Here is a 72,089-nt window from a genome sequence, read left to right on the forward strand (position 1 = left end):
GGTTAACTGAACACTACCCTGCCCCTAGGTTAAATGTGAGGGTTTTTTCGTATAGAAAAGAAACTCCTACTTCCAGGCTCAAAGGGGTTGGCAAGGGATTAATTTCCTTATATCTCCAGTGTTTGGGAATTTGAAACAGTGCCTGTACATCATCAACAGGGTTTTACTCGAAAGCACACTATTTGAGATTATTGGTATTATGCGTTCGTCATTCTCCCTTCAGAGTCATCATGCTTTATCACTGAGAGTTTGGTATCACAAGCAAATAAAAACATATTAGAGCGAGAGCGAATGAATTTTTTCAAGACAAACATATCCAATGCATCGTTATTATAGTTCAAAAACAAACAAGTATTGCATATAGACAGTATTGAACAAGAACAAGAAAGATTACGCATGAAAATGCATGAAATTACGAATTGCCAACATTGAGGAGATTTTCTCCGTATGGACTTATTGCTTCAGAAGGTCCATTGAGTCGAAGGAGAACTTCAAATCTGGCCTGCAGGTGTGAATATGATAGCCTTTGCATCAATCAGGTCTTGTACCTTATCTCGGACTGGTTGGCAATTATTGATCGACTGACCAAGTGCCCCAGAGAGGAAACCAAACCAAGCGTTCGTATCTGAACTACAGATTACTTCAAAGAAGAAGATTCTGACGAAGCCACAAAGGAGTTGTAAGTATCAAGCTTTAGGGATTTGAGGCAGAAAATGAGAAGCTCGTTGTCTGGAAACCTGTTATGCAATGATATGTATGCAAATGCATATGCAATGTTTTCAAGGATCTTTTTTTGGAACCCAATTTGCAACATTGAAATGTAGTTGCAGTTTTGTTGAAGAACTTGGACTTCCATCTTTGAACGTCCTTCTTTAAGAATCAAGCTCACCATATCCAGTGGGTCATAGCCTCTGATTCGGGGTACGGTACTTTTAATTTTGATGACATATGGCTAAAGGAAAATAAATCCTCTTGCCCCTTGATAGGAACTGTTCCTTTGAGTTTGAAGGCATCTGGCTAGAGGAAAATAAATCCTCTTGCCCCTTGATGGGAACTGTACCTTCGAGTTTGAAGGAATCTGGCTAGAGGAAAATAAATCCTCTTTCCCCTTGATGGGGACTATACCTTTGAGTTTGAAGGTATCTGGCTAGAGTAAAATGAATCCTCTTGCCCCTGGATAGAAATTTAGGCTCTGGATAGTCCTTCCATAACAGTTCCTGGGAATTATGCGTCCTAAATACCTAAGATCCCTGAAAAAGGTTAGTCAACACGTTATGTAAAAGCATAGGATAGTACAGACAAGTAAGTCCTACAAACAAAACCTGCAAGGAGATCAAGTGGTTAGATAACAAACAAGTCACACAAGAGTCCTTAGGTTTATGGCTTTGCATGGAGTATGACAGGTGACTACCCTTCCCCAATAGGTACTTCTAAAGATAAGGATGATATCAGCAACGGGTTCTACCGAGTTATTCAAAATTGTCAGCCCTTCTAAAGCACCCTCGGACATGATGCATTTGCACCATGCAATGATACTTTGAGAGAGAACCTATCTGAATTGTAGCATCGGGTAGCGACTAGTTCTCAACATTTGTCAAGAGTAGTCCCCCCGCTACGTTCCTAAAGGCCAAGATGGGTTAAAGGGTAACTAAAGGTCCTTGAGCTCCGGCGCACCCAAAGTTACATACATAGACCTCCCTCATTTGAGAAAGGTGTGCATATATCTATGGAGTCCTAACTCAAGCGTGAACTTCATATTGACTCATCTCCCACATATGTGAAAGAGGTCGCCATGACTATGCCACTCCTATCTTAAGGTGTACTCGAATCCGGGTATAAGATTCATCTTCCATTAAATGCCCATAACAACTTTGAAAAGTAAAGCAATCAAAACAAGCAAGTTATAAATGATCTAAGCTCTAAGGTAACCCCTCTTTTTATTTTATCCCCAGCAGAGTCGCCAGTTCTGTAACTCGGTGAACTGACTTTTATTTTTAATCGCAAACAATGTTGCGGTGAGCAAGAGTCGCCACCGACTTTTATTTTGTCCAATTTTAGGAAAGGTAAAAAGTACAGAAAAAGACCTTTTTAAAAGAGAAAACGGGCTCGGGGGGTAAGTTATGAAAAGGGAAGGTGCAAGCACCCTTTTCATCCGTAGTTATCTACGGGCTCTTAACTTGCTTAGCTCATGTTTGTTTGTTTTGAGTTGAAAAGAGGCATAAGGACTTTAGCGTAAATGCGTAGCCTTAGTTTTTTGAAATAGTAGTGAAAAGATGTCTTTTATTGAGCTAGGCAGGTTAAGAGAACTACCATAACTAATTGGTCTTTTTCTATACCTTTTAAAGTTCCTAGGACTATCCATACTATATGGGAATAGGTAGTCCCTGTTATATTGGACGTATGGGTCATCGAAGGGTCATCGCGGTCGTTTTGAAGGCAACAGGTAGAAGTACCTTTAGCAATATTCGAAGGCAACAATTTGAGGGTCATCGAGGGACTAGATCATGTATTCATAGGCAACAGTTTAAGGGTCATCGAGGGACCATGATCTTTGATGAGTTTTAATCGAGGGACAATTTGCTATTAGGTACCTCTATATTCGAGGGATACGACCTTATATTTGAAGGCAACCAAGAGGGGCGTACCCTAGAGGTGCAAGTGTGAAAAGTGTGTTAGATTCGAGTATTTAATCTTGATTAGTGTTAGCTAGCGTTCAGTTGATTAGTCTTGCCATACAATCCTAAGACATACATCTAAGCAGTTAATATACACAGAAAAATAAATGTGCGGAAAGTAAAATATCCTACGCTATTACATCGCTTTGGGGGAGGGGATTACAATAAAAAACTTGCAGGAAAGGAAACTATACTACTAATTATTACAAACCCGAATAAAAAATTAAAGCGGAAATAAACAAATATATACAAATTATAGATGTCCGTAAAAGGTCCAATGCTCAAGATGGTAGTTCTTAGGGAGGGGCGGCGACAATGGTTGTCGGAAGCAATGGCTATTGTTGTTGGCGTTACGCGGCGGTCGTTGTTGATGTGTGGCCGCGATTTAGATCCCGGGCGCTGCGTCGTCATGGCTGCGGATCGGCGGTGGTGCGTTGGATCTGTTCGGCGGGATTGTTGTTCCTGCAATCTGAAAAAAAATCAAAACAAAAATGAATTTTTGATGCTATGTTAATTGTTGCTTGATTGGATGAGTTTGAAAGTTAATTTATGGTTTGATTGGTTTATGTGTGATAATGAAAAGTAGTGATGGATATTGGTGAGATTTATGTTAGCATGGTAGTAAGATGTTTTGGTGATGGAAGGTTTGAAGTTTAATGGTTTAACTTATGGATGGTCACAAGGGTGATGAGGACTTGGTTTAGACATGGTGGTGATAGTTTAAGACTATGTTATGTTACTGAGAGAAAAAAAAGCGAGAACAGAATTGCCAGGTTATGTGGTATGTACGTGAGTTTTTTGTGTGGTCCCCCCGATGGAAATCGATAAGTCTCTTTCTTATAGTGAAATTTTATATTAGGAAAAAAATTGAATTTAAGTTGAGTAATGCGAATTAAGAAAGGTTTTGAATTAGCTCATTATGATTTTATTTTGTACAGTTTTTTGAAATTGATATATACACGTAAACATATGATGATGGATTTGGAATGTTTGATTTTTTTTTTTTAATGAAAGATTAGTAACCGAAACAAACAATTAAATGACCTAACAATAATTAGTTTAGAGAAAGAAAAAAGTTAATAACCTAATAAATGACAGTAAACACGTTAGTTTAAAAATTAAAATATGAAGAAAAAGAAAAATTATAAAAACAAGAAAATTAGAAAAAAGTGACAAATAAGAAAATATATTTAAAATAAGGAAGATGGTAAGATTCGAACTCGGGGCCTTCTGCATGCAAACTTTATACTCTTACCAAACGCGTCATCACTTTTATTTGTAATAAAGCGACATTTGTAAATATATGAGTGCAAATTTTAGGGTACAACAGATACTATTGTTAGAACAAGATTTGTTCTGATCAATTATCTTAGTTTTGATGATAACAATAATATGAATTTTGCTTAAGATAATATGGTACTCTAATCCAATGCAATTTCCTTTTCAGGAAATATATAAAGAGTATGCATAATTCAGCGCTCAGAAGCTTTGTCTCAAAGGGTTCAGCATGCAACATCAGAACATGGTCTGGCAAGACATCAGAAGATGGTCGAAGCAGAATCAGAACATGGGTCTATGGAAGCATCAGAAGAACATGAGATCAGAAGCACTGAAGTTCTGATGGTATCACGCTCAGAAGCACTTCAAGGTCAGAAGATCAGAAGATGCTATGCACCAAGCTGTTTGACTCTGATGATATTCAAACGTTGTATTCACAAACATCAGATCAGAAGGAAGTACACGTGGCAGGCTACGCTGACTGACAAAAGGAACGTTAAAAGCTATTAAAGGCTACGTCAGTAGACACAGCGTGAACAAGGCTCGAGGTAGTTGACAAAAGTGTATAACATTAAATGCGATGCTGTACGGAACACGCAAAGCATTAAATGCACTCAAAGGTCATCTTCTCCAACGCCTATAAATATGAAGTTCTGATGAGAAGCAAGGTTAACGATCCTGAACAAAAACAACTCATATTAACTTGCTGAAACTCTGTTCTACTCAAAGCTCAGAATCTTCATCTTCATCAAAGCTCACTACATTGCTGTTGTAATATATTAGTGAGATTAAGCTTAAACGTTAAGAGAAATATCACAGTTTGTGATTATAGCTTTTAAGAAGCAATTGTAATACTCTTAGAATTGATTACATTAAGTTGTAAGGAACTAGAGTGATCGTGTGGATCAGTATACTCTAGGAAGTCTTAGAGGTTATCTAAGCAGGTTGTAACTAGAGTGATCGTGTGGATCAGAATACTCTAGAAAGTCTTAGAGGGTATCTAAGCAGTTGTTCCTGGAGTGATCAGTGTGTGATCAGAAGACTCTGGAAGACTTAGTTGCTGACTAAGTGGAGAACCATTGTAATCCGTGCGATTAGTGGATTAAATCCTCAGTTGAGGTAAATCATCTCTGCGGGGGTGGACTGGAGTAGTTTAGTTAACAACGAACCAGGATAAAAATAACTGTGCAATTTATTTTTATCTGTCAAGTTTTTAAAGCTACACTTATTCAAACCCCCCCTTTCTAAGTGTTTTTCTATCCTTCAATTGGCATCAGAGCGCCGGTTCTAAGGTGCAAGCACTTAACCGTGTTTAGAAAAGATTCAGGAAGAGAAAAACGCTTCAGTAAAAGATGGTTGATGAAACTGCAAAGTCTACACCTGCATCTACATCTGGCTCTGTTGAGCAACACAACGGTAACAATGGTTATACTAGACCGCCGGTATTTGATGGTGAAAACTTTGAATACTGGAAAGATAAACTGGAAAGTTACTTTCTTGGTCTAGATGGTGATCTATGGGATCTTCTGATGGATGGTTACAAACATCCAGTAAATGCCAGTGGCGTAAAGCTGACAAGGCAAGAAATGAATGATGATCAGAAGAAGCTTTTCAGGAATCATCATAAATGCAGAACTGTTTTGCTGAATGCTATCTCTCATGCTGAGTATGAGAAGATATCTAACAGGGAAACGGCCTATGACATATATGAGTCCTTGAAAATGACTCATGAAGGAAATGCTCAAGTCAAGGAGACTAAAGCTCTCGCTTTAATCCAGAAGTATGAAGCCTTCAAGATGGAGGATGATGAAGACATTGAAAAGATGTTTTCAAGATTTCAAACTCTTACTGCTGGATTGAGAGTTCTTGACAAGGGATACACCAAGGCTGATCACGTAAAGAAGATCATCAGAAGCTTACCCAGAAGATGGGGTCCTATGGTGACTGCATTCAAGATTGCAAAGAATCTGAATGAAGTTTCTCTGGAAGAGCTTATCAGTGCCTTGAGAAGCCATGAAATAGAGCTGGACGCAAATGAGCCTCAAAAGAAAGGTAAGTCTATTGCATTAAAATCCAATATCAAGAAATGCACTAACGCTTTTCAGGCTAGAGAAGAAGATCCTGAAGAATCAGAATCTGAAGAAGAAGATGAACTGTCCTTGATCTCCAGAAGGCTAAATCAACTCTGGAAGACCAAGCAAAGGAAGTTCAGAGGCGTCAGAAGTTCAAAGAAATTTGAACGTGGAGAATCTTCTGATGACAGAAGATTTGACAAGAAGAAGGTCATGTGCTATGAATGCAATGAGCCTGGACACTTCAAGAATGAATGTCCAAAACTTCAGAAGAAAAATCCCAAGAAGAAGTTTCATAAGAAGAAAGGTCTTATGGCAACCTGGGATGAGTCAGAAGATGATTCAGACTCTGAAGATGAGCAGGCTAACTGTGCGCTGATGGCGACAGAAGATGACGGATCAGAATCTACATCAGAATCAGATTCTGAAGAGGTATTTTCTGAACTTACTAGAGATGAGTTAGTTTCCGGTCTAACAGAACTTCTGGAACTCAAGTCTCAGATTAGTCTCAAATACAAAAAGCTGAAAAAGCTATTTGAATTTGAAACAAAGAAGCTTGAGTTGGAAAATTCTTAATTAAAAGAAAAACTTTTAAAATTATCCAATAATGTTGGATCTCCTTCTGATTCAGAAAAATCCACTCCCAGTCTAAACCATATTCTGAAAGAATATGATTTAAGTTTTAGGAAGTTCTTATCTAGAAGTATTGGCAGAAGTCAGCTAGCTTCTATGATATATGCTGTGTCTGGAAACAAAAGAGTTGGCATTGGTTTTGAGGGTGAAACCCCATACAAACTTGAACCTGTTGATGAAATGAAATTCACATACAAGCCACTGTATGATCAGTTCAAGTATGGCCACTCCCATGATATTAGGCACACTTCACATGCTCAAAGTTTTCACATAACACACACCAAAAAGCATGTGACACAACCTAGGAAATATCATGAAACTCACATTAAGAATTATCATGCTGTTCCTCCTATTGCTTACAATGTTAAACCCAAGTTCAATCAGAACTTGAGAAAATCTAACAAGAAAGGACCCAAGAAAGTGTGGGTACCTAAGGATAAGATTATTCCTATTGCAGATATCCTTGGCTGCAAAAAGGACAAAGCACAACATGTCATGGTACCTGGACTCTGGATGCTCACGACACATGACAGGAAGAAGGTCTATGTTCCAAGACCTGGTGCTTAAGTCTGGAGGAGAAGTCAAGTTTGGAGGAGATCAGAAGGGCAAGATAATTGGCTCTGGAACTATAAAGTCTGGTAACTCTCCTTCCATTTCTAATGTACTTCTTGTAGAAGGATTAACACATAACCTCTTATCTATCAGTCAATTGAGTGACAATGGTTATGATATAATCTTTAATCAAAAGTCTTGCAAGGCTGTAAATCAGAAGGATGGCTCAATCCTATTTACAGGCAAGAGGAAGAACAACATTTATAAGACAGATCTGCAAGATCTTATGAGTCAGAAGGTGACTTGTCTTATGTCTGTTTCTGAAGAGCAGTGGGTCTGGCACAGAAGATTAGGTCATGCTAGTTTGAGAAAAATTTCTCAGATTAACAAACTGGATCTTGTCAGAGGACTCCCTAATCTAAAATTCAAATCAGATGCTCTTTGTGAAGCATGTCAGAAGGGCAAGTTCTCCAAACCTGCATTCAAGTCCAAGAATGTTGTTTCTACCTCAAGGCCATTAGAACTCTTGCACATTGATCTGTTTGGCCCAGTCAAAACAGCATCTGTCAGAGGGAAGAAATATGGATTAGTCATCGTAGATGATTATAGCCGCTGGACGTGGGTAAAATTCTTGAAACACAAGGATGAGACTCATTCAGTGTTCTTTGATTTCTGCATTCAGATTCAATCTGAAAAAGAGTGTAAAATCATAAAGGTCAGAAGTGATCATGGTGGTGAATTTGAGAACAGATCCTTTGAAGAATTCTTCAAAGAAAATGGTATTGCCCATGATTTCTCTTGTCCTAGAACTCCACAGCAAAATGGAGTTGTAGAACGAAAGAATAGGACTCTGCAAGAAATGGCCAGAACCATGATCAATGAAACCAATATGGCTAAGCATTTCTGGGCAGAAGCAATAAACACTGCATGCTATATTCAGAATAGAATCTCTATCAGACCTATTCTAAATAAGACTCCTTATGAATTGTGGAAGAATAAAAAGCCCAACATTTCATATTTCCATCCTTTTGGATGTGTATGCTTTATTCTGAACACAAAAGATCATCTTGGTAAGTTTGATTCCAAAGCACAAAAATGTTTCCTTCTTGGATATTCTGAACGCTCAAAAGGCTACAAAGTATACAATACTGAAACATTGATTGTGGAAGAATCAATCAATATCAGGTTTGATGATAAGCTTGGTTCTGAAAAACCAAAGCAGTTTGATAATTTTGCAGATTGTGATATTGATATATCAGAAGTTGTTGAGCCAAGAAGCAACGCGTCAGAAGCAGAGCTTCTCAGAAGCAAAGAATCGGAAGATCAAGTATCAGCTTCTCTGGAGAATCTAAGCATTTCTGAAGAACCATCTGTCAGAAGATCATCCAGACTCACTTCTGGTCATTCAGAAGATGTCATTCTTGGAAAGAAGGATGATCCAATCAGAACAAGAGCATTCCTTAAGAACAATGCAGACTGTCAATTAGGTCTTGTATCTTTGATCGAGCCAACTTCTGTTGATCATGCTCTAGAAGATCCAGACTGGATAATTGCTATGCAAGAAGAACTGAATCAGTTTACAAGGAATGATGTTTGGGATCTTGTTCCTAGACCAGATGGATTCAATATAATCGGTACAAAATGGGTCTTCAGAAACAAGCTCAGTGAGAAAGGAGAAGTGGTAAGGAACAAAGCCAGACTGGTGGCTCAGGGTTATAGTCAGCAAGAAGGGATTGACTATACAGAAACCTTTGCACCAGTGGCCAGGTTAGAATCTATTCGTCTATTAATTTCATTTGCCACTCAACATAACATCACTCTCTATCAGATGGATGTTAAGAGTGCCTTCTTAAATGGTTATATAGATGAAGAAGTTTATGTCCATCAACCTCCTGGTTTTGAAGACTCTATGTCTCCTAATCATGTTTTTAAACTAAAGAAATCGTTGTATGGATTGAAACAAGCTCCTAGAGCTTGGTATGAACGCTTAAGTTCTTTCCTTCTGAATAATGGTTTCACTAGAGGAAAAGTGGACACTACTCTCTTTTGTAAAACATTTAAAAGGGATATTTTAATTTGTCAAATATATGTAGATGATATTATTTTTGGAACATCTAATGCTACACTTGGAAAGGAGTTTGCTGAGTCTATGCAGGCTGAGTTTGAAATGAGCATGATGGGAGAACTCAAGTATTTCCTTGGAATACAAATAAATCAAACATCAGAAGGAACGTATGTTCACCAAACCAAGTATGTGAAGGAACTTCTGAAGAAGTTCAATCTTCTAGACTGCAAAGAAGCCAAAACTCCTATGCATCCAACATGCATCCTAGGTAAGGATGAGGTAAGTAAGAAGGTAGATCAGAAGTTATACAGAGGTATGATTGGATCTCTTCTATATTTGACTGCTTCTTGACCTGACATTCTGTTCAGTGTTTGTCTGTGTGCTAGATTCCAATCAGATCCTAGAGAATCTCATTTAACTGCTGTTAAGAGAATTCTAAGGTATCTAAAAGGTACTACTAATGTTGGCTTAGTTTACAGAAAATCTAAAGAATACAACTTAGTAGGATTCTGCGATGCTGACTATGCTGGAGACAGAATTGAAAGAAAGAGTACTTCAGGAAGTTGCCAATTTCTTGGAAGTCACTTGATCTCCTGGTATAGCAAGAAGCAAGCAACTATTGCTCTATCAACAACAGAAGCAGAATATGTCGCTGCTGCTGGTTGCAGTACATAGATGCTCTGGATGAAGAGTCAGTTAGAAGATTATCAGATATATGAGAGTAACATTCCTATATTCTGTGATAATACTTCTGCTATATGTTTATCTAAGAATCCTATTCTTCATTCAAAGGCTAAACATATTGAGATTAAACATCATTTCATAAGGGACTATGTTCAGAAGGGTGTTATATCTTTAAACTTTGTTGATACAGACCATCAATGGGCTGATATCTTTACAAAACCCCTGGCTGAAGATAGATTTAAGTTCATTCTGAAGAACATCAGTATGGATTTATGCCCAGAATGAGAAGATGAGAAGTTCTTATGTATGAGTATCTTCTGAAATGAAAGTGATTTTTTTAATCAGAAGTTCTGATTGAAATCTTTTAGAAATTATGATTCGGTTATTACTAACGTTTCAGTGTCTAAGTTGATTCAGAACCTCTTTTAAAGCAAAACAGCTGTAACGTTTTATCTCGGGATGGTAAACCCGTCGTTACTGTTCATGGATAAGCGCGCGTGCAGTTGAAGGGACGCCGACCATAGGTAACTGTGCTAGTCACCTCATTTGTCTTTATTATCTCTCCTCATGTCACGTAACATTAAATGCTATCCATCATTTGTTTCATTTTATTTTCTTTTAAAATACTCTTCAAACGCTTCTCCTTCCCTCTTATATTTTCTCTATTACACTCTATCTTTGTTTTCCTTCTCTATCTCTTTGCATTCCTCATCAAGTCTTTTTTTTTTCTCTCTCTCTTGCTCAAACAAAGTTTTTTTAAAATCCTAGTTCAAACCTAGCGTTCACCTTGAATCCTTTGTCTGGATCTCTTAATCATGCTCTAAGCCTGTTGAAGATCTATGACTCAAAGGCGGCAGATCTCTGCATATCTCGGGATGGCTCTCCTAATACCTCTCAAGTCAGACCTCTTCTTTGATGTTGTTATCAACTTTCACCCAAAGACAGAAGACTTTCTTGAGTTATGGGAAGAGGTTAAGAATGATATTCTTAACCTCTATGTTAAGGGAAAGCCCCGTTTGCAACAGTAGCTCTCTGTCTGTGAACTGTCCCTCTCTTCCTCTTTGGTCTCTGGGATCTCTCCTACAGTGGAGGTTCTAGTCTGGAAGACAAGAAGACCACCGGGATTCTTGATGGGTTGACACAGAGTGTGTCTTGCTAGGGTTTTGTTTTTAATTTTTGTAGTCATTTCCTCTTGGGATGACTTTTTATGTATTTGCTAGGAATGTTTCTCATCTTGTTAAACATAGGAACCTTTTGTAATATCGTTTGATTATCAATGAAAAGTTTCTTGTTTTTACATTCCAGTGTTTTTATTTGTCGTTTTATTCATCTGAATCTTTTGATATATTCTTTTTGATGTTATGACAAAAAGGGGGAGAAGATAAATGATAAATGATTTGATTAATCTATCAGTTGTTGGGTAAAGCTCCCACACATTTTTCTAACAAGAACTGCAAGTTCTATATGGTTTAAGTGTTTTGCAGGTATAAAGAAGTGAAGAGAATCTTCAAAGCAAACACAAGAAGCAAAACCATAAGAAGTGTTATTCTGTAAAAAGAATAAACTCATGGAAACTGAAGCAAGCTGAGTGCTGTCAAGCTTCAGAAATCAGAAGCAAGAAAGAAGAATGAATCAGAAGCACTGATAATAGAATTTGATCCATATTTGTCTATTTGCTCTGACAAAATTCTATTTGCTCTGATAACATTATTTTAGCCTATATGGCTCTGATACATATCATGTGTTCTAATATACATTTTATGTTCTGACTCGTTCATGCTGACTTTTGTCGTTTAGTTTTTGTTCTGTAACATTTCAGGATGTAGAGATGCTCCGATGATGCTCTGGTACATTCAACAATGTTCTGATACAAATCTAGCATGAAGTGATGTTGGTAGAAATTCAAGCTCTGAAGCTATCCGAGGGAAGCAGAAATCAGAAGCTGTGGATGTTCTAAAGATCCAGAAAACTCAAGTTCTGAAGCTGTCCTAAATGTAAGCAGAAATCAGAAGCTGTGAATGTTCTGAAGATCAAAGAAATTCAAGTTCTGAAGCTGTCCTAAATGGAAGCAGAAATCAGAAGCTGTGAATGTTCTGAAGATCAAAGAAATTCAAGTTCTGAAGCTGTCCTAGATGGAAGCAGGAATCAGAAGCTGTGAGTGTTCTAGGGATCTAAAGAAATTCTAGTTCTGAAGCTGTCCAATGGAAGCAGAAGTCAGAAGCTATGAATTCTCTGAAGACAGAAGCTTATGTGATCGTCTCTACCGAAATAATCAGGGAAGTCTTTTATTAAAGTTCTTCGAGTATTTATTTCAGGGGGAGATTATTTATCTCAGGGGGAGATTGTTAATCTCAGGGGGAGACATATTCATATGCTTATGCTATAGCTGTGTAATTTGTCTTTTGCCGTCTGCTCTTTCTGATCGCAAATTCATATCATTTATATATGTTTTTGTCATCATCAAAAAGGGGGAGATTGTTAGAACAAGATTTGTTCTGATCAATTATCTTAGTTTTGATGATAACAATAATATGAATTTTGCTTAAGATAATATGGTACTCTAATCCAATGCAATTTCCTTTTCAGGAAATATATAAAGAGTATGCATAATTCAGCGCTCAGAAGCTTTGTCTCAAAGGGTTCAGCATGCAACATCAGAACATGGTCTGGCAAGACATCAGAAGATGGTCGAAGCAGAATCAGAACATGGGTCTATGGAAGCATCAGAAGAACATGAGATCAGAAGCACTGAAGTTCTGATGGTATCACGCTCAGAAGCACTTCAAGGTCAGAAGATCAGAAGATGCTATGCACCAAGCTGTTTGACTCTGATGATATTCAAACGTTGTATTCACAAACATCAGATCAGAAGGAAGTACACGTGGCAGGCTACGCTGACTGACAAAAGGAACGTTAAAAGCTATTAAAGGCTACGTCAGTAGACACAGCGTGAACAAGGCTCGAGGTAGTTGACAAAAGCGTATAACATTAAATGCGATGCTGTACGGAACACACAAAGCATTAAATGCACTCAACGGTCATCTTCTCCAACGCCTATAAATATGAAGTTCTGATGAGAAGCAAGGTTAACGATCCTGAACAAAAACAACTCATATTAACTTGCTGAAACTCTGTTCTACTCAAAGCTCAGAATCTTCATCTTCATCAAAGCTCACTACATTGCTGTTGTAATATATTAGTGAGATTAAGCTTAAACGTTAAGAGAAATATCACAGTTTGTGATTATAGCTTTTAAGAAGCAATTGTAATACTCTTAGAATTGATTACATTAAGTTGTAAGGAACTAGAGTGATCGTGTGGATCAGTATACTCTAGGAAGTCTTAGAGGTTATCTAAGCAGGTTGTAACTAGAGTGATCGTGTGGATCAGAATACTCTAGAAAGTCTTAGAGGGTATCTAAGCAGTTGTTCCTGGAGTGATCAGTGTGTGATCAGAAGACTCTGGAAGACTTAGTTGCTGACTAAGTGGAGAATCATTGTAATCCGTGCGATTAGTGGATTAAATCCTCAGTTGAGGTAAATCATCTCTGCGGGGGTGGACTGGAGTAGTTTAGTTAACAACGAACCAGGATAAAAATAACTGTGCAATTTATTTTTATCTGTCAAGTTTTTAAAGCTACACTTATTCAAACCCCCCCTTTCTAAGTGTTTTTCTATCCTTCAACTATTCCACAGCTCCATATCCATAGTACCAAGGCCTCCTTTTATCTTTGGTTTACAAATCCTCTCCCATGCAATTGGACTTTTCCTGCTGGTGGTGATGCTACCTTTCCACAGAAACGTTCTGCACAATGCATCTATTCTCTTTAAAACAGTTTTAGGGAAAATAAAACATTGCATCCAGTAGGAGGAGATAGCATTCAGCACACTCTTGATGAGCTGCAACCTTCCAGCATAACTCAGTAGTCTTGCACTCCAATGGTTGATCCTGCTCAGCAACTTATCCACAAGAGGCATATAATGGTTCACATTAAGATTCTTACTAGTGAGTGGCACCCCTAAATACCTAAAAGGAAGGGACCCTTCCTGATAGGAAGTCATTCGAAGAATGGTCTCTTTGTCATGACCAGGAACTCCACCAAAAAAGATTATGCTTTTGGAGGGATTAACTTTCAAACCTGTGGAATCAAGGAAGATGTGGAGAGTTTGTTGCAGCAAATCAACAGATCCATGGTCTCCTCTAGCAAATAGTAATAATTCATCAGCAAATGTGAGGTTAGTGAGCTTAATCCTCTTACATTTAGAATGATGATGAAAATTGGCATTTTCCTGCATTTGAGAAAGTAACCTGTTAAGATATTCCATGGTGATAACAAATAGAAGAGGGGACAAGGGATCCCCTTGTCTAACACCCCCCCTAGCCTCCATTCTATCAGTATAAACCCCATTAATCTTGAACCTATAGGAAACAGTGGTCACAGTTGTCATAATCCACCCCACAAACTGTCTGGGCAAGCCTACCTCATGCAAGATGCTTTCTAAAGACCCCCAATCCACCATATCGTATGCCTTAGCTGAATCATACAACGGGGAGTGCCATTCTTCCTAGTGAACCCTTTGATCAATTCAGCTGCCAGCAGAATATGATTGTGAATTTTTTGGCCTGGAACAAAGGCTGCTTGAGACTTGCTGATAATAGTACCCATAACACCTCCAAGTCTTGCTGTGAGTATTTTAGAAATCACCTTATAGAATGTAGAACACCCAGCAATAGGTCTAAAATCTTTTATAGTTTTGGCTGCACTGTGTTTAGGAATCAAAGTTACCACAGTCTCATTAAAATCTCTAAAGATCACAGTGTTAACAAAAAATTCCTCTACTGCAGTTACCAGATCATGTTCAATAATGCCCCAGCTGGTCTTAAAAAAATTGGCACCATATCCATCTACACCAGGGCTTTTGAGGTCTCCAATACCATTTAAAGCTTTTCTGATTTCCTCAACAGTGACTGGAGCAATGAGACTGCCTCTCTGCATCATAGACAATTGGGGTCCTTTCCTCATAGCAGTGATATCAATCATCTTGATATTGTTCTCCTTGGTTCCCATCAAAGTCCTATAGTACTCACAAACCTCTTTAGCAATAGCATCTTGATGAGTGACAGGGGTACCATCATCCTTATACAGGATGTTGAGATTGGAACTATGATTCTTAGTTTTTAGAGCAGCACGGAAGTATGCAGAATTTGAGTCACCCTCTCTCAACCATTCAATTTTTGCTTTTTGCCTCAAAATCTGAATATTCAAATCCTGCCAATGAATAAGAGATTCAGTGCACCTTTTGACTTTCTCAATCTTATCAATGTTCATTCTGTCCACAATGAGATTCTCCTGTGCCTGCAAGAAATCAGTTCTGGCCTGAGAAATGGACTTGGTGATATGAGAGAATTGCTTACTCAATCTTCTTAAAGGGGCCTGCAGTCTCATCAATTTATACCAAAGTTTAGACATAGGTCTTCCCTGAATTGGTTTGTTCTAGCTTGCAGTAACAGCATCATGGTACCCTTCCACCTTAACCACACTATTAGTGAAGATGAAGTGAGTCTTCTGTCTGGTATGAGTAACATGATCATTCAGGCAAAGAAGGCTATGATCTGAAACACTAGGGTGCAGAATTTCAAGAGAAACATCAATGTTATTATGAAGCCAATCAATGTTACCAAGGACATGATCAATCCTTGAGTATATAGTACCAACAGTGTGCTTGTTTGTCCAAGTAAAGTAGTCACCAACACTATCTTTCTCATAAAGCCCTGCAGAATTCATTAAGAGTTGAAGATCAGTATATTCAGCCTCAATCACAAGATTACCTCCAACTCTATCCATATAATTGATCACATTATTGAAGTCCCCAATAAGGAACCAAGGGCCCTGTTGACTATTATGCATAAGCTCTAAATCTTCCATAAGATCCTCCTTTGATCAAGCTGATTGAATGCATAGATAACAATCATCCAGTTCTGGAAAATGCCATTGATATCATAGACTCCACAACGTATCATTTGTGAGGTGGTTTTTACAATCCTAATATCAACTTTCATATCATCCCACATGATCCATATCCTCCCATTAGCATGATCATGGTAATGATCATGGTAAATATTATTTTAAATGTAAATTAACAATCATTTAAAATATCATAATAATATTTTTATTAAAAAGTAATTTATTAGAATATTTTTATTAATTATTTAATTAAAATAATAATAATAAAGTAATAAAAAGTGAAAAAGTGAAAAAGTGAAAAGTGAGTTGGAAAGTGAAAAATAAAAAAGTGAAAAGTGAAAAGTGAAAAATAGGTTGAAAAGTAAAAAGTGAGTTGGAAAAAATCAACAAAAGACATTTTTTGACCCTAAATTATCAATTTAGACTAAGATAATAAAAGCGTATTTTGGTGATTTGCAGAGCAACAACTTTTCTTATATTATAGATTAAAGCCGTAAAATAGACGTCTTCTTAAAATTTTACTAATGAAAATGTTTTCAATAGTACACAACAACAATACAAGGGACTACATTTCCGTCCAAACAATTTTCCATATGATGACAAGTAATCATTCACAAAAAATTTACACCATCATCCAATAAAAATATATTATTCTGGTATGTTATCTCAGTAATTTAAAAAAACAGCATAATTTTATGAGATACATATCCGTGATTGTTTGACAGTATAATTTTATACTATCAGTGCATCATCCATTTTCTTATACTTAAAAAATAAATAAAAAAACAAATATTTAAAATAAATTATCAAACATAAAAAAAATAGTAAAACAATAATCTTAAAACCTACCCTTTGTCTTGTCTCTCCTAAAAACGAATCTTCAAACGAAAAGCATCGTCAAGTTCCTTTCTGAGTTTCTTATAGATTATATTATAGATAGAGAGATAGATAGAGATGATAATAACAAATGTGTGAATCATGTTATTATTATTATAACATTATTATTATTATTATTATACATGAACTCAGTCGTATACATACAGCTACTACCAACTAACCCACATGTTCTTTTTTTCTCTCTATCATTTCATTATAAATAACACTTTCATGAATCATATACATAGGTAATTTAACTCTCACAATTCACAACAACAAAATGGATTCTACAGAGTTTCGAATTCAACCGAATTCCGATCCTAACCCCTCATCAACTGACGTTTACCATCTTGCTTTGGATATTGGAGGTATTTTTCACTTTTTCTTTGTTCAATTTTAATGTTGATTTGATTTTCACTGCTGGTAATGCTTGATTTCATTGATTGAATTGAACCGTATTTGTAATCTTCTGATTAGTTTTTGGTGATTTTTGCTTTCAGTTCATCTTTCTGTTTGAATAATTAGGTTGTGTTTAGGTCAACAACTTATTTAAACAGTTATCAAGACTTTATTTGGATTAACTACTTAATTAAGTGCTAATAGCATAATTAATTATTGTTAAGTGTTTATGTATAGGTTATTTTCTTAACAAAAGAGATAATTAAGTCAAACTGTTACCAATACTAATCTACGTAGCACTGACACTTCTGAAAAAACTGAAAAAAAATGAGTGTCTGTCCGTGTTATGTCTGTGTCCGTGTCACTAATGTTGATGGCGGATGTCATCCATAGCAGAGAGCCAAAATCCTTCCATATTAGCGCTTTGCAGCGCCGTTATAGCAGATTATGGCAGAAAAATCCATAATATCGGCCGATATTTACCATTACTGCGAGCCCAAAAATGGCTGGGTATTTCCGCCATTGCGCTCCCATGGCGGATATTTGATAACAATGTGTTATATGACCTGAAATAATGTTTATAAATGAGAGAGATCCTCACTTAATAAGCCGATTTAGCGGGTTTGAGTTAAGTCCAATCTAAATTCTAATATGATAATAGAGTCAATCTAAGATATCAGACAACCTGTTATCAAGCTGTTTGCGTTGTGCTCTCGATGTTTAGTCTTTGTGCGTGAGGGGATGTATTCAGGAGATTCTTCACCTTACAAGTCGTTGTTGTATGGTTGAGTAATCCTGTCTATCTGTTCACAGGATCTCTTTGCAAACTAGTATACTTCACAAAAGACGATGATAGTTTTGTGGACGGTGAGGCGGAGATATCTTCTAGAAATACTTCAGAGAAATCCAAAGGCAATAGGAACCATCCTGTTCTTAAAGGAAGGCTCAATTTTAAGAAGTTTGAAACAAGCAAGATAAATGATTGTATAGATTTTATCAAGACCATGAAACTTCATCTTGGAGGTGTGTACAAAATTTGGTTTCTACATTTCATTATTGAAACTCTTGATGTTGCACTCTATTTTTCTGCTATCTCCTTCAATTGATTATAACTGGTGATAAAATCAGGTTTCCATCAGCAAGAAAATCCTGGAAATCAGCCAATATCTATTAAGGTAAATAAAATTGAAAAACTTTGAACTCTTTATATTATGAACTGTTTGTTTCTATTGCCCCTATGCTTGAGCAGATAGGTGATTTGAGAAAATATCTCAGATTTTGTTTAAATTATTGACCAACTTGAGTTCTCAGCTATGCTTCAAAGCAATTCCTATACCTTACCTATTGAGTTTGTCTCTTGGATGGAGTAGATATATTCCTGGAATCTATATTGTTAATCTCAGATAGTGTTGTGTAGCACCGACTCCCTAAAATGCTATAGTGGTATAGTAGATAGCGGGATAGCCCCTATTGCAATAAAACTTGAGCATAGAAGAACCAAGTAATTGTTTTTGAGCAACAACATAACAGAATGAAGAATAGAACATAAAAGGATTCGGATTGAAATTTACACCCTTTAAAAAGACAACGGTTTAAAAAAGGATTTGAGGACTTTATCCCTAAAACCATAATAGAGGATGCAATAGAGGTTTGGGGAGGCAATTAGTGCCTGTAACAACCCCCATTGCTGAAGGCAGCTCGCAGGCCAAAAGTGCCGCGCTTAATCCTACCACCCACCAATACGCTATTTCACTATTGCATGCTACTGACAACATGAATCTTAGTTAAAATCGAAAGTGTGTTAATTTAATAGTCGGAAGGTAAAAACTTACAGAAGCTTGGAGACACATTTCAAATAAACATGTTTCATTCAACAAAGTATAATATATATTTAGTCTTGAGGCATTTAGGAACATACAAATAATGAAAACTATTATTGTGAAGGCCACAGGTGGTGGACCATACAAGTATGCAGACTTATTCAAGGAAAGGCTAGGGATAACTCTCGATAAGGAAGATGAAATGGATTGTCTTGTCGCAGGAGCAAATTTTCTTCTTGAGGTAGGATCCAAATTCTGCTATTTTATCATCATAAAGTTAATAATTTCTCATTTTAAATATTGAGTTAAAGTTATTATATGATTCGTATTGATATTTTCAATTATTTATTCAATAAATAATCTTAGATGCCGCAAAAGTTTAGCATATATGTTGAGATCCCATATCGATTAGTTTTATGGCCAAAATAGTCCTTATGAGATTTGTTAGTTGTTTGAGTCTTCCGTCTTATGCACCTTGTTGAGAATTTCACAACACAAGATCTAATTTTTTTTCTCACTCTTTCTATAGGTAGTTGACCGAGAAGCCTTTACCTATATGGGTGATCAAAGACAATTTATGCAGATTGACCAAAATGACCTGTATCCCTATCTGCTCGTTAATATCGGCTCTGGTGTTGGCATGATAAAGGTTTTTATCATACAAGATACATAATTCCTATATCCTTCCAATGTAGAAATTTTCTCTTTTTTAAACACTTAAAAAATCTTAGTTTTCAATTCATATAGGTAGAAGGAGACGGAAAGTTTGAGCGAGTTAGTGGAACGAGTATAGGTGGAGGCACTTTCTGGGGTTTAGGAAAGCTTTTAACTAATTGCAAGAGGTTAATTGTTTACTTATTTATTTTAAAGACATATTCATTATCGGTTCTTCTATATAGACTCGTAGGATTGACATCAATGTTTTGTGGTTCAGTTTCGATGAGTTACTGGAATTAAGTTATCAGGGCAACAACAGAGCAGTAGATATGCTCGTCGGTGATATTTATGGTGGAATGGACTATTCGAAGGTATGTCTAGTGAAAATGTATGCCCTTTTTCCTGTTTTATACGATAATACAATTACTCTTTTGTTATCAATTTAGAAAGTAAGATTCTGTGACATTCGTTTTGCTGATATATACTTTCTTTGATTGATAACAGATTGGTCTTTCATCAACAGCAATAGCCTCTAGTTTTGGAAAGGCAATGTCTGATAATAAGGACCGTGAAGATTACAAACCCGAAGATATTGCTCGTTCTCTTCTAAGAATGATCTCAAATAATATTGGACAGGTCAGTTTTGTACTGTGAATTTGGAGTTAGATGGACCCCACTCTGCATCAAAGAAACTCATTTGCTATGTGTCTCACTTTCAGCCTGGAAATGGATTTCGGCTCTTATTTGTTTCCTTTTGTTGATTGCTTTCAGATCTCTTACTTAAATGCCCTTCGATTCGGGCTCAAGAGGATTTTCTTTGGCGGATTTTTTATTCGGAGGCATCCTTTTACAATGGATACACTATCTGTTGCTGTTAATTTCTGGTAAGCGACAAGATAAATAAACCCTCCATCCAACTGCCAATTTAGCGCTTCATAACTAATGAATCTGTTGTGTACTTTTTTAGGTCTAAAGGCGAAGCGAAAGCAATGTTCTTACGGCATGAAGGATTTCTCGGAGCAGTAGGGGCGTTCATGAGTTCTGATAAACATGGCCTCAAGGAGTTATTGGTCAAACAAGATACTCAACAAAGTCCCACCAAGTTATCCTTTGCTGTTAATAAATTGCAAGGTCCACTCGACGGAGAGTTAAACGGAGACGAAAGTATAGAGTGTAGTGTCTATGCGGCTTAGATGAAGCAATCGGTTGCTTCTTCATGAAGTAATCAGTTGTTTCTTCATGATTTGTAGTTGTAACTGAATTTGATATGCAAAATAGTTAGTATCGGTAGAGAAAATCAGAATGTACACTCATGAGTACATGTTATTATTTCATGCTTTCACTCATTCAGCGACGGAAAACTTGACTATATGATATATTCAATGAAAATAACATAATGTTAGGGGTGTATCAAATAACAGATCCCGAGTTTCTGAAATACAAGGAGAAAATGCAGAAAGCAGAAAGATATGATAATACAAGCAATTAGATATAGAGTCTGATCACAAAATGATGCAAAGATTAATTAATGTGAGTAACTGCATACTTTTTTAAGGTTAGTGTTCACTACATCCATCACTAACCTTATGGACGCTCAAGTATGTCTTTAGTATCTTGTCGCACCAATTATTCAATTACTCAGCATCTTTCTTCAGCAGTATTTCTCTTCGGCAGAAAGGCATCCCTATCCATGTATGTATGTTCTAATTGTTTGTTAAGTATTAGTGGTGTTTGTCACACCCAAAGAAACGTTTTGGTGGCCATATGGAGAAGGAGAGTACAAGTGAATGGACACGAGAGAGAAAGAAGTTGTTAAGGGAGAGTTGCAAATGCAGATGAGATGAGGAAAGTGAATGAGAACGAGCAACTAATAAATAGAAGAGAGAAAATGTAACGGATAAGAGAAACGATTTAGTTCAGAGGACAATCATTCTCGAGAGACACAAAATAATTAATGAGCGGAGATGAACAATAATTATTGTTACTGTATTCAAGACAGATGTTTAGAAGATGATGATGATGATGATGATACTGAGTGGACAGGGAGATAATGAAAAGACGTGCCAAATATAATTATTTCTAATGAAAACTGCTTCCCAGAGATCTTAATTGATTATAAGAATTTATCCAATAAACGACAAGATTCAGGCACACGAATAAATTTATATTAGTTTAAGATTTTATTTGATGAGGTGAATTCTTAAGATAAAGAAATTTCAAAAGCATATTCTGATCATGGATGTTTTCTGGTATGCGACAACTTCACTAGGCTAACGCATCACGTCCTAGGATTCATTTTTAAGCAGATGTGTACCTTAACCGATCTTTTACGATGCTGTTAATTTGTACGTTGAGAAACATTATTTTCTCATACCAACCTCTTCTGAGAAAATTTGAGCTTTTGGTTGAGCATCTTCTGAGTCTTTGACTTCTTGTAGAGCATCGTTATCTTCAATGTCTGAAAAGATAATCTTCATATCTGCAAGTATACAGGTAGCTTTGACTTTTCAAAGCCAAACCCATTATTATACCAAACAAGATTGATTCTAGGCCAAGTGTTTCAAAGTTGTATATTCTGTCTGTAGCTTTCATCAACACTTAGAATTATTCTAACACGTCACACATGGGTTTATCCGAATGCATCTTGTTGAGATTTTTTATCACTTTAAGATAGAACAAGAGCATATAAAAGAATGAAAGTAAAAAGTGTCGTGCTTCTTATTCTTCCACAATTCTTATAAGATCTCACCCGAACTAGATCTTATCAAGATTTTATTCTGAATGTAACACACAGTGTTTGCAACCTCTGCTCAGAAGTGCTTAGCCTTGTAGATTTCATTGATTATGATTTTAGAAATTTCAAGCACAATTATGTTCATCCTTTCTATTGTTTCATTTTTGCCGTGGAATTCTATGGTAGGAGAATTCATTGGAAATGCAATTCTCATCAAACATCTTTTCAAGGTGTTTGTTATCAGTTTCTCCAACATGACAACTTCTAACCCTGACAAATCTGAGACTAGTTTCAATTTGTATTTAATTATAAAAGGCCGAGAACACAGAATGTGACTCATTCTTGTGTTAAAGAACCTTTACTCAAGTCCATATATTGTAATCATTAGCAATAACTTAGATATAATTCTTCCCATTGATTTTATACAATCTTCACTTGTGTAAATAAATCAATATGCAGAAGCTCCAACGTTTTAGAGGTAGAAGCAACATGGTTTATTTTAAACAAAGTTTTGAAAGCGAACTCTTCTGACATGCTTCACAAAGAGCTTAACAGTTGTTCTTCCTTTTGCCTTTGAATAGTATTAAGTTATTCTTCTAACTTGTAACCTATTAGGATATTAAGAAGGAATGATCGCATATCTAATTTCATCATAGTCTTGGAGCTTATGATATTTTCTCTTTGTTCAAATCCAAAACGCACAACGCCTTCAGGCTTAAGTTCTAGGCTTTGGAACATATGCCTTTTTCCCCCGCCTTGTGTTAGAAGTATCCAGGGTCCAGGTACCTTAACAGGTGTTTCAACTACCCTGCTAAGAATGTCTGCAACCAAGACTATATGTTTCTTGGGTACTCATAATTTCTCCTTTTCGCCTAATTTTGAGCCTGCTTTACCTCCAGAAGAGATCTCTGCATCTGAGATCCCTATTAGCGCTACGTTAGCCTGATCTTCTTTTTACTCATCTTCTGAGGAATCAGAATCTTCCCAAGTTTCCATCACCCCTTTCTTCTTGCTTTTGAGAGTTTTCTTTTTGGACTTGTCCTTTTGAAGTTCAAGATGGTCGTAATTGAGGTGTCCTGACTCATTGCATTCATAACAAGTGACTTCTTTTCCACTTGAAGCGAACATCAGTCCTTCTAGTACTTCTAAATTTGTTGCCTTGATTTCTCTTCCAGATATGGTTAACCCTTCTGGACAGTAGAGACAATTCATCTTCGACTTCATCAAAATCTTCTTCAGAATCCTCAATCTCTTTAGCTTGAAGAGCTTTGGACTTCTCAGACTTTCTAATACATTAAGTACAATAGATTTTCCTCTCTTCTATGGTTCATCCTATTCAAGCTCAATTTCATGGCTTATCAAAGAATCCACCAGTTCTTTTAGAGAACCGTTGCTCAGATCCTTTGCTAGCTTGAGTGCAGTTACTGTGCAGTTACCATAGGCCTCCATTTGGATGGCATGATTCTGATAATTTTCTTCACATGATATAATGCGGAGTAACCTTTGTTCAAAATTCTTAGTCCTGCAACCAAGGTTTGAAAATTTGTGAACATCGTCTCAATTGTTTCATCTTCCTCCATTTTGAAGGCTTCGTACTTCTGAATCAAGGCCAGCAGTGTCTTCGTTTCCTTGACTTAATCATTACCTTCACGAGTCATTCAGAGAGTGTCAAATATGGACTTAGATGAGTCCTTATTTGTGATCTTCTCATATTCAGTGTAAGAAATGGCATTCAGCAATATGGTTTTTGTTTTATGATGATTCTTACGATCATTATTTTGTTGATCAGTCATAGCTTTCCCTTCAATTTGCTTTCCATTTCCATGTGTGGAATGTCTGTAGCCATCTACTACCATATACCAAAGATCAAAGTCAAGACCTAGAAAGAAACTTTCTAGTCTGTCTTTCCAATATTCAAAATTTTCACCATCAAAGATGGAAGGTTTAGAATTGTAGCTCTCATTTGAAACTGGAGCAGGTGGTGGTGGTGTAGGATCAACCATAGTGTTTCTAAAACTCGTTTAGATCTTTAACTGACACGGTTAAGTGTATAAAACCATAACCAAATTTCTGATGTCAATTGAAGGTACGAGAAACACAAGAAAATGAGGTTTGAATTGGGTTGCACCAAATATAATCTTTTTGCAACACACAATACATGATTAACAAGTGAATAAAAATAGATGAACACAATTATTTTTATCCCGGTTCACTGTTAATTAAGTTACTTCAGTCCACCCGCCAAGGTGATTTTGCCTTCTCAATAAGGACTTAATCCACTATAGCCAAACTGATTAAATACAACCACAATGATCGTAAACACTGTCTTCTTGAGACCTTTGACTAACACTGGTCTCTCAAGGATACAACCATAATACGCTTATGATCAACCTTGCTGAAAACCCTAACAAGTTTAGCTGATCCTTATTGTGAAACCACTATGACCGCAATCACAATCTTCTCGAGGCTTCTAACTAAGACGTAGTCCCCCGAGGAATCTAACCACGTTGATTACAAGTGTCTATTACAAGATGCTTCTAATAAGAAGATTACACAGTGTTTAAGTACAATAACACAAAAGTGTTGATAAGCAAGATACGAACAAAAGCTCCTTGCTAAAAATAAAAAGTTATACAAAGAATTTATCTAACAGAGTTTGTACAACGCTTTGGTGTAATTTTGTAGAAATGATTAGTTGATTTCAAATTCTTCCAAAGACTTCCTTTATAGAGAAGGATAGATCCGTTGGAGGGTAGAATAGGAAAGCAAAGTACGTTTGTAATGTCCTCATCGGTCATGGTGAAAATGGTAGATAACAAGTACATATTATACTGTCCTTATGTCACCCTATAAGAGTAAATGTCACAGTTTATGTTAGTACTTTTATGCTTACCATCACACGCAAGCCGTTATCGTATAAGTCTTCAGAGGCTTCTGATTGTATGTTGACTGAAGTATGTTTTATATGATCATAACTTGAGTCTTCAGAACCTAAGTCTTTGAGTCTTCAAAACCTGTTCAACAGAACCTTGTCTTTAGAGTCTTTAGCACTTGGTCTTCAGATCTTTAGAATTTGTTTAGCAGAACCTTGTCCTCTACATCTTCAAAACATGGGACATAAAAGCAAAGCTTTAGAAGGTCTCTAAAGCTTCATTTATAAGTCATGATCAGAAGATCTTGTACTACCGTTCCTTAGAACTGTTGGAGAAGTAGCATTCTAGAATCTTGACTTCCATTGTAACATAACACTAGTATTCTTCCAGAGTGTTGAGTTCAGAACCTGATGACGTCACACAGATTCTCACCAAATACAGAACCTACAAGGAAAATGTCACACACTAATAAATCGTTAGTGTGTACAATTGTTCCTTAAGATAACATGTAACATTATCATCAAATCTCAAGGTCAGATGCATAAATAATCTTGTTCTTACAATCTCCCCCATTTTGATAATGAAAAAACCATGTATTTAATAGAACAATTTATACCGGGTAATCACCATAAAACTCAAATTCAAAAAAGCTAACCAGCTCCCCCTAAAATTTTTAATACTTTAAAATTCATTTATGCTTTTTCAGAGTTCCCCCTAAGTCCAAGACTCACAAAATAAATTTTAAAGTATATAATGAAATATAGAGAAGGAATATTTCTCCATTAACGTCTCATCAGAGTCTGACTAGAGCTTCCCAGTCATCATCTCAGAACTTGACGTACTATCAGAACACTATGAGTATCAAAACCTAGTTTAGTTACTGTCTTGATGCTAATCATCAAACATCAAAACTATAACTTTGGTTTTCTAGAAGCTTGACCATACACCAGAAGGTGTCAAGCAACACATCATCAGAAGGTTCAATAGTATTGAGTGTGTGGCACACCACTTTATCATTCTCGCATGTGGATGTATCATTTTCTTTGTTGGTCCTCAGACTTCCCGCCTCGTCTCTCCCTCGCGAGTTAGACTTGTCTGATCCACGGGAAGAATCACCCTTAACATACTTCTTGAGGTGTCCCTCTTAGACCAACCTCTCAATATCTTTCTTGAGTTGGTAGAAATATCTGGTGTGGTGTCATTTAAATTTAAGGAACTTGCACCATCCACCTAGTTTAGGATCCATCACGTCCACTTTTGGAGCTAGTGGTGCAGGGGTGTTGTGAAGGTGAAAGACCTCACGTCAGATATGTTCACGGTGAATATTTAAATTTGTGAAGCTCTCTGTCATCTTTCCTACTCTTTTGAATGAATTATTGTCCTTGATGGGAGATGTATATTTACTCTTCCTCTGGTGGTGCGAACCTTCGACGTTAGAGAAATACTCTTTGACGTCTCACGCCTTCTTCTTGGTGTTGCTTTTCTCACATTTTATGTAACATTTCGCCCTGGTGATCACTTCCACTAACGAAAGAGACGTATTTTGGGCGTGAGACTCATTGAAGTGTCCCACCTTGAGTCCATTTTGGAACTCATCCACAAACATTTATTTGTTCTGGGAAACGACCCTGATGGTGGCATCGTTAAACTGGGAAAGATAGTCCATCAACGACTCAGAAGGACCTTGTCGTATGTTGAATAGGTTGGTGGTGGACATCCTCCTATAATAGTTGGAGGCAATTGGTGTACAAATTTCATCACCAGCTCTTGATAGTTGGCAATGAAAGCTCGGGGAAGACCCATAAACCACTACAAGGCGACATCCCTGAAGGTGTTAGACAATTATTTGCACTTCAGGGAGTCAAGTGCTCTCCTAATGGTCATCAAAGTGTTGATGGAGGCGACGTGTTCATAAAGATCATTTTACCCAATAAACTTGGCCAAAGAGGGAGGCTTGAATCCTTCAAAGACATGCCCTTTCTATATTTCGTCTGAGAGTGACTAGGGATCCAACACTTCCATCATCCTCTAAAGGATTGGACTCTTGCTGGCTGTGTTTGGTATTATGGATGTTGTCCATAAGTATTTGATTCTGACAACGTAGTTCATCCAATGCGGAACATATTTCCTCCAGGGTGTTGACATAATCGCTACCATTGGTATCTTCCGGCGTTGGCGATGGAGCTCTACTGCTAACCATGGCTGAGGATGGTTAGGTATAGGAGTTGGCGATAATAGTGATTATGGTGATTAGGTGTGACACATGTTAGTTTTACTAGGGCACCACATTAGGCGTCAATGTACTGGTAAAAAAATTACATGTGTGTGATATCTCTACGATGGTAGGGGATACTCAAAATCTTAGTCGGGTTATAATAGTTTGTGGTGGTTATGGCTTGCCCACAACTGCGAGAAGTCCTATATGGTGTTTTTAGGGGGCTAACTCACATGATGTGAAAGGCTCTATATTATGCAAAATAATGGTGAAGTTGTGATCTGTCCATTTTCTCCCGTTAGGGGAGAAGTATTTATAGAAACCAATTGTTCATAGACTTAAGAAGCCTTAAAAATTATTGACTACTTATTCCTTAGGAAGATGTGGTATGACTTAGTCGACATAACTGATGTAACTCATAATAAAATGATGCAATATATCATACTAATAAAAATAAATTAGTATTAAAATATTTGTATGTGATTCGATTTGGTTTGGATCAATTTTAAAAAATTAATCTAAAATCTGAATAGTATATATATATATATATATATATATATATATATATATATATATATATATATATATATATATATATATATATATATATATAGAATTCAAATAGTTCCAAAACTATTTTGTTTTTCTTTTTATATTTTTCAAATCGATTTGTGATTTTTATTAAAATAGATTGTAACGACGGTAAAGTGAGTTTTAATATAAACATTATTATAAATTATTATTTTATTATTGTATACAAAATTATTAATTTAATACAAATTTTATTTAAGAGATTTTGGCCTGTTTGTTTCAGCTTTGAAAAAATGTTTTTTTTTTCTTTGTATTTTTTAAATAAATTTTCTAAAACCTTTTTTTAAAATATTACAAGTTTTTTTATATTTATTTTTTCTAAAATAAAATACTAATTTTGGCATCTTATAACATAAACCTACATTAATGAAGACAAAAACTTAGTCAAAATTGCAATTTTTTCAAAAAGTTGTATTTCAAAAATGGTTTTTATGAAAATATATTTGAAATAGATTCAAAATTAAGTGATTTTTGAAATTTTGGTATTCAATTTTTTTTCTTCATAAATAGATGAAATACCTAAAATCACATTTTTAAAATAAGTATTCAAACAAAATTTTTATTTGAAGCTTTTATAAAAAAAATTATTTGTAAATTTTTTTTTCATAAAATTATGTTACACTATACAAATTATTTAAAAAAACAAAACAAAACAAATTGGTCCTTTGTATACAGAATTGATCTAGTTAACTATTACTATTATTTTTAGTTTTGATAAATTTAACGAAAAAAAAGTAAAAGAAACAAAATGGGAAAAAGAACAAAGGGTTAAAAAAATAAAAGTAATTAAATAATGGCACGGATGGTGGATTGAAAAAAATATATTAAATTTAAATTTGAGATCGATTTTGTTTCCTTTTTGATAGGATGTTGATTGACGACATTGAGTAATTAGTATCAAATCTTTTTATATATACAAAATAAATTTAATGTCATTGATTGATCCAGATTTGAAGATTAAATCTATTTTTTATTTATTTTTTAACAAAATTTATACAGAAATTATCTAAGCAAGATTTAAGTAAACAAATTATCCTTAGTTTAAGTATAATGGAATGTGTTTTCGCTTTTGAAGGTTTAGAAACAAACTAAATTCATTGTAACATATTGATCGAGATTTTTGTATCAAATCTTTTTAAAAATTTTATTTTTGTATCAAATCTATATTATTTAGTCTTTAATTTCAAATCTTCATGAACACTATAAATAAATACTAAGTAAACACTTAAAAGCACAACACTTAATCAACACATTACAGCATTAAGAAAGAAAAGAAATCAACGTCTATGGAGAAGAATACTACAATGTTACAAAATTCAGAAGTCATGATGATGCAAAAGAAAGCTATGGCTATTGAGAAGATCAATGCATATATGCAAAAGATGAAAACAATGAAAAAGAAATTTGATCCACTATCTCATTTTTCTTTGCATAGAGTGTTATCTCAAGAGTCTCCACAATTTTATACTGAAGATGAGTTAGCACAAATAGAGAAAATCAATCACATTGCGTGTCAAGAAGCAAACCTCCCTCTTATTTCAAAATGTAATGTGAAAAGAGTAGAAGTCAATGATAAAAAAAGGTGTCGTCCAAGTAATGAAGATATCATGTCTGATGAAGAAAGAAGAGTGAAATCAAAGTCCGCAATTACGAGGAAACCAATAATTCGCAAGAAAGAAACTGTGCTATCACCGCCACCAGAATTGCCTAATCATGTCAATAACATGATCAAAGTGTTGAATGGTAGTGATATTAAATATATCATGTGTAAGGAATTGTATAATACAGATCTCAACCATAACAACAATCGTCTTTCAATGCCAATTTCACAAATCAAGTCTGATTTTCTCACAGAAATAGAAAAGGCATCATTGAAAACAAGAGATCAAGAAGGAAGACCGTTTGGTTTAAAAGTGACTGTGTTAGATCCTTGTTTTAACGAGTTTTCATTGTCTTTAAAGAAGTGGGACATGAAAACTACTAGTATTTATAATCTTCATCAAGATTGGACACCTGTTTTGTTGAAAAATAACTTTAAAGAGCATCAAAAACTTGACATTTGGTCATTTAGGGTTAATGACAAGTTATACCTTTTACTCAATGATAACAAGTCACAAGAAATTGAAAAAAGTAAAGAGCCGAAGAATTCAACTATGGTTTCGAAGACAGAAGAGATGAAGAATGAAGATGTTAAAAGAGTGAAGATTGCCAAGAGTATTGATTAATTTTTTTATGCCCATAGACTTAGCGTTGAGTTATATGTAATGTATGCTCATTCAGGAATTATTATTGCTTATTTTGTTAGATTTCATATTTTCTTTAATAGAGTAAACTTTGGGTTCTTTTTCAACAAAACATAACATGCTATCAATGAATTTAATTTCTATGCTCTTTTTCATATGCACTTCCATCATAGTTAAAAATATGATTTATTTTTTTGACATTTGAAAATATGATTTAGGAGCGGCCAAAAATACCATTAGAATTAAATTAAATTTTCTTTTGAAAAGGACTATTCGTTTTATGATAATTGGCGATAACTTTATTAGGTATCTGTTTATATTTTTGATTTAGAATTTAATCACAATTTTTCCTTTTAATTTTGGGACACATTAAAAGTTTTGTTAAAGCATAAGAGAGGGGTTTAAAAACAAGCATAAATATTAGGATTATGTGGTTTTTTTTTTTCTTTTTTTCATATTTCATATAAATTTATATATAATATTTATAAACGAAATATATAAATGTGAATATATAGAGTACTCTCTAATTTGTTCCAGTCAAGCCAGTTCTGTTTATAACAAAACAAAAATATCAAATATAGAAGCGCAAATTCGAATCTATAACATCCTAATCAATCGAATAGTTTTTTTTTAGTTATAACGAACAAAACACATCTCGTTTTATATGAGTGAATTTACTAAAATTCTAACAGAGTAACACCTTGAACTCTTTGGCCTATTGGTTTCCTTCATGGTGTCAGGACCTGCTTCATCAAGTGGTCTTGAGTTCAACTCCCAGATCAAGCACTTGGTTAACCAGGCTCTGATACCATGATCATATATCCATATAAACAAGGCCTATAAAAGAGTGGTTATTTTTCCTAAAACTCATGTAAAATAATCAACATTTTTTGTTCTTTTTGTTCACTCTTTATATATTCATATGATACTGGTTTTATATGAAGAGAAAATTAATAAGGACATAACATTATAAGAGCTAACAGGAATCAATTCAGTTTATTTTTCCTAAAAAACATTGGCCAGACTAGAAGACCATACCTCAAATTGATAACAATAATCGACATGTATAATTTTTAAATACATTTGTATTTATGGTCTTCGATTAAACTTAGAAAAATCGGGGCGTCTACGCTCCATATACGCAGTTTTTCCTTCTTTTGCTTCCTCGGTGCCATAAAATATCAGTGTTGCATTTCCACCCATTTCCTATAATCAAAGATTGGGTTAGTCGGTCGCAAGATCAGATATTAAGATTTCAAAAAAAAAAATCATGAATAGTGATGTATACCTGAAGTCCCGCGTGCCCGTCATCGACTGCATTAATAGCAGCCTTGAGAACCCGAACTGCAGTCGGGCTGTTTCTGAGTATCTCCCTACACCATTTGATTGTTTCTCTCTCTAAATTCTCTAGCTATGCCAAATCAAAACATTGCATTAACAAAAACTATAAGCTTCATGTTAGAACTTGCAAGTACAGTGCTGAGAATTCAAAGAGCTTACTGGTACAACAGTGTTGATAAGGCCCATTTTCTCTGCTTCAACAGCAGAATAAAACCTTGCAAGAAACCACATTTCGCGCGCTTTTTTCGGACCTACCTGTATTAAGAATCATAATTTCTATCTTCTGGATCGACAACATCGAAATGTTAACGCAAACAAAACGGTACTGTTAATTTAGTTCTCACCAAACGCGACATGATAGAACTTCCGTAACCAGCATCGAAACTCCCAACCTTTATAGATACAAGGACAAGATGTTACAAAGGAAAGATTATGTGTTTGATTAGTGCAAATCTTAAATGATTGATGCACCTTAGGACCCGTTTGGCCGAAGACAGCGTTATCTGCTGCGATGGTTAGATCACAAACCATATGCAATACATGTCCTCCTCCAACAGCATACCCTGCAACCTGTTTTAGTGTTAGCTAAAAATATGAATATAACAAGAATATCAAAGATGTAAGGAGAGTACCATTGCAATCACTGGTTTCGGAAGGCGGCGAATCTGAACCTGTAATAGGAGAAAAGAATGAAGATAAATACCAAAGGGACTATTGGTTTTTTTTTCAACAACTTGAATTGAAAATTTTCTCATTACAAATCATGGAAAAGTGGATTGTGATATTGCGGTGGAGAAACTATATTGACTAATGTTTACGGGATAAACTTCCTTTTCATAAATTTGAAAGACTAAATTAACCGATACTTATAATTTGGAGGACGAAAATGATAGTTTACTCGAACAGCATTATTCCATTGAAAAGAAAGCCGCAAAAAGCCCGAAAAGAGATAACTCGAGTAAAGATCACTTCCATTCACCTAAAAAGAAACATCAGGAATGAATTGATATATGTACCTGCAAGTCTAACACATTAAGGCGACCAAAATTTTCATGATCAGAATAACCATCTTCAGTCCTCAAGGCTTGGTCACCACCACTACAAAATGCATCGGTTCCCTACATCACCAATATGTCATTAAAATCAATCAATTCTATATTACTTATCAGTAGTTTCTCAGTGACAAACTACAATGGAAAATCACAAATATATGTTAGTAGCAATATTTTGAAAATTGAACCGGCACCGAACCAAAAAGACATATTATCGGTCATATTATTATTAACCGATTTAAACAGTTTGAACCAGGACAAAACTGCAATCGGCCGAATGTATGTAGCTAAACATGTATGTATATACATACCTTTCCAGTGAGAATGATGACGCCAACAGAAGGATCATCTCTAGCATCATTGAAAGCACGAATAAGCTCCTTAACTGTGTGAGGTCGAAAGGCATTTCTTCTCTCTGGCCTATTAATACTTATCTGCAACGTTCAACCATGGTATTAAATTGCAGACCGCATCGGACTGCAATTGCAGTGTGATTTGAAATCATGCATCTTTCTACATTATGAACCACATTAGAATCCTTCAAAACTCAAAATTTAGAACCCAAAACTCAATTTACTTCTAAAAAAATCTTAACATCAAGTGTTTTAAACGGTGTATTTCAAACTTTTTTCAATCAAAATTTATACCGCAATGCACATCGCAGCCGCGCAATGACTGCAGTCGCAATAGCAATTTAAAACCATGCATTAAACCCAATATTGTCAAAATTGAATAGAAAAAGAAAAGAGGTTAAACCCTAAATTATACAATTGCTTAATTATTTCTAAATTGATTATGGACATTTCATAAGTTGTTTTTATAAACTCATTCAAACAATCTAACAAGTGATTATTCTAATAGATACCAAACACGCTTTAGTAATACTTAGAGTAACTAAATTCTATAATTACTAACAAAAAGTGAATAAAAAACAACATTTGAGAAACTGCTAAGCTACCTTTGCTATTCCTTCACCAACGGATTTCTCGTAAACAATGTCAGTGAAATCCCTTCCTTCATCATCAGAAGCAACAACCCTCCAAGCAACTTCGTTCGAGGGAACATTTCCGTGAACACGTTGGTAGGTATCATTTTTTGTGGAGCTTGAAGTGTGGTGCAAGGAAATGAGTTGAGGTTGTGGTGGTGGTGTTGGAGTGGGAAGGAGGTGGTTGGTTACAGAGGTGACTCTTCTGAGTACCGTTTCGATGTCTTCCATTGGAGATAAGAGCTATGGGAAATAGAAGTTGTTGTAAAGCAATGGCATATTGAAGATGATGATGATTGGAGATTGATGAAATTTGTCTGGTAGGATGTGGATAAGATAAGGTGAAACTGTGTTTGTTAGCAATCATAGTTGAAATAATTTTAAGTTGAAATTATATTTTCAAATGTAATTATATTTTGGCTTAATATATTTTTATCCTTAATGTATTTTTATCCTTGTAAGCTAGTGAATTTTTTTTTTTTATTATTTTCATTCTTGTAAATTATTATTTTTATTTGAGTTTCTATATCTTATTTTGTTTTGAAGTTTAATCCTTAAAGCTAAAATCTGCAGGAAAATTTGTATGTTTTCTATAGATTTTTCTGCGAAAATTTCTGCAGATTTTAATTTTAGGGACTAAAACGAACGCGAAAGTGAAATATAGGGACTCATACAAAAAAAAGTTACAGAAACGAAAATAAAAAACTCGCTAACTTACAAGACTAAAAATACATTTAAGTTTTTTTTATATATAAATGTTTATTTAAGTTGAAACTGTATTTTGTTTACATCTACACTTATGTTGAATTATTATTTTCAAATACAATTTATTATTATTTTTATTGATTATCTGTGATTAATTTTATTTTGTGGGGAAAAATATGATTTATCATTTTTTACAATGATAATACAAATCTAAAATCTAAAACATGAATAGTGTATTTTTTTTTTAAGAAGAGAGTGAGAAGTACATAGGGTAAGATATCATATTTGTGTCTTGAAATAGCTTATAAAGACTTCTTTATATAGAGAACAAATTTGACCAAAAATGAAATAATTCATGGGCGATGTCGCTCTCTAACAGATTAGCATGTGAGTTAATCAATTAGAATGAACTAATTATAAATCATGTTAATCAAATTCGGAGCCTAATCGATTAAGAGAATCGTAATCGATTAAAGAGTGAGATTCCACCTTTCTAACCAATTAGATAGTGTCCAGAAATAATTTTAAGAAAGCTTTTGAAATAGATGAAGTTTGTAAAATCATTTTGAGTGTGTGTACTTTGTTTTAGTACTTCGAAAACTACTCACGCTTAATTACATGTTATTGTTCTTAAATAGACAAATTACAATCAATCACATGATCACGAACTTTCACAATTACACCAAAACCTTATTAGCTCCACCTTTTAATAACTTCATTCTTTTCTACTTTGATAATGATCATGATTAACTTAGCAGCTTAGCTTTCCTGTCTTATCATCATTAATACCATAAATAGTATTGTCATACCTTGCACATCCCATAGAACCACAAAAAATTCATGTATAAAAATATAAAGATTTGTTAATGTATGTAATAGATTAATTTCGTGATCCATTTTTCAATTTCTTATTGAACTTATTCTGAGCCGCCCAAAGGCTCGAGGAACTAGGACCTAACTTAATGTTAACCCACTCCAAAGGACCTAAGGTATATAAAGTTATCTCACACGAAATGTAATGTACATTTTCTAATCTTCATTTTTCACTACAGTCGTGTTGATTTCTAAATTGACTTCGGAGTTAGAGGGCTAACCTTACAGGCCCACCCCCGCGCGCGCCGTACTAGAGGTCAACATTATCGGTTCAGGATTTCTCATCATTAAAATATGCATATTTCTTGTTCTAGAACTGAACAATGGCGGCTTGTGTGGGAACAACTTCTGATTTGTGTGAAATTCCACTAACAAATCACCTTCGATCCAAAACCAGATATCTATTGAAAACACTAGAGTGGAAGTAGTAACTCTATTATCCGTGTCAAGGAGATCGGCCAAATCTCCTGATTCAATCCTCCATCAATTATCATCTATCGACGACATCTGTAGTGCAACGACATCCAATATCAATCCGCCACAAGAGTGCCTTTCACCAACGACAAGTATAGACGGTTAAGCATAAAGATACAAACTTAAGTATTAGGGCTTGATGGACTTGACTATCTGATGAGTAAAATCAAATAGAATGTAACAAAAGTCTTATCTCAAACTACTCAAGCAAGTGTCGACAAAAGAGAAAGCATTTGACAAAATCTTGAAGTGATAAGGACCCTCTTAAATTATGAGTGAGTGAACAAATTGTAAAGTATAAGAGTTGTATCGTAAAAGTGCATGCTAACGCGTTGACACGCTAAAATTTATTTTCAAACTGTTTTTACTTGGTCTGGTTGTGGTAAAATAATTAATTAAAAATAAATTAAATTAATATAGTAACTAACATTTGCAACCATTTATTCATGATATAGTTGACAAAATTGACATAAATTCATAAAATTATTGAAAATTTTATTTGATAATAGTTGCGAATAAACTTTAAATTTTATTTAAGACTAAAAACAAATACACATCTTTAACGATTTAAAATTAAATATCTAAACTAAAGACAAGTATAAAATACATAAGAATAAAGAATCCACTCTCTATTTATTTAAATTTGCAAAACTATATTTGAGATGTCATTCTCAATTTACCAATACGTATTTTTTTTAAAATAAAATACATTTTTTTATATGTGATTAATTCATATCATTGTATCAATTATAATTTATAATAAATTTTTGTAGTATAAATTTATTAATAATGTTTTTATAAAAATAAATTTTTAACATATTTAAAATTCAATAGAAAACAAGAAATTAATTTTCAAGCACGTGGTATTTTAATTTATCAATAAATTAAAGAGGAAAACTAACAACACTCTCTTTTCAACATTTTTTTATCACTCGTTTTTTTAATAGTTGAAACACATATGAGTCCTACCACTTTATGTGAGATCCATTTTTAAAATGAGGAACCCACATATGTTTCATAAGAGAGTGAATGTTGAAAAGAGTGTTAAAAAGAGAGTGCTCTTAGTAGAAATAACTTGTTTATAAGGTTTCGGGTAAAAAAATATCCTAAAACTTTGTTAATTCTGTTCAAAATTATTACACTACTAAAAGGACTTATAAATAAACAACAAATGTCGTGCTTAAAATCTTCCTCCATATCAAATTATCTTACAAATGTCATTTGCTTATTGGTCTAATTAATCAACTTTTCTCTCTAACACATATTTTCTCTCTTAATTAAAATTTCAAATTTTTATCACATTTTTTTTCACACATTATTACTTTCATTTTAATTTTTTCTCTATTTATTTATTTTCACTAAAAATATTAATAACCTATTTTTTAAATAATAAAAAATTTATTTATTTCACGGGTAACTATCAATACAATATGTATTTTATTTTAATCAATCATTATTTTAATTTTAGAGACAAAATCTTTATTTTTTTTACTTTCTCCATCTCACGATTAATTTTTTTTCTTTTTATATAATTATTGTTTATTTTACAATTAATCGTAACGAATAATTTTTTTTATTTTACAGATATTTATCAACACAATATCTATTTTATTTTAACAACAATTATTTTTATTTGAGAGACAATTTTTATTTTCAAAAGTTAGAATTTCATTTTTTTCCTCCATATCACGGGTCCTTTTTTTTTATATGATTATTTAATACAATTAAATTTATATTATTATTATTCATTTATAATTAAAATCATTTATTTTAAATTTACCCTGTCTAAATATATTTTATATATAAAATAAATTTACATGAATATTTTCCTAGGTTTTTGATAGAAAAATGAAAATGTTCAGTTTTAGTCTTTTAGATATTGTTACGCATAATGGTGAATTCAAATAAATTGTTCTAGGACGGTTAATTGTTGGGATACCGGTAAAATTTCCCAATGTTCAACAAGCGTGCCCCAATTCAAAGGCAACCTCCCCTCTTTCGAACAAGCGTACACCATATGTGAAGAAGATCTCAAAGATAAGACCCAATTCACTTTTCTCAGTTAGGTGTTCTTTCTTTTGATCCTATCTTCATTGGAATACAAGTATTCTAGATTTTTCTTAACATGCAACATTCATGTTTTATTGTCTTCCGCGTTTAGTTGTTTATACATGCTTAATTCTTTTGATCATTAAAAAGCATTTGTATTAGGTCTGTATATAGTTTCTAGCAGATGAATAGATAGTGATGTTAGTTAAACTGATTTCTTAGGTCTGTTTATAACCAAAAATATATGCAAAGTCTCCTTTTCTCTATATACTCATCAGTATTATATGCTCTTTTCCGGTAGAAATAAGATATCCTCTGGATGCAATTGCAAAGACTAATCCTTGAGCTGGAGAGGACCGCAAAGTATTATATGCCCGTTTGTCTAGACTTTTGATTAAAATACCTCAAACCCGAAATTCTATTAAATTTAGGTACAAATATTTCCATCTATATATGCTATATATCACTCGTATAACAATACCTCACACTCAAACAATACCATAACTAACTAACAAACCTCCCTATAATTATAATCACACTATTATTGACCTCTTGCTAGTTGCAGGGCCACTAAATTTCCTATGAAAAACCACTTATATATATAAATAATATACATCATAATTTATCTAACTAGCTAAATATTTCATGATCAACATAAATCATGAGCTGTCTGAATCCGATTGTTCGGCGGCTTCCCGATTTGCAGACAATCAATCGGCGGAACCGTTGTAGTTTTCAGTTCACCATAAGTCTCCCAACAGAATGGATCATAAAGATGGTATTTGTCTTGAACAGGTTGTAATTCGACGCTTGTTAAAGAAACATCCACACAAGGCAAGCTATCGCTGCACGCAAAGTGAACCGGCTTAACTGTGTATGTTCCCTTTATACTTTCGTAGTTGATTCCTGTGAGTGCCACTGCTGCTGTTTGGTTTTGGCAGTTTCTTTTGTCGCAGTAGAATTGGTCGATTACGATCGGGAATTGAACTTCGGATACTTGTATGTTTGAGAATAGTACTCCTTGTACAGAACCTGATCCACCCTGCATAAATGATTTTGAAGTCAAATTTTTTTATCAACTTAGGCATAGTCGTTTTTTAGGGTGTGCAAGACGGACTACCGTACATGACCCGAAATTTGTCACGATTAAACCTTTGCTAAATAGGGCCTTATAAAATGTTTGTCATAGTTAAACTGTGACAAATCTACATAGTTTAACTGCGACAAATCTAAACGTGACCTCCAAAAACTTGAGACGACTCTGAGGTTAGGGATCATTAATTTTGTCTTATAAATAACCTTCAACTTAGGATTTTTTCTTACCTGCCATGTTTTGATTCTGACTCCATTCATTGTGTTATGCATGTTGACATCCCTGATAGTAATGTTTGAAACACAAGCTCTGGTATTATCCTTTCCTAGACCTCCAATGCTGATTCCATGTCCTGGTCCACAGTTGACATTATGTACATATACATTTGAACAACCAGTTTGTATCGAAATACAGTCATCTCCTGCATAACAGTTATAATTCAAAACAACAATTAGTCAACTCGGATTATTTATGCTTATAAGTTTACATATTATGCTTTGCGTTTTCATTTAGAGATTCTGTTTTGTATTCCCTCGGGTCCTATTTATAAGAAAAAATTTATTTTTTAGATTCATTGAATAAGCAATGTATTTAGACTATATATATAGTTCAGATACTCTATAACATCTGTTGTTCCTGTCGATGGAAATTTGGAATAATTTATCCATGATTGAAATATTACCGCAAGCTAAAGTGCTTTTGTATATCAAAACATCTCTGGAGTTCTGCAAGTGAATTCCATCGGTGTTAGGGCTGTCACCAGGAGACGTTACGGTCACATCATGAACCAAAACTCCATTACAATTATCAAACTTGAGATGACATTGTGGACTATTTTGAATTGTTATGCCTGTGACTGTTGGATTAATACTTCCATAGAACCTTATTGCCTGTAACATAAACAAATATTACTTTCATTATGTTCCGAAAATCTTCTAAACATAAATAAATTAGGTTTTGTTTCGGTTTAAAATGTTACTCACAGTTGGTTTGATTCCTGGCATTTTTCCTCCGAGTGAATTTTCAATCTATTGCAATTGCAAAAAAGGTATAAACAATTAGCCTCGTGTGAACAAAATTGTCATGTTAAGTAGGCGTATTCAATGTCAGATGCGTGTCAATGACTAACACCAACACGACACGACACTGATATATGTGATTACAATCAATCTCTTTTATTTTCTTAAGCTATTACAGTTATCTACGTGTCAGTTCGTTAATTACCTGCATTGGTGGGCTTCCGAGTGTGTTGTTCAAAGGGACTAAGAGTTTTTCTTCATCATCTAAAGGATCATTATACTGAGTGTCTTGCCACCAAACTGAGCCTCTTCCATCAATGATGCCATTTCCTTGAATGGTAAACCCTACTAGTTTTATAAAATCCAACCATTGTAGTAGTCCTTTGCCCCAAACATTGGGATTTGTTGGTGCAATAATGGTTCCTTCAACCTGCAAAAAATTAACCTTATTAGCCTACAACTGAATTGTCTGTTTCAACAATATTCATTACCTAAAGAAACAGAATCACATGTAGAACAAGTGCATATGTTTTGACATGTAAATGTAAATATATATATATATATATATATATATATATATATATATATATATATATATATATATATATATATATATATATATATATATATATATATATAACTCTTTCAAATAAAAAATGTTACCTGAAAAATGATTTTGGGTTTACAGAATTGGCCTGAGAATACAATTGGGCCTACTAAGAAGACATAGTCTGCTGGAATGAACATGGTTGATGACTCTACTTTACATGCTGCAGCCCATGTGGCTTCAAATCCCTGCATTTTATTTCAACCAAAATTAACTTACGAGCGTGGTAAAGATCAGAGTCATTATTGAGTGCGTGTCAGACAAACTACTACACATGATTTAAAATTTGTAACGGTTAAATCGCAATTAACTTAGCTAAACCGGTTTTGATAAAGAGATTAATTACTGTTTGAATTGTGACTCTAACTGTCTTAACGAGAATCATTTATCATCATGTAGGTCCCACCTCTTTGGTTTGTTCTAGTTATTGTATTTTTCTCACTACTTAGCTTTCAATCGATGTCATTGTAAACTTTATATAACGACATATTATATTACAAACACGAGAGTTGCATTCAAAGCATAAAACAGAAAAAATAATTAATTAAGCTCCTAATTGCATATTATTAATTTACCATAAACTTAGGTAGCAGAACCCAAATGATTACTACTTGTTAGAAGGAAACAAAATATTTCAAACACGGACGGTCTAACAAAACAAACAAAAAATTAACAAATTCATAACCATAATTATAGTGGTTAAAATATAATAATTTTGTAGTTATAGTTTCATTTTAAATATTAATGAAATTTCCATGCAATTGTGATTGTGTCACTTTTCTTTTATTAGTAAACAAAAATTTAATAAAAATACATTTAATTGTGATCTGAACACTCTTCGTTCGACTAATGTCTGACTTAATTTTTAAAACAATGAAAAATATCGTATATAATCGACTAAATATAATGAAATTCAAGTTTTAATTTACCTTTGTATCATCACTTTTTCCATCTCCTTTAGCTCCAAAATCTAGCACATTGAAAGTGGTAGAGGATTCACTAATGTAAGTTTGTGGTGGTGGAGTTAAGTGTGTAACTTCTTCTTGTGGCGCTGGAGGCGGCGGCGGTAAGTGCGAGGGAATGCTTTTTTGTGGTGGCGGTGGCGGCAGTGAGATTGAAGGAATGCTCTTTTGTGGTGGAGAAGCCTTAAATTTTGTTCCTCCTCCTCCACCATTATTGCTATGTCCATTGCCATGACTCTTTCCTTTCTTCTTCATCATAGAAACCATCTCTTCTCTATTTTGTCTCCAATGTTTTCCTCTTCTTGCATTGCACTCTTCAAAATTTGAACACAAAATAATAAAAGCAATAAGAAGAATGTATGTGAAACTCTTAAAGCTCAAGCCACACATTTTTAATATTTGTTTATATAGAAATGTGAGAGAGAGGAAGAGAAGAGAAAAATTGAGAGAATTATTTGTGTTGTGTTGCTAAAAGAATAAGTGAAGGTTATGTGTTTATATAGGGAGAGAATTTATTTATTTTTCAAGAGTATTAATAAGTGTTTATGCTAAAACAATAAAATATTCTTGATAATGGCAAGCATTAATGTATTCATTCTTTTTCACCCTCTCATCTTTTATTAATTGTTTTTACTTTTTGTGAATTTTGGTTAGAATTTTATTTAGTGAACAAAAGTGGGGCTGCTATACTTTTGTTGCCACATATCAAAAGTGATTACATGTGACCAAGCCAAAAGACAGTTGGGGGCTACAATTATATTTTATTTATAAGTTTTTTTAATTTTTTTACCATATAGTTCCAAATTTATTTTTAATTATCTTATTGGTTAAAGGCAGAGCCAAATCTATCTTCTGTCTTTTCCAACTTTCTTTTCTTCTCCTAGCAGGGTTTCAAAGTGTGGTATACATTATCTGTTGGGATCAGAATATTTTGTGATTCTTGCAACATTATTGTGATTCTTGTGATATAGTAGCTACATTTTTATAAGGAAAAAAACTCACATGCTAGCATAAGGTTAACTTTAATGGTAAAATTTAGTTTATCTCTCAAGCACAAAAGTCTATCTCAAAGTTTGTTTTTAGTCTCACTTACTCTTAGAATAACCATTTTAGTATTAGGCTATTACGAGGGACGGAACCAGAAAATTTTGTTAGTGGGGCAATATATATGAATAATATGTTTTTTAAATAAAATATTATGTTTGAATAATAAAAGTTGATTGAGTTGATTTTAATAGTGACAGAATGAAATTTAATAAATAAAAAAATATGTTAATAAAAGATAAATAAATATTACATGAATATTTTAAAATAAAAAATTATTTTTGAGAGTTAGAAAAAATATTATGAAATTTTTTAGGAGTAACAAATTCATCTTAAATTTTTTATTATATATGTTAAAAAAACTCTCAACAATTACACTTTTTTGGTAATATCAAAGAAATTTAAATACCAACTAAGCATATAACAAATATGCAAAATATTTATTAATTGCTATAAATTTTATAGAAAGATTGATGATCATATAAATTTTTAAATATTATTATAATATTATATTATATTATATTATAATTATATAGTTAAAAAAATAAAAAATCAATATTAAGGAAGATAACTAGAATGGCACACCTTACGTTACGTTTTTTTAAGTATATATATCAAAATTGTTTTTGCAGTATTCATATCTATTTATAAATAATATTCCTATAAATAAATATAAAAGCAAGTGAACCTAGCTCCGTCCGGGCTATTAGTGATTTTTTTATAGAAAATATTAGTACTTAGTTTGTTAGCCAACCTTTTGAATATTATTGATATGTAGAAAATAATTCCCAAATATTTTAATGTAGAAAATATTTTTTAAATAAAATATATTTTAGATTTAATTAATTGGTTTAATAGACCATGTGTTATAATATGAAATTATTACTGTATATTCTATATAATATCACACTTTCTATGGCTCTCTTTGATAAAATTAACGGTTGGATGATAAATTAACTTATAACTTATAACTTATGGTCGATGAGTGTGACGAGTGATAGCTGATAAGCTAATTAAAGTGTTTGATAAAATTAGCGGTTTAACGAGCTGATAAATGTAAAATGACATAAAAATACATTTATTGATTAATAATTAAATCCACATTTAAAATAATCCACACGAGATTTGTTAGTGCGTGAGGCATTTTTAGTGAGGAGAGAATAAAAAAATGTGGATTATATTATTGAATTAAATTCTACAAATAATGATACAGACTATGACTATTTATATACAATCTTAATTGAATTTGGGCGTACACAACTTTGATTATATTTGATATTATTATATTTGATTATATTTTATATTATATCTAATATCCAATAATATCTCAACAATATCAAATAATATCTCAATATACCCCACTATAATCCAAGTTGTCGAACATACTCTAAAAATAGTCAATCTGTACTATTCCTAATTTCTTTCTTAAATTTAGGAATCTGTCGATCTTCAATCCATCGGTGAAAACGTCGGTCAACAGTGCTTCACTCGAGCAATGCCTAACTTCAAGTTCACCTCAATTTACCTTTTTCCTCAGGAAGTGAAATCTAGCTTCAATATGCTTACTCCTTCCATGCAGAACTGGATTCTTCGCTAGATTTATAATTGACTTGTTGTCTATTTGCAACACAAGAGGTTTCTTCTCTTTGACCTCCATTTCTTCAAGATCTAATCCAAATTTCTTGACATGCAGCATATGATCCTGCTATGTATTCAGCTTCACACGATGATAATGCCACCACAGGTGTTTCTTCGAACACCATGAAATTGGGGCACCAAATATTTGAAATAAATATCCAGTTGTGCTTCTTCGATCTTCCTTATCTCTACACCAATCAACATCTGAAAATTAAGTAATTGTTGCTTCTTCGCCTTCAGAGTCTCGTCAAAATAAAATTCCATAGTGTATCGATCCATTTAGGTATCTTAGAATTCTTCTTGAAGCCTTCATTTGTGACACTATTGGTTCACTCATGTATCTGCTCACTGTTTACGATGATTTCCGGTAAACAACCGCTAGTCCTCCAAACTATAAATATACTTTGGTTACTCGCAGGATCGACTAGATTGATCCTAGGACATAGACAAATAGCTGTCTTTCGAGATAATTTGGTTCATATTTGTTGGTCTTTTACTTCGAAACTTGTTATAAACTGACAAATAATATACACAACTGAAATATAAACTGGTTATAAATGTAAGTGAAACTTTGACGAAAATGTAAAGAAATGTAGACTTCAGAAATGTAAAGTGCAGAAATGTAAAGTGCAATAATGTAAAGACTTATCGAAAAGAAAACTGGAATTGAAGGAAAGACTGGGTGAAAAGTAAAAGAAACTTAAAGACACTTTGATTCTATAAATAGAAATACAAACATATTAAAAGTGTGGTGTCATACGTACATTTCTCAGCGAACTCTTTCTCTTAACACTTGATACTTGAGTGATTTGTGAGTGATTTGTACAAAATGAACACACCGGATCCTGATACTAAGACCCTTATTTATACTAATTCGACCCTAACGGCCCTACGCTAACAAAATGCCACGTTGCTCACATGCATGCGTTTCGAATCCCTGGGGCGCCATCTGTCCTTGTTCGGTTACACAAAATATTTCGAAATTCAAATCCTCCCGCCTGAATCCTCTTTCGATACGTGGCAACGTGATCTTTGATGAGAATGAAGCGAAATACTCTGAGCTTCAGTACTCTTGTATTTCGAAAAACCTTTAAGTCCCAAAGACAATCTATCTCGATTCAGCTTCGATTTCAATCATCTTCATCATAAATAACATCCTCGGAAATGGCCTTTTAAAAAACCATTTATTCTCAGGAATGGCCATCGAAAGCCATTTTATTCTTCGAACTCTAATTCTTCAAGAAACATATCCTTCAATCAAAATCTCCAGCTAACAAATTGCCCCCAATAAATGCCTGTTTCGACAAACAAGAGAAATAGGCGTTTCTTGTCATGATGAGATTTCGCTTTACTCATATTTTTTAGAGTTCCAAGACATCTGACTAACGTCATAATCATTTATGACTTATCTTTCAAAACGTCTTTTCATTTTCAAAGACGTCTCTTCAAAACGTGCGTTCCCACGTTTTGTCATTACTTGTGATCATTGCTCCTAGATACTAGGAGTAAGGCTAATAACTGTTCGACCGCCATTAGATTAAGTCATCTCTTGCCGCGTGTCCTTTTGACCTTTATTCAAAACGATTTGAAAAAGTTCTTACTAAACCTTTAAATACCCAAGCTTTAGCCTTCAGGGTTTTCCCCTTATCACACAACTTTGTTCTCCATCCTTCTGCAACTAAACACACAAAAAACCCCTTTTTTGGTTTCAAACCTAATTCTTGAAGCAATCTCATCCATGGCGTCTTCCACCATCCAAATCCCCACATCGGAGACTTCAAATGCGCTTCAACCGGTTCAACAGTTTCAGAACCCTACACAGGTGGGTAACCAGCAATACATTCCAGACCCAAATTTAGCAGAAACTCGCGCTATTTACGCTTCTCAGGTAATCTGGAAAAACTCATGCTTTTATGGGTCCTTTACCTGGGGATAGTAGTTCTTCTCTGGGTAAATTCTTTCCTGCTTATTATAAGACTAGGCTCTTAGTTAGCAAGAACCAAATAGACAAATAGGGTAACCTAATCTTAGCTGAAACTACCAATGCGGATGATGCTTCGACTGAAGCCGCCGCGGTTCCAGAGAAAATTAGGTTGAATTATATGGCCAACTTTCTCAAAGTGTTTAGATCAATCCCTTTAACAAAAGATCCTGAACTTTACTATGCTTGGTTGGCTAAAGTAGAAACCAAAAAGGCTTCGTTTTGGAAAGATTTAGGGATTTATGACCTGATCCAATTGTCTAAGACAGACTTAGAATACAACCAAGCTATGTTAGTAGCCTCTGTATATTTTTGGGATGCTTCTCATAACACCTTTCATCTTCCTTGTGGAATGATTACCCCAACCCTTTTCGACATAGCCGCTATCACAGGGCTTCGACCAACATGGGAAGTTTTCGATCCCAACTACATGGATACCGACACCATTCAATTTAACGAAATCAAAGCCACTTACACTCCATTCATCTTAAGACACCATGACATTTCGACTGATGAAGTAACAGATGAAGAGCATACTGCATTCCTGGCACTTTGGCTCTCAAGATGCGTTTTTTGTTCTAGATCCCTCCAAGTGGCAAAGAGGTACCTTTGTATGGCTAACCAGATAAATGCTGGGAAGAAATTAAATTTAAGCCAGCTAATTTTAGGGTACCTTTCTGAAAATCTTGGCGAAGCAACATATCTCGTCAAATATTACAAAACTGGATCTCTTCTCTTCGCTGGACCCTTCTGGTTACTATAGTTGTGGCTCAACGCCACCTTCGAAGCTTACCTCCCACGCAAAGTAATCGTGGATGAAGAAGATATGGCCATACGAAATCAAACAGTCAAAGGGACTAGACTAGCCCACCTAACTCCCAAAGAAGAACCAGGAAAGCTTCGTGAGACTTTTCGAGCATACATGATGATGTTCGCTAAACGTTACCACTTCAGTCCTTCTATGGCTACATTTGTGAAAAGAGAGGTAGGTCCTGAATGGTTTACACGAGAATACCCTGCAACTTCTCCAGATCAACAAGCTGAATCCATGGTTATCTGGGAGGCTTTTCTAACGTCTAAACTGTTGTATCATCGACTACGATCTCCGAAGAGCCCCTGTTGTCTTCTTTGTTACCAACCTAACCTTGTATCAAGACAATTTGGGTTGGTTCAACTCAAACCAACATGTATGTACGAAAAGAGAAGTCATATGTGTCTGAACACTATGCATTCAGCTGAAGAAGATTATGAGTCTAAGATCTCTAGATATGTTGGAATCACGACCCTCTCTCCCATTTCCTTCGAACCTGCTTTCTATTCTACCATAGATTTTCATCAGTGGTGGACAAAATATTATAACAAGCAAATCTTCGATGCGGATAGTCTTTTGCAAGAACTAATTGAAGCTTTTGCTGATGTACAGGCGAACTTTAAGAAAGGTACTTCAACTCATATTAATGAAATTCAAGCCTTTCAAAAATTCTTTGAAACTATCTACAGGCCTGAGGATCTTAGTCGGACCGTTCGTGAAGCTGCGGTCACTTTGCGTGAAAAATTTTCCACTAAACTGGATAAGCTGAAATTGCCCACGTATGTTCGACCTGAACAACGTTATGAAGTGGCTTTCAAGCTCTATCCTCCAAAATTCCCTCCACTACCTAGTTCTAATTTTGGTGTGGCTCTAAGCCCTCCTTTTCCAGACTGGTTTGTGTGTGGGAATGTCCCTAAAATCCTTTGCAAACAATCCAAAAAACGCGTTGAACGAGTGGTTCCGACTAAACATACCTTGGATAATTTCAAAGGACATCTTCATATAGGCCTCGAGCACGTTCGTGTTCTGACTCCAATACCTGAAGGTTGGGGCTTGGAAAATCTTTCGATTACAACCCTTTCTTTGTCTGTTTGCTAATTTTGCTTTATTCACAGCTCTAGGTCGAAAGCGAGTCATTAAAGAAGCAACTGCGCAAAAGGACGCTGAAGCTTTGAGAAGCAACAAAGCAAGTGGGGATGACTCTGTTAATACTGGCAAAAAACCAATGGTATATACTTTCACACTCTAATTTGTGCTTGTATTCTGAGTATTACTCAATTTCCTTATTATGAATATTTTCAGAGTTCAAAACCCCCACCAACTCCGAAAAGGAAACCTTCGAATACTAGTGCTTCAGATGATGAGGATAAATCTCCTCCTCATACTAGACAAGCCGCAAAGAAAAGACAGAAGGCCACCATTTCTTCAGTTAAAGGCAAAGGATCTAGGACCTCAAAACTCACATCATCAAGTGATAAAGTACCGTTTGACGAACAACTTTTGAAGGCCACTTGTAATGCCCCAGTTGTCGAAAGTCATAATTCGAGCCCGGATAACATCCCACCCAAGGTATCGAATCTTGGACTTTAACAATCCCTTATGCCTAACTTTTCATGTTAAATTTAAATTTTACCTTGCATTTGTAGGACGATGCAGGTACAACTACTTCTGACCTCAAAGCTTTAACTCTAAACTTTGACCTTGATAATCCCCAAGGTATACCTTTATAGACCTTGAATCTATTACTCCCTCCGTTCCTTTTTAAGTGTCGTTTTAGGAGAATTTTTTTGTTCCTATTTAAGTGTCGTTTTATAATTTAATGTTATAATTTGTCAATTATACCCTTATTTTTTCAATAACTCCACCTCACATTTTTCAATTAGTTATTGAAAAGAGAGAATGTATAATTGAATTTATTTAGAAAGAGAAAAATAAATAAGGGCATAATAGAAAAAGTAGCTCTAATAATCCACTATCTTGGTTGAAGAGCTTTATGCTAGAATGACACTTAAAAAGGAACGGAGGGAGTACTACTTTTTCGTAGCTTTTATCTTAATGTATTTTTGTAACAGGTGTTCCTCAACAAAAATCTCCCAGTCTTTCTCCAGTTCTCGAGGATAATGAACCTAGCACCAAAGCTGCCTCCCCTGAGCATACTGAAGATACTCATTCGAATGATGCATCCCCCGTTATCAATCAAGACGAAGATATGGAGGATCCTCCTTAACACTCTAACACTGGTGAGGTATCTGAGCAATCTACCAGAAATGAGGACACTAACTTATGGAATTAAGCTATGGATGAAATCTCTAGTTTACATAAATCAAGTAATGTTGAAACTTCGACCTTTGATACTATTGTTGCTCCTGCAACCACTTCAACCAAAACTTCTTCTGAACTCACTCCAGCTGAACAACTCAAAAAAACTGATCCTGTAAGCTTCCTCAAGGCTATGATGAATGCTAAAAATGTTTCGCCCATCATGGTTGAGACTTCTTCGAACATCTTGGTGGAAAGTGGTACGGGAAATGATACTCCAAACCTCCTTCGCCAGATAAAGAAAAAGTTCTTTGAGACTAACCTTATCGAAGTTCTTAGCAAAGAATCCACCAACTGCTTTGGTTTGAATAATATTTTAAGGAAGGTGGATCTACTCCAAGTCTCTGAAGAAACCTCTCAAGTGATTGTTTCGCTAAGTTCCTTGCTTGATCAGCTTCAAGCTGATAACCTTCGAAAGCGAGAAGTTGACCAAAAACTCAACACGAAAGTAACTTCTCATAGTTCTTCGTGGAAAGCTGCTAACGAATCAACTACTAAAGCTGGTGCCCTTGAGCTTGAGCGTGCGAAGCTCAAAAAGGAGTACGACTCTTGCGGAGCGAATATCAAATCTTGGGAAGAAGAGATTGATCGCCTCCAAGAGAAAGTGAAAGCTGCCAAGTCTCGCCAAGAAGAAATCAAGCAGACAAAGTAAAAAGAATTAGATGAAGTGGTACAAGCAGGGATTCAACATATCGAAACGGTGCAAAAATTAGTGCCAGAGATTGAAGAGTTGAAGAAGCAACAGGCCACAATCGAACTCCGCTTGTCTTTATGGGCCTCTCAATACTCCATAATGAAGAACAATCTCCCTGCAGACTTTGCTTAATCATATCTTTGTAATGCTTTTTACATTTTGTACTTGTTCTGCTTTTTGTAATCGAACTGGCTAATGAATATACATATATTATTTGTCTCTTAATCATACATACATTCTACCATGCAATGTCACAAATAATATTTTAACAATTTAAATTGTCAAAACCTATTTTTCAACCATCATGATGATCTCGATAGCTTATACACGTGACATGATTACTCTTCGCAGCCACTTAATTTTTGACTTGACGTTTCCACTCCACTAGCCGTAACAGTCAGTTAATCATGACATCACTTTTCCAAAACGTCTAATTAAGACGTGCGTGTATCAGTTTCTAACATGATTACACTTCAACTTCCAAGACTAGAAACGGCGGACTCCATATCTTCCCTCGGGGATCCCACACGTGGTCCAATCAGATCTCAAAGCGTAATCACTCTTTAAGACAAACATCCTCTATATAAACCTTACCATTTCTATCATTTTCTTCATCCTCTTCCATATTTTCATCAAGGTTTTCTCTTTCTTGTAATTTTCTCTTGCAACGATGACACCTCTAACTTATAACAACATTATCTATGCCATCAAGAAAGAGTTCAAACCATCTGCTGAAGAGTTCCATCAAAACGACATTGATGTTGATGAACTATTTGTCACCCATAACTTGAAGGTTTATCTGGGAATCTTAGAGGGGTCTGTTTACCTAAACATGTTGGCTGACTTCTGGATGTTTGCATCCATCCAGATGGATTCAGAAGGGAAAACCACCATCGTTTCCCGAGTCCACGGGTCTCGCATTGTCATCTCTCCAACACTCATCTCTGAAGTGATGAGATGTGAAAACTCTGGTCTTGTTTTTGACAATTCTTTTTCCATGAGCACTTCCGACGTTTTGGCGAGTACTTTCGCTAATGATCCCTTCAACGCGCTCCTTTGCAGGATTTGGCATCAATTCCTGGTGGGTAACTTTCGCCCACGAAAGGAAGATCAGGAAAGCATCATGGTGGAGGACCTGGAGTTCATGCTCTGTGCTCTCCAGAAAAAGAAGATCAACATACCACTGATGATTTTCAAACATCTCACCGAAGCCGTTGCCGTTGCTGCCTCTCGCCAAGGCAAACCCTCTTGTCTTCCTTATGGAAGATTTCTATCCCATATGTTTGTTAAACAAGGGATAGTAAAAAAGCTGCGCAGGGAAGGATCCCTTGACCCGTTCGAGGCGGAAGGCTTACCCTTGCTAAGCTTAGAGGGTTTGCAGCAAAGGGTCAAATGAAGGGTGTTGGAGGCATCATGGGTCTTTGTTTTTATCTTGCTATCCTTAATATTTAATACTTCTTTTATTTAGCAGTATTTTTTTTTTGTAACTTTGGTTTGCATGTGATGCAACCATCTTGACCGAATGTACCCCTAATCCTTTGAAGTAATGGAATATATATTTTGACATCGTTTTTCTTCTTACTTTAATGCTTATGTTTTTGCAATCTTTACTTCGTGCATGACTGGCTTGTATCTTTTCAGATACTTCCCATTCACTCTTAAGATCCTACGATCTTCTGCCAGTTCTTCTATCTCATAGGCATTATTTGAGAATACTTTTAAGATTCGAAAATGGCCTTCCCAGTGTGGAGACCATTTGCCTAAAGCTTGGTTCTTTCGATCTATAGGCAAAATAACTTTCCAAACTAAATCATTGTTAATAAATGTTTTACCTTTCACCTTTTTGTTATATGCTCTTGACACCCTTTCTTTTTGCCTTTTTATCATTTCCAATGCTCGAAGTCTGTCTTCGTCCAGATCAACTAACTCATTCATCATCATTTCCCAATATATATTTGGGGGAATTTCTTCTTGTCTCTGAATCCTGACTGATTGCAAGTATATTTCGACTGGAAGTACTGCATCGTGTCCGAACGTCAATTGGAAAGGTGTAGTATTGGTAGCTTCTTTTGGTGATGTTCGACAAGCCCAAAGTGCCTGGTCCAAAGTCTTGTGCCAATTCTTAGGTTTCTTCCCTACATGTTTCTTTATCAGACCGATTATCACTTTATTGGCTGCTTCGACTTGTCCGTTTGCTTGAGCATAATAAGGTGTAGACGTGAACAACTTGAATCCCATCTCTTTCGCAAACTCCTGCATCTTTCGACCAGTAAACACTGATCCCTGGTCTGTGGTTATGCTTTCTGGGATTCCAAATCTATACAATATATGTTTTTGAATAAACTCAATCACAGCCTCTTGGTCTACATTGGCTAGTGGTATTGCTTCAACCCACTTTGTGAAACAGTCTATTCCTACCAATATATATTCCTGGCCTTTGGATGATGTGGGACGGATTTCTCCAATTAAGTATAATGCCCAACCTCTGAAAGGCCATGGTTTTATGATTGAACTCAATTTGTTTGCAGGTGCATGTTGAATACTTGCGTGTTCTTGACATTCCTGACAACCCTTGGCGAACTCTATGTAATCTTTTAACATAGTGGGCCAATACATTCCATAACGAAACAAAAGCCATTTCATTTTGTGCCCCGCTTGATGAGCACCACATGCCCCACTGTGCACATTCGAGAGTGCCAAGTATGCTTCAGCTTCGCTCAGGCATTTTAGTAAGACTCCCTCAGGGGTTTTCTTAAACAATTCATTTCCCATCAAGAAGTATGATAAGGCTCTATATTTTACCTTTCTATCCGTATCTGTCGAAGGATCCCTCAAGTAGTTTACAATTGGACTCCTCCAATCCGTATCTGCTAAGGAATCTATATTCAATACTTCAAATTCCTCTTCGTTGGCGAAGCCTAATTGTGAATTCTCCATATCACTTGGAGACAATTTTGTGGCCATTGCTTTGCCTCTTACCTTGATCAATTCTTCTAATTTTTCCTTTGATACTTTGTATCTTGAGGCTAATTGTGCCAAATCATTAGCTTCTTGATTGTTTACCCTTGAGACATGTTTTAAATCCACATATTCAATTTTTTTGAGCAACCTATTTGCTATGACAAAATACATGATCAATTTCTCTTTGATACATTTGTATTCTTTTGTCAGTTGCTTTATCACTAATTCTGAGTCTCCTTTAATTTCGACTCTGGTTGCCCCCAATTCCAACAAGGCCTCAAGTCCAGCAATTAACACTTCATACTCAGCCTCGTTATTGGAGCATAGAGGGCCATCAATTTTATACTTGAGTTTTGTTGGAATTCCATCAGGAGAAATTATAAGAATACCAACTCCACTTCCCTCTTTATGTGTTGAACCATCGAAGTACAACTTCCAAGGCTTCAAATTTACATATTGTTGAGGATTTTCAACCACTGCATGATCCACAATGAAATCTGACACGATTTGCCCCTTCATTGCCTTAAGAGGTTGAAAGATTAGAGAGTACTCAGTAAGGGCCAGAGCCCATTTGCCAATTCGACTATGCAATATTGGTTTGGATAGCATGTGTTTAATCACATCAAAATGAGATGAAACGTAAACATCAACTGGCTTTATATAATACTTGAGTTTTATACAAGAGAAATGTAGACAAAGGCAGAGTTTTTCTATGGCACTATACCTAGTCTCTGCATCATTGAGTACTCTACTTAAATAATAAATGGCTCTTTCGACGCCATTTTCATCTTCTTGTGCTAACATGCTACCTATTGTATTATCTGAAGCGGAGATATGCAGGCGCATGTGCTTCTTTCCATTTAGGGGGGACAAGATGGGTGGGTGCATCAAATATTGCTTGATCTTTTCAAAAGCTTCTTGATGTTCAGCGTGCCATTCAAACCTTCCTTGCTTCAGGCGAAGTAAGGGGGAGAAGGCTTGCGTACGCCCACTCAAATTAGAGAAAAATCTTCTTAAGAAGTTTATCTTTCCTAATAGTGACTGCAAGTCTTTCTTCGTGGATAGAGGCTTTGTTTCCATAATAGCCTTCGTTTTATTCTGATTAATTTCTATTCCCTTTTTGTGGACTACGAAGCCCAGGAAATCTCCAGCCCGCACAAAGAAAGCACACTTAAGGGGATTCATCTTTAAGCCATGTTTTCTCATTTTTTCGAATGATTGGCTAAGATGATCAATATGATTGTCACCTGAAACAGATTTTATAACAATATCATCTATGTACACCTGCATGAATGTTTCTATAAATTCATGAAATATGGAATTCGTTGCTCTTTGATAAGTTGCCCTAGCATTCTTCAAACCAAAAGGCATAACAACCCATTCATAGGTACCTATTGCCCCGGGACAACGAAATGTTGTTTTGGATACATCTTCTTCTGCAATGAAAATTTGATTGTATCCTCAATATCCATCTAGCATACTTAGATATTCGAAGCCTGCGGCTGAGTCTACTAACATTTCTACCACAGGCATAGGATATTCGTCTTTAGGGGTCGCTGCATTTAGATCACGAAAATCTATACATACTGATCGGTAAAATAGCAAGTGTACTATTTTGCCTCTGTAGTAATAATAGGGAAATTCCCCGAATGTCGATCTCAAGGACTGCGTAGTAATATCGAGTTCAAATTATAGATCAATTAAACAAAAACTAATATTGGGGTTTTGTTTGCAAATTGTCACTAAACAATAATTAAAATAAGCAGAAAAGTAAATTGGCTTTTTGACAAATATGAGTATTATGCTAGGGGTATAGTGTGTGATTGTTCCAGTAATAACCTTGGATTTAGATCTCTTCAACAAGTTCATAACCTTTAATTACCGCCCTTTAGATTATTTTCCCCTAAGTCCTTAGTGGGAAAACCTTTGAACATTCATCCTAACTCCTAAGTCCTTAGAGAATTATGATGAAATCAAGCCTTTATGTTATCAAGAGTTAACCGGTAACTATAGGGTATCCCTAGTCCTAGGTGATATCTACTATAGTCTAATCGTACAAAAACCTTAACAACCGCTGTCCAGCTGGTTGTTAACCGTAAATCAATCTTGTTTGTCCGACAAAGAAAGCATAAAAACCTTGTACAATTAAATTAAATAAGAAAACAAATCTATTGATGAACTCAGGAATTCAAAATCATTACAGAGTCAAATCAGGGACACCCCCTAGCATTAAGGTTTAGTTACTCATATTGTTCAAAGAAAACAAATTATAAAATAGATACATTACAAGAATTGAGATGAAAGTTGATCTTCAATCGCTTCCGTTCATGAAGACCTTCTTCTCTCCCAAACCCTTGTTTTCTCCAATCTTTCATCGTGTCTTCTCCTAGCCAAAAAAGTCCCCTCTCTCTTGCCCTAAAGTTGTTTTTATAATCAATCTTCCATTCTGGTTGAAACCAAATGCCAAGAATATCCTTAATGATCCCATTTGAGTAAGGAAGCTTATAAACACATATTCAGCCTGCGCTCATCAACACAGGCCGTGTTCCTGCACACGGGCGCCCGTGTTGATCCTCTGACTTTGGTTCAAACTCGCATTTCCAGCCACATTTCAACACGGGTGGCCGTGTTGATTAACACGGTCCGTGTGAGACCTTAACTTCATAATTTGGCTTTGTGTTCTTCATCAAAGTTGTAGCCCTTTTCGTTAGCGAAATTTTGCCACCGGAACCGTGTCAATCGGAGTTACGAAGCTCTAGTTATGATCAAAATACTACACAGCTGTCACGCTGAGAAACATGCTGAAAATTTCCAGATCTCACACTTGCTAACACGAGTCGTGTCAGCCCCGTGACTTTCATCTCTTTTGCATTTTCTTGGCCACGCTTAATCCTAACACGGCCAGATTCAGGTGACACAGGTGGTCGTGTCAGACCTCATGTAGCTTGACTTTTCACTTCCTTAAAAACTCCCCTTTTTGTAGTTTTTGGCATTGATTTGTCTCGATTTATTCCTTTAAGCCTGCAAACAGTAAAATACACAACCAAAGCATAAAATGATGAATAAAGAAATAAAACACTCAATAACATAACTTAAACATACTTAAAAACAACGGTAAATATATGTGTGAAAACCACTGATCAAACTCCCCCAAACTTAAACTGTTGCTTGACCTCAAGCGACAATTACAAAAGTTAATGACCCTCAAAGCACACGGTGTTCATACGTGAGATATCCATCTATATTGATCAAGAAACAGTTGGTTCGGCATTTGCATGACGCGACGAGTTTTGTTACCACATTAAACCTCGAGCTCCCGTTTCGGATACCTCTCCAACTATGCTTTGCACTTAAGTCTCTTTCCGATTTTCCTCCTCTTTCATTCGGACAATCATATTAAGGCACTGCATCTCTTATAATACTCATCACCTGCATGAGACGAATCAAGGCTTCTTATTTTCTTTTCGTGGCACCAAACTAGCAGCATTGGCTACTTTTTATTACCGATGAAATTTTCAAACTTTGCAGTTATATATTGTCCTTTTGGACGACGTTTGGGGATCAATCTCCTTTGGGCTGAATAACCGGGTGAGGGTTACCCAACTTAGCGAGCCGATTGCCTTTTATCGCCTTTTCATCATTTGTTTCCCACTTTATATCTCTTTTTTTTTTCTCAACCAGTCACCATGCAAGTGAATCTGAATTATGCCCGACTGTATCAATAAACTACTCGAGAAGTACTTCTCAGGAGACAAGTACTATGGTGCAAATCTACACGTTAGACTCGTATTTCTTTTAGGGAACCAAGGGTGTTTAAACAAACCTCTTCTTGTCACATTATTCCGCACTTCCTGTCCTCAAACAAACCTCGCTTCATCTCTATATACTATTCCCGATCGCTCTTTAGGATCAAAACTTCTTCAACAAAAATTAAAATTTCGGTCAAAATTTGGGCAGAATTCACTTTCTTGTTTCACATCATACCAATAACATAAAAATAAAATGAAAAGAGAAGAGCCTCCCCCAAACTTGAACTAAACATTGGCCTCAATGTTTCTGAACGAGCTCGAGAGAGGTGACTCACAGAGGGTAATGCACTCTAATAATCACTTCCAAGCTTTCACCAGAGACGTCCTCTTTTATTTCCTGAAAATAACAAAAACAAACAGAAAAATTAATTATTAAAACCGTGGGTTGCCTCCCACGAAGCGCTTCGTTTAACGTCGCATGGCTCGACGATCCATTCCCCTTGTTAGGGTGGCATATATGACACAAAGAACACATCATCTTTTTTCTTTCTTTTGTTTGGTAGCAATCCCATGAACTTAAAGTACCGATGATGTTGCTCCCAAATCCTTTTCAGCTTGATTTTATTGAACAAGGCATAAATGTCTTCCAATACTTTGTCAATTTCTTGTCTTTCATCTGCCTTGTTGTAAAAATAGTTTTTGGGGATACTCTTTTGTTGAAAATTTTCTTGTTGGATGTCCACATCTTCACAAATTGTTAAATTTGTGATTTTATCCAAAACTCGATCATCTTCAAGTTTCCTTATTTCTTCTTCCCCATATTTCTTTTTTACCTCAAATTCTTCTATTCTTACTGCATCCTCTTCATCTGATGTTAAGCATTTTTCTTCTGGTTCCACATACTCTTCTTCCAACTGTAACTTTCTCCAAATAAACCTATCTGGGTAAAAGTTAGCTTCCTTACATTCATTCATAAGGATTCTTACCTCCCTCTTATATGCTTTGAAAATTTTGGTCGCCTCTTCCAAGGTGACTCCTGAATCAGGCGACCAACATGCAGGAGATACAGGTGGCAATGTATCAAAACAATACATAGCTACAAAACTCAGACAATTTGTTAGTAGCAAAGTATAGAAGAATTCATGAAGCAAAAATAATCAACCTTTTTTTTCTTTTCTTTTTTATAATAAAATCAAATTCAAATAAACAAAAACTTAAAACAAAATTTTAGCTGACGAGCAACAAAATTTCAATTGAACTAAAATTAAAACTCTATATTTTGGCAGTCCCCGGCAACGGCGCCAAAAACTTGATCGGTAAAATAGCAAGTGTACTATTTTGCCTCTGTAGTAATAATAGGGAAATTCCCCGAATGTCGATCTCAAGGACTGCGTAGTAATATCGAGTTCAAATTATAGATCAATTAAACAAAAACTAATATTGGGGTTTTGTTTGCAAATTGTCACTAAACAATAATTAAAATAAGCAGAAAAGTAAATTGGCTTTTTGACAAATATGAGTATTATGCTAGGGGTATAGTGTGTGATTGTTCCAGTAATAACCTTGGATTTAGATCTCTTCAACAAGTTCATAACCTTTAATTACCGCCCTTTAGATTATTTTCCCCTAAGTCCTTAGTGGGAAAACCTTTGAACATTCATCCTAACTCCTAAGTCCTTAGAGAATTATGATGAAATCAAGCCTTTATGTTATCAAGAGTTAACCGGTAACTATAGGGTATCCCTAGTCCTAGGTGATATCTACTATAGTCTAATCGTACAAAAACCTTAACAACCGTTGTCCAGCTGGTTGTTAACCGTAAATCAATCTTGTTTGTCCGACAAAGAAAGCATAAAAACCTTGTACAATTAAATTAAATAAGAAAACAAATCTATTGATGAACTCAGGAATTCAAAATCATTACAGAGTCAAATCAGGGACACCCCCTAGCATTAAGGTTTAGTTACTCATATTGTTCAAAGAAAACAAATTATAAAATAGATACATTACAAGAATTGAGATGAAAGTTGATCTTCAATCGCTTCCGTTCATGAAGACCTTCTTCTCTCCCAAACCCTTGTTTTCTCCAATCTTTCATCGTGTCTTCTCCTAGCCAAAAAAGTCCCCTCTCTCTTGCCCTAAAGTTGTTTTTATAATCAATCTTCCATTCTGGTTGAAACCAAATGCCAAGAATATCCTTAATGATCCCATTTGAGTAAGGAAGCTTATAAACACATATTCACGCTGCGCTCATCAACACAGGCCGTGTTCCTGCACACGGGCGCCCGTGTTGATCCTCTGACTTTGGTTCAAACTCGCATTTCCAGCCACATTTCAACACGGGTGGCCGTGTTGATTAACACGGTCCGTGTGAGACCTTAACTTCATAATTTGGCTTTGTGTTCTTCATCAAAGTTGTAGCCCTTTTCGTTAGCGAAATTTTGCCACCGGAACCGTGTCAATCGGAGTTACGAAGCTCTAGTTATGATCAAAATACTACACAGCTGTCACGCAGAGAAACATGCTGAAAATTTCCAGATCTCACACTTGCTAACACGAGTCGTGTCAGCCCCGTGACTTTCATCTCTTTTGCATTTTCTTGGCCACGCTTAATCCTAACACGGCCAGATTCAGGTGACACAGGTGGTCGTGTCAGACCTCATGTAGCTTGACTTTTCACTTCCTTAAAAACTCCCCTTTTTGTAGTTTTTGGCATTGATTTGTCTCGATTTATTCCTTTAAGCCTGCAAACAGTAAAATACACAACCAAAGCATAAAATGATGAATAAAGAAATAAAACACTCAATAACATAACTTAAACATACTTAAAAACAACGGTAAATATATGTGTGAAAACCACTGATCACATACCCTTAAAGAACCATTCTTTTTAATAACAGGTACAATATTAGCAATCCATTCGACATACCTTGTAGTCCTGATGAATTTGCAACGAAGAAGTCTTTCGACCTCTGCTTTAATCTTCGAGAGGTTTTCTGGTGCGAACCTTCTAGGAGTTTGCTTGATGGGCTTCTTCCCTTCTTTTATGAGCAACTTCAGTTCGACCAAATCTCTCCCTAAACCAGGCATCTCATCATAGTCCTAGGCGAAACAATCTTTATTTTCCTTTAGTAATGCAATGACCTTTGACTTTAGGCCTGGCTCTAACTTTGCACTAATGTATGTCACCCTTTTTCGACTCTCGTCTCCAAGATTTACTTCTTCGAGTGGGTCTTGATCTAACATCTTTATATTTGGCGCCATTGGATATTTTTCAAACCCCAAAGGTTCTTCATTGTAGATTGCGTCTAATCTTTGGCTTGCTTCTTTGCCTGAAACCTGTTCGTCATGAATTTCATCGTCAGGTGGTTGTGGGATAAAATGTATCCCAGGGCCTGGTACTTCTGATTCTTTGTGTGTGGCTTCGACAACCATGTTTGCTAGTTCGGCTTCAAGAGTCGCTTTTATTTTATTTTCGGCTATGTAAGCCGAAATCTTTTCGAAGAAAGATGACTCAGGCATAATCAACGTCTTCGTCCCAGCCAGTTGGCCGTATCCCTGGTAATCCTTCGATAGGTTCTGTGTCGTCTGGACCATCCATTATTTCTCTGTTCCAATGGAATCCATTTGGGTGTAAGGATAGATAATACATAGCATTTTTATTTGGAGCGTATATATCTTCTGCTGCATTGCATGGCCATATATTGACGAAGTTTCTGTCGAAACTAGTTTTGTTGACTTGATTGACTTCAGCCATATAGTAACTTTGATCTCCTTCTATGTTTTCCACTATACCATCTTCTCTCCAGATAGTTAGCCTCTGATGCATTGTCGAAGGTACTGCAGCAACCCCATGGATCCATTCTCTTCCCAACAAAAGGTTATAATTTGCCTTTACCGGTATAACCATGAACATAGTTGGCCTTGTGACTGAACCCACAGTTAAGTTCACTTGTATCACTCCCAAGGTATGTCCTACTTTTCCTTCATAGGCTGACAAAACCATATTATGAGGCCTTATATCAGTGTCGAACATACCAATCCTTTTCAGCATGTATTGGGGCATTAGATTCACAGCTGCCCCTCCATCAACTAGGACCTTGTTAATGCCCACGTTTTCAATTTTAGCTCTTATGTAAAGGGGTTTCAAATGATTCCTCATACCTTGGTCAAGTCTTTCGAAAAATGCGTTCTGCTCTTCAACAGCCTCATTATTCAACACATAGTAACACACAGGTCTGTGTTTCGCCATTTCTTCTGCGTCAGCTTCCTCGCACTCTTCAACCTCCGTCTCTTGTTAAAATTCGTGAGGAAGAACAGACACCACATTGCTGTTGAAGTTTATGGATGACACTTCATCTGAATCGAAATCATTAGTCATCCTATCATCTTCTTTCCAAGGACTAGACTGCATCTTTTCTTCTTCTTTCTCATTTTCAGAATTGAATAACTTGCGTTCTACCGGAGGTTTGCTTGACCTTGCCCCCTGCATTGGGACTTTGGTGCTGCTGGATTCTCCAACCTCCTTTGCCTTGTATTCTTTCTGGGCTTTCTTCATTCTTTGGTGTCTTCTCCATTGAGATTTGGACATTGGATTCCTTCCTTTATAATTCTCCAGCCTGTACGTCTCTCGATTTGATGCCTGGAACTGCTTTCTATAAGCCATTGCAGTTCGTCCACCTTGGTCCCAACTTCGTCACTTGTTATTCCCTGCGCCAGCTTGTGTCTATCTATCCATGGGTACTTCTGCAGGGAGTTTGAATGTCACTCTGCGATGCTTGGGATAAGGGCTATCAGGCCTTCTTGATGGTGTTCGATTATCAAACACATACATGCTGGGGCTGAGTCCTTGAATCTCCCAACCAGTAGAGAATAATATTCTTTCGAATGACTCCGCCATCAGGTTATCATAAACTGCCCCACATATGGGACACATAACTATCTCTGTCTTGGCCTTGTGACATCGAACCAAGAAACTCACCAAGCTTTCTTCTGGCCTTGGGTATACTTTCAGCAACTGGTTTCCTTGTCTCCTGTGCCCTTGCATCTTGTTTCGTTGGGCCCTTTCATAGTTAGCTTGGACCCTTCGATTCAGCATAATCGAGTACCTTGGACACATTAGCATCCGTCCAGCATTTTTCTCGTGACACCTCCATAGATAATCTTTCAAGCTTTCATTTGCCCGCGAATTCCCATAGTTTCTTTCCTTCAGCAGGCACTTCTCTAGTTCCTCTATTTCAGATAAAGGTTGCCCAACATTCACCATATTGACGCCTGCTGGGGGAACTTCAGAAATCCTTATCTGTTGGAGTTTCACTCTGAGGTCTTCAGTGGCCTCGCTAGTTTTCTCCTTAAGATATTTAGTGATTTCTGTCTCGAATGACTTTTCAACATCAGTATTGAAGGTTACCTTGTTGTTTAGGCTCTCAGTAGACTACTTTCCTGTTGAAATCATCTCCCATTCAGCAATGTCAGCTTCAGACACATCCACCATATTGATGTCGACTGGTTCAGCATAGTTGATGTCAGCGACATTCAGGGAATCATCATTGACCTTCATGTGATTCTTTCCCTTATCAGCGAACTTCAAACGTCCATCCTTGATAGCATTTTGAATTAGATCCCTGAAAAGAAAGCACTGTGAGGTTTTATGGCCTAAAAAACCATGATATTTGCAAAAACCTCGTTTCTTCCGCTGTTCTAATGGAGGAACTTTGGAATTTGGAGGCAATATCATTTGGCCTTCTTTTACTAGTAAATCAAAGATTTCGTCACATTTAGTGACGTCAAAAGTGTAAGTTTTTTTTGGAAATTTATCACTCTTGTCATTCTTGACAGGATTTTTCCCATTCGAAGGGGTGAGCAATTTACAAGAGTAAGGGGGTGCTTCTTTTAATTCGACTAAGTCTATTTCGACCTCTTCAAAACTGTATGAATCTTCGAAGGCTTCGCCTTCAGTCTTTTCAACTTCAATATATGCCACTCTCTCCTTCTTATAATTCTTGTTCGCTCTGGCCTTTTTAGCTTTCAATTGTTCGACTTGTCGAACTCTATCTGCCAGTTGGGCCATATCCCTCAAATATTGAGTATCCAATTTCTTCCTAATTGAATAGTCTAAACCGCCTGCAGCCATTTCGACTAATTCATGTTCTGGAACAACTGTGAAGCATCTTGATTTCAGCAAACGGAACCTATTCAAATAATCATCTATGGGTTCTGTGAATTTCCTCTTAATGCTAGCCAACTCTTTCAAACTTATCTTGGTTTGGCCCATATAGAACTGTTCATGGAACAACCTCTCCAAGTGTGCCCAAGCATCTATGGAATTTGGAGGTAAGGTGGTAAACCAAGTGAAAGCTTTTTTTGTTATCGAACTAGGGAAATATTTAATTCTCAAGTTTTCGTTACCTGCTAAATCACCAGCCTCTGTCAAGTATCGGGCTATATGTTCCATAGTCGATTCACTAGTATCCCCTGAAAATTTCGTAAATTTGGGTACTTTGGTACCCCTTGGTAATTCAGTTTGCAGAATATACTCCGCTACAGGGGAAGTGTAATTTGGACGTCAAAGTCCAGTATTAAGGCCATTGTTGGCCATAATTCTTTCTATCATAGTGGTTAGGTTGTTTTCTGTCGCTATATTGTCTCTCCTAACCCTGTGTAATACTTCGTCTGGATGTTCGTCCCTGCCCACTACAACTAGCCTAGGATGTTCCTGGGGAACTTCTTGTTGACCAGTATTGGTACTTCGATTCTGATTTTCTAAATCTATTACTTGATTTCTTTCAACGGGTATCTGCCTAGGTGGCTGAACTACATCTTGAACACGTTCTAAGACTGGGTCACCTTCTCGATAGGTAGACTGGTTATTTCTTCGCCTATTAAATGTTTGAGGGACTCCTAAGAAATCTTCCATATGACCTATTTGTGAAGATATTTTTTGGTATGTTTCTACATTATCTTGGTAATGTTTTCTACTAAGGGAGAAAAAATCAATCCCATTTCTCTAGCAAGAATACCCAACATATCGTGGTTACTTGCATCCATCTCATGCCTAAATACTGCTTGACTATTGGTAGTTAAGAGAGGCATTTGGCCGGATGGGCCTATATTCTGTGCGCTTCGACCAACTGAACCAGCGTTAGGTGAAAATGTCGTCACGCTAGGTTGAGTATATGTAGGTCCTGCACCATGTAATCCTGCCATATATGAAAACGGCATTCCATAAGGGTTTCCAGGTCTCCAACCCTCGAATGTTGATGACGATGGTCTTGGGGTTTGTTGTTGATTTGCGAAATTTGCCGCAAAATGTGGTATTTCTGTCGTTCCTATGAAGTGAGGCACAGTGGTCGAACTGGAAACTGGGACTATCCCTGCTGGCACTGAAGTATTTTCAGGCATGGCCTGGGAACTAACTATGGCCGCAGACCTTGTCGAAGTGGGAATCTCCTGTGCTTCTGACGTAGAAGTCGAAACATTTGTAGTACTTGCTGCTACTGTTCCTGACCCTTGTGGGGGATCTTGATTTCCCCTTCCACTGGTCGAATTGACCATTTTCTTGTTGTACCTTCGTTTAGGAATCGGTTGTGCACTGTCAGTTAATTTACCGTTCCTAAGGTTCATACAAGGTCTTGATATATTCTAGACAAAAACAAAATAAAAAATTAATGACAAACTGTTTGACACGGTCCCACTTGGCGTGCCAATTTGTTTACGGTGATTTCCGGTAAACAACCGCTAGTACTCCAAACTATAAATATACTTTGGTTACTCACAGGATCGACTAAATTGATCCTAGGACATAGTCAAATAGTTGTCTTTCGAGATAATTTGGTTCATATTTGTTGGTCTTTTACTTCGAAACTTGGTTATAGTATGAACGTGTAAATAACTTGCGAAATAAAATAACAAATAATGTACACAACTGAAATATAAACTGGTTATAAATGTAAGTGAAACTTTGACGAAAATGTAAAGAAATGTAGACTTCAGAAATGTAAAGTGCAATAATGTAAAGACTTATCGAAAAGAAAACTGGAATTGAAGGAAAGTGTCGTCCTCGGTTTTTTTGTGGGATGCGAACTGACTCTTGTTTTTATTTTTGAATTGTGAAAATCAGAGAGTCGCCACCGACTTTTATTTTATCCAATTAAGGAAAGATTTATAAAAGAAACAGAAAAAGACCTTAAAGAGATTTTGGGTTTGGGGGTAGGTTATACAAAGGGAAGGTGTTAGCACCCTTTGTATCCATGGTTATCCATGGGCTCTTAATTGCTTAGCTCACTTGTTTGAATCGTTTGTCTTGCTTTGGAATGCTTGTATGTGGTTTTAAATATTTTGTAGAGAGTTAACTTTGTAATGAACCTTGTGCGGATGTATACAAAGTGTTTATCTTTCGAAAGATATTTTGATGGTTTGAAAAAGTTTTTTAACTTCGTAATGATCCTTGTTTGGATATATACAAAGTGTAGTCTTTTGAAAGTTTGTTTTGAAAAACAGTGATATGGAAAAGCTTTTGTTTTTTTTGATTGAGCAAGCAATTAGGAGGTATACCCTAAGTTTATAAGGTTCTATTTCTTTAGAAAACTTTCCTTGACTGGGTACAAAAGAAATTTGAATCGTATTTGAAACATTAAGTTTTGATTTTGAAAAGAGTAACAGAGGGATTACCCTAAGAGGTGCAAGTGTGATTGTGATTTATTTTCAGATATGTTATCTTTTAAATTAGTGATCTAGCGCTTCAGTTATTATTCTTGCCATACACGCAGTTTTATATGTACAGAAATTAAAGTGCGGAAATGTAAAATGCGGAAAGTAAATCTACGCTATTACATCGATTGTGCGAGAAATGTAAACTACGCTATTTACATGAATTTGACAACCTATACACTTATCTATGAATTTAAATTGCAATAAGATAAAGAGAAAATATTTTTGGATTTTTGGATGGTTGATTTTAATTAAGATTAATGCATAATTAATTTAATTAAAAGGTTAAGAATTAGAAATAAAGTTTAAACCTAAAAAATTAAGTCTAAAATATGTCCAAATTGTTTGTTAATGAATTTTAAAATAAAATTAATTTTTTTTTTATGAATTTTTGAAGGTCCATGGAATTATTAAGTTAATTAACATATAATTATACAAATAATTATACACATAGATTAAACTTAAAGAGAAAAATATTCTAAATATGTACAAAATTAGTTTATAATGTATAAACCTAATTTAATAAAAAGAAAATATTTTTTTTGATTTTTTTGATATGTTAGAAATAATTAAAAGGGAAATATATGAATATATATTGATTAATTAAACAAAATATTTTAATTATTAAGAAAAATAATTTATTTTTGTGTCAAAAATTAATACAATATTTTATTACCCTAAAAATATATTTTGCATATTTTTCTGATTTTTAAAAATATTTTTAAATAATTTTGCAAAGAAAATTAAATAAAATAGAAAAATATAAAATATATTAATTATGGATCATGTGTGGCTGATGGAAGAGTCCATGGTATGGACTAGCGTGTCATGGGCGTTGGATTGAGTGACAAGTTGATCTGATGGTGATTGGAGTGAAGGCGCATGGTAACAATAGGACCTGCAAAGCATAGAATCAGAAATTTAAAAGAAAATAAAACGCGCGCGCCTTCAACCAATAGGAAGGAGCCACGTTTCGTCTTCTTCATCAGATAGGCTTTTTACACCGCTCCTTCACAGGGTGATGTAAAAGACCTATATCTACCACACCTGTGCAACACGAATAGGGGTTAGACATGAAATAAATTTGGCGCGAGGTCATGGTTTCGTTGCAAATGTTTCACTGATCACAACCATGGCCTTAGTTTGGTCTAATTTTGCCTCTAACGAAAAACCCCAAAATAGAGCTCAAGAACCCTAAAATGGTATCTTCGTGAATACGTGACCAAACTCTAATTAACTATCCAGAAACGATCAGAGGAGCAAACCAAACTCAAATATATGTTTACATTGTGTTAAATATGCATGTATAATTGTATTTTGGTAGGTTTTGGTTTGAACAAACCGTGAGCTTTTGAGGCTTGGTTCAAGGTGTTTTGATTGAAAGAAACTATTGGAATAGTTTCAGAATCACTTGAGGATCGTGTTTGGACAATTGTTTGCAACTGAAACTAGCTCAAACTCAAAATTCGAATTTTAAATTTCTTTGAAATTTTCAAGTTGGTACAAGAGTGATACAAGCATATGTTTGGTTCTGAATTCGTGCGTGTCTTGTTACTGAAGTGTCCTAAGCTATTTATAAGCAATAGAGGTGCTGAAATCTTAAGCTAACAAGCATTGATTGTTTTTGAACTTTTGAATTTTTTAATATAAAAGCTTTGAATTTCTTGGCCATGGCTTCAATTTTCTTCACCCCTCTTGCTATAGGCCTGCTGTACATCTCGATGCTGCAGAGTTTGGATCAATTTTGATGGCTCATGCTAAGGACAAAAGCTTTGGATAATTGTCTTGAATCATTTCTTTTTTAATTTAACTTTAAATGTAATAAAATTAAATTAAAAAAGAAACAAAAATGTCATGGGCCTAATGTTGGTTGTGGGAGCTCTTTAACATCATTAGAAACATGTTTGGATCATGAATGCTTGGCCTCTTTTGGAAAAAAACAATTTTGATCAATGCTAGTGAAGGATAGAAAAACACTTAGAAAGGGGGGGTTTGAATAAGTGTAGCTTTAAAAACTTGACAGATAAAAATAAATTGCACAGTTATTTTTATCCTGGTTCGTTGTTAACTAAACTACTCCAGTCCACCCCCGCAGAGATGATTTACCTCAACTGAGGATTTAATCCACTAATCGCACGGATTACAATGGTTCTCCACTTAGTCAGCAACTAAGTCTTCCAGAGTCTTCTGATCACACACTGATCACTCCAGGAACAACTGCTTAGATACCCTCTAAGACTTTCTAGAGTATTCTGATCCACACGATCACTCTAGTTACAACCTGCTTAGATAACCTCTAAGACTTCCTAGAGTATTCTGATCCACACGATCACTCTAGTTCCTTACAACTTAATGTAATCAATTCTAAGAGTATTACAATTGCTTCTTAAAAGCTATAATCACAAACTGTGATATTTCTCTTAACGTTTAAGCTTAATCTCACTAATATATTACAACAGCAATGTAGTGAGCTTTGATGAAGATGAAGATTCTGAGCTTTGAATAGAACAGAGTTTCAGCAAGTTAATATGAGTTGTTTTTTGTTCAGAATCGTTAACCTTGCTTCTCATCAGAACTTCATATTTATAGGCGTTGGAGAAGATGACCGTTGAGTGCATTTAATGCTTTGCGTGTTCCGTACAGCATCGCATTTAATGTTATACGCTTTTGACAACTACCTCGAGCCTTGTTCACGCTGTGTCTACTGACGTTGCCTTTAGTAGTTTTTAACGTTCCTTTTGTCAGTCAGCGTAGCTTGCCACTTGTACTTCCTTCTGATCTGATGTTTGTGAATACAACGTTTGAATATCATCAGAGTCAAACAGCTTGGTGCAAAGCATCTTCTGATCTTCTGACCTTGAAGTGCTTCTGAGCGTGATACCATCAGAACTTCAGTGCTTCTGATCTCATGTTCTTCTGATGCTTCCATAGACCCATGTTCTGATTCTGCTTCGACCATCTTCTGATGTCTTGCCAGACCATGTTCTGATGTTGCATGCTGAACCCTTGAGACAAAGCTTCTGAGCGCTGAATTATGCATACTCTTTATATATTTCCTGAAAAGGAAATTGCATTGGATTAGAGTACCATATTATCTTAAGCAAAATTCATATTATTGTTATCATCAAAACTAAGATAATTGATCAGAACAAATCTTGTTCTAACAGTTAGTTTCATGCATTTTCCCAAAAAATAGCCAACTTCAACAAGGCATAAATCCCTCAATTTTGATCATATAAAGGAGTTCTTGTACTTTTTAGAAACCTCAAGATGTCCTCTACAAGATACTTTGGAAGCTTTTTTGCATTTGGAGAAGTTATCTTGATGTTATGGGCTTTGACAAAAAACCACTTTTTGTTGACTTTGAAAATGACCTGTAATGTCTGAGCTCATATTTTCCAAATGGTAAATCCAATGACCATGGGACCAATTTCATTTGAAAGATAATTGAATTTCCTTCAAAATAAGCTTTTGTTGGAATTTTTTGATGAACGAGGAAAGAGTTATGGCCGGTTAAAGTTCAGTTGACTTTTTAGGAGAAAACCCTAATTTTGAAACTTAGTGTTTTGTTGATTTCTGAACTTTTCTTGATGAATTATGATCAACCATTGATCAAATGATGAATCTTTTGACAAAATATGGATGTTGACAAAAAATTGCATTTTTGACTGTCTGTTGACTTTTCGGTCAAACTGGTCGTCTGTTGACTGTTTGAGCTGCTGACTGTGCGTCCGAGCGAATCGAAGTTTGAAAATTTGTCTGGTGGTACTTTGAGACATATGGAGATCCATGAAATCCATTTGAGGTCTCAAAAAACTTGTTCTCCTGAAAAAAACAAAAACCCTAGTTAGGGACTGTTTGTGTAGGAGACAGTTAAGCGTACCTGATTTTTGTGCAGTGTTGAGTCTCTGCTGATCATGTGATTATCAGAAGACTTCTAGAAAAAAAATCTTGGAATTTTGAAATGTGAAATATTGATTTGAATGATGATACAAAACACGGAGAATCGTGCTGTCAGCGGGTTTGACTGTTAACTGGCTGTCCGGGCATTAACGTAACAGTTGAAGTGAAAACTTAACAGTTAAAGTTAATTTTTTTCTTTTTGTTTTTGTTGTGTTAATGGTGAAAAATTATTTACATGATTTTTTAGAAAAACACAAACATAATAAATAATTAAAATATATCGTACGTGAACGAAATTACCGATAATAAAATTGAAAAGGATTTAATGCACAGAAATAAATATTTAACTAGCAATAAACACACATAATATTATCTCGATAATTAAACGACGGTATAACAGATAGTATGATATTTAATACTGACAGTACAAATATTACATAAAAATATAGCGAACAGTACGACAAATATAATGAACGGTACGTTATTTGAAAGCAAAAGATACGACAAATTATAAATATGACGAATAAAGACCCATGCTATAAACAACAGAAAATAGATGCACGGAAGTGTAAACATCCCAGGTCCGCATTTCTCAGGACTATGTAGACAGAAGAAAGACATGATCACCGTAAAAACAGTGATGACCATAAGAAAAAACGTATCCACCCACTTTGCCATTTTTGCCGGGGAAGAAGAGGAAATAATTATGAGATAGTATGATAGAAATTTGGGAGGTGAATGAAACTTGATGTGAGAATTTATGAAAAAAAATGAGGGGTATTTATAGAGAGAAAAGAAGGATGGAGACGTTGGGGAATGAAGTGATACCGTACAAAAAGGAAAGTTTGAATGATAGTAGGTTTTGAAAGAAAGTGTATGGTAGGGTTTGAAAAGAAAGATGTATGGAATAAAGTTAGAATTTGATTTGAAAGAAAGAGATTTGAAAACAATAATATAGTACAAAAATAAGTGGGAAACAAAAAACAATAATAATTTAATTGTTACCAGTACAGTCTGAATCCCCGGACTCTGTGCCTGCAAAATTTAATTCTGTAGCAATTGCTTCAGTACTATTTATCTGCAAATAAATCTCAAATAAACAGCGTGTGTGAAGTGATAAACAGTACTTGGCGTTTGTGTAAGAATAAATTCAACAGCGAACCAAAATACCGTATAAGAATATTCTAAAAAACTGAGTATTCATAAAATCAGGATATTTATGAAATAAAATCCAAGATTATATGAAACTCCAAATTTTAGACAGAAGTCCGTTACCTTCTCTTTGAAAAAAGATGCGGGCAAATTTTGGGGTACAACTGAAAGACTGGGCGAAAAGTAAAAGAAACTTAAAGACACTTTGATTCTATAAATAGAAATACAAACATATTAAAAGTGTGGTGTCATACGTACATTTCTCAGCGAACTCTTTCTCTTAACACTTGATACTCGAGTGATTTGTGAGTGATTTGTACAAAATGAACACACCGGATCCTGATACTAAGACTCTTATTTATACTAATTCGACCATAACGGTCTTACGCTAACGAAATGCCACGTTGCTCACATGCATGCGTTTCGAATCCCTAGGGCGCCATCTGTCCTTGTTCGTTTACACAGAATATTTCGAAATTCAAATCCTCCCGCCTGAATCCTTTTTCGATACGTGGCAACGTGATCTTTGATGAGAATGCAACGAAATACTCTAAGCTTCAGTACTCTTGTATTTCGAAAAACGCTTAAGTCCCAAAGACAATCTATCTCGATTCAGCTTCGATTTCAATCATCTTCAACATAAATAACATCCTCGGAAATGGCCTTTTAAAAAACCATTTATTCTCAGGAACGGACATCGAAAGCCATTTTATTCTTCGAAATCTAATTCTTCAAGAAACATATCCTTCAATCGAAATCTCCAGCTAACACTCACTAATCCGACTGCGAAACCTATATCAGGTTGACTGCTGCACACATATCTCAGAGATCCAATAATTTGCTTGAACAAAGTTACATTGACTTTGTCTTCCTCTCCATGCTTATCCAACTTCAATTTTGTTTCGACGGGTGAGGATGCAGGATTCAAATCATCCATTCTGAATCTCTTGAGTATCTCTTTGACATACTTCTTTTGATGCAGTACCATTCCTTGATTCGACATTTGAAATTCCATGCCTAGGAAGTAAAACAATTTTCCTAGATCCGACATTTCAAATTCCTTCATCATTAACTCTTTAAACTTCAACAAGTTCTCCAATCTATTTCTAGTTACCATTAAGTCATCGACATATAAGCAGATGATTGTTATGTCTTGTGCTACAACCTGGACATACACATCATACTCTGATTTGCATAAAAAATCTAGAGAATCAAGTGGAGTAAATTGCCACTGCTTTGAGTTCAAGGAACATGGGTGCTCTCCCAAGCTCTACTGCAACTCCAGCCTCTACATCTGGAGTAAAGAATGTTGAAACCTGTCAAATCATCAAGCATAGAAGAGGGAAAGAATGTGAAGGACCCATACCAAGATACAAAGAGTCAAGTGGAGAACTGCCTTTTCAGGAGAGTTCAAAAGGAAGGAAAAAGTCCAATGAGGAACCGTCCTCATCTTGATTTTGATGTCCAATGATTTTCAAAATTCTATCATTCTAGATTTCCCAGAGACATACAGTACCATAAAATTATCTCACTGGAGCTCACTCAATAAACAGACAAGGGTGCCTACTCTGATGCCAACATTAGAACATGATATTAAGACAAATGTTGTGACATCTCCTCTTGATATACAATAATA

At 35.4% G+C, this 72,089-nt stretch overlaps 4 protein-coding genes across 4 annotated transcripts; 2 read left to right on the plus strand and 2 right to left on the minus strand.

The window, feature by feature from the left end:
- Nucleotides 1-16,816: 16,816 nt before the first annotated feature.
- On the plus strand, nt 16,817-21,011 carry LOC131620542 (pantothenate kinase 1-like). Its single transcript, XM_058891655.1, has 10 exons — nt 16,817-17,168; nt 18,013-18,222; nt 18,328-18,374; nt 19,144-19,260; nt 19,549-19,668; nt 19,767-19,861; nt 19,954-20,047; nt 20,181-20,312; nt 20,448-20,560; nt 20,644-21,011. Exons 1-10 carry the CDS (start codon nt 17,081-17,083, stop codon nt 20,867-20,869), a joined length of 1,242 nt encoding a protein of 413 aa, XP_058747638.1. The 5' UTR covers nt 16,817-17,080; the 3' UTR covers nt 20,870-21,011.
- An 8,364-nt stretch (nt 21,012-29,375) lies between these two features.
- LOC131619010 (B3 domain-containing protein At2g31720-like) lies at nt 29,376-30,314 on the plus strand. Its single transcript, XM_058890153.1, has one exon. The coding sequence runs from the start codon at nt 29,376-29,378 to the stop codon at nt 30,312-30,314; it is 939 nt and encodes a 312-aa protein (XP_058746136.1).
- Nucleotides 30,315-31,277: 963 nt separating this feature from the next.
- Nucleotides 31,278-34,061, minus strand: LOC131617202 (1,4-dihydroxy-2-naphthoyl-CoA synthase, peroxisomal-like). Its single transcript, XM_058888545.1, has 9 exons — nt 33,684-34,061; nt 33,037-33,159; nt 32,690-32,791; nt 32,306-32,344; nt 32,145-32,243; nt 32,018-32,065; nt 31,833-31,928; nt 31,621-31,743; nt 31,278-31,538 (listed from the first exon to the last, which is right to left on the minus strand). The coding sequence occupies exons 1-9, from the start codon at nt 33,939-33,941 to the stop codon at nt 31,422-31,424; spliced, it is 1,005 nt and encodes a 334-aa protein (XP_058744528.1). The 5' UTR covers nt 33,942-34,061; the 3' UTR covers nt 31,278-31,421.
- Nucleotides 34,062-38,151: 4,090 nt separating this feature from the next.
- LOC131620543 (polygalacturonase At1g48100-like) lies at nt 38,152-41,971 on the minus strand. The gene is made up of 7 exons (XM_058891656.1): nt 41,460-41,971; nt 40,587-40,718; nt 40,129-40,353; nt 39,888-39,932; nt 39,587-39,794; nt 39,135-39,325; nt 38,152-38,853 (listed from the first exon to the last, which is right to left on the minus strand). Exons 1-7 carry the CDS (start codon nt 41,880-41,882, stop codon nt 38,461-38,463), a joined length of 1,617 nt encoding a protein of 538 aa, XP_058747639.1. The 5' UTR covers nt 41,883-41,971; the 3' UTR covers nt 38,152-38,460.
- Nucleotides 41,972-72,089: the final 30,118 nt, after the last annotated feature.

This window comes from Vicia villosa, linkage group LG7, assembly GCF_029867415.1.
Source record: "Vicia villosa cultivar HV-30 ecotype Madison, WI linkage group LG7, Vvil1.0, whole genome shotgun sequence".
Classification (NCBI taxonomy): domain Eukaryota; kingdom Viridiplantae; phylum Streptophyta; class Magnoliopsida; order Fabales; family Fabaceae; genus Vicia; species Vicia villosa.

Coding starts and splice junctions, on each gene's coding strand:
- LOC131620542 (XM_058891655.1), top strand. CDS start 17,081: ATGGATTCTACAGAGTTTCGAATTCAACCGAATTCCGATCCTAACCCC. Junction 19,862..19,953: donor CTTTTAACTAATTGCAAGAG/GTTAATTGTTTA, acceptor TTTGTGGTTCAG/TTTCGATGAGTTACTGGAAT. Junction 20,048..20,180: donor GTGGAATGGACTATTCGAAG/GTATGTCTAGTG, acceptor GATTGATAACAG/ATTGGTCTTTCATCAACAGC.
- LOC131619010 (XM_058890153.1), top strand. CDS start 29,376: ATGGAGAAGAATACTACAATGTTACAAAATTCAGAAGTCATGATGATG.
- LOC131617202 (XM_058888545.1), bottom strand. CDS start 33,941: ATGGAAGACATCGAAACGGTACTCAGAAGAGTCACCTCTGTAACCAAC. Junction 32,244..32,305: donor CGAAACCAGTGATTGCAATG/GTACTCTCCTTA, acceptor ACACTAAAACAG/GTTGCAGGGTATGCTGTTGG. Junction 31,539..31,620: donor ACGGGCACGCGGGACTTCAG/GTATACATCACT, acceptor CTTTGATTATAG/GAAATGGGTGGAAATGCAAC.
- LOC131620543 (XM_058891656.1), bottom strand. CDS start 41,882: ATGTGTGGCTTGAGCTTTAAGAGTTTCACATACATTCTTCTTATTGCT. Junction 39,933..40,128: donor TCGGAAGCCCACCAATGCAG/GTAATTAACGAA, acceptor CAATTGCAATAG/ATTGAAAATTCACTCGGAGG. Junction 38,854..39,134: donor TCAGAATCAAAACATGGCAG/GTAAGAAAAAAT, acceptor TCATTTATGCAG/GGTGGATCAGGTTCTGTACA.